The sequence below is a fragment of the Castor canadensis genome, chromosome 8 (assembly GCF_047511655.1).
Source record: "Castor canadensis chromosome 8, mCasCan1.hap1v2, whole genome shotgun sequence".
In the NCBI taxonomy this organism is placed as follows: domain Eukaryota; kingdom Metazoa; phylum Chordata; class Mammalia; order Rodentia; family Castoridae; genus Castor; species Castor canadensis.
The window spans coordinates 154,122,076-154,183,023 of record NC_133393.1 but is presented as its reverse complement, the minus strand read 5'-3'; the positions used below and the strand labels follow the sequence as shown (position 1 = coordinate 154,183,023).

Sequence of the window (60,948 nt, the reverse complement as noted above, 5' to 3'; positions counted from 1 at the left end):
TATGCTAAAAGCACTGCACCAAATACTTTATAAAAGGAGGATTTTGTTATGTGAATCATAGCTCAATTAAAAAAAAAAAGACTGGGCCATAAAGTGAGGTTCTGATTCAGTGGGCCTAGGGCAGGGCCCAAGGGAAGGCAGTTCTGCCAAATTCCTAGGTGTTGCTGGTGCTGCCGGTCCCAGGGCCTCACTGAGACTGCTAGGCAGCCACTGGGCTGAGCCCCTCCAACAGGCCCGGTGTGGCTCAGGCACAATCCCACTCTCCAGGCAGCCTCTTCACACCATTCAGAACTCCCACTAGATGCAAATGTTCAGGAAAAACATTTTGATGGGTAAGTCTGCTTTAGACTCTTAAGTTTTAAAATGTTCTTTTATTTACTTATTTTTTTGAAGTTTCAGCAAGGATTTATTTTGGTTTAACAAGATAAAGTAGGGAGAAATGGGAGAGAGGGAGAAACATTTCCTGTTCCCACACAGGAAATGGGAATAAGGACTCTTAAAATGTCCTTTTAGAGCCCAGTTTTTGACTGAAACAGACTCGAACGCAAATCCCAACTTCACTACATTTGTAAGAGAAACTAAACCTAACACCAGCCCCTAACTCCACGGTTTGCTCTGAGGACTGGCCAGTGTTCGTGAAGCACCCAGCACAGTGCTCTGCAGGCTGGCCAATTGAGGGTCTGGTATTTCCAATTTCATTGTTACAACAGCCCGGTAGGAGCCCAAGAGCTGAACCACTTGAAGCGCCCCAACTTTGCCTCCATGTCAAGCGGCCATCTTGTCTCAGCTGTGGTTCTTTTCTGCAGGCTGGCCTGACCTGTATCAGCGCTGAGTGTATCCCCGAGGAAATGCAGCTGCTGAACACTGATTTTGTTTACTTTCCATTTATTCACATTTCATGGATTGTTACACTTCCTCAAAGGGACCATTCAAAAAACTAATACAAACAGATTGTATTGTCTGACAATTCAAGTATTTTAGTTTTAGAAAACAATTTCCTATTTAAGGTAAAAAGCACACAATTTATCCATCTGATTGCCAAGAAATTTTACACTCCCTTACACTCATCGGCGTCCTGCCCATGACTGCTACTGGCCAAGAACACACGGTGGCCTTGTCTTGGCGCAGGATGGATGAGAGACCAGTTTTGAAGAGCTGTCACCTACAGGTCCTACAGAACAAGTCAGTGTCTTGTTAAAATTCCAATACTTGGGGCCTGAGAGTAACCAAACTTAGTCTGCACAGCCTTCAAAGGCGTCACACATGCAGCATATAGAAATATGATTTAGAATCGAAATCATAGAACAGAACAATCCTCTGAAAGAAAATCAGTCCATGAATGGTCAGACTTGTCCCTCTATATAAAACACAATCTGAAGTCCTTTAAAATACAACAACAAAAAAAACCGGGACACATTTCCAGTGTGTAATTCTAAGAAGGAAGACGGTGTAACTCAATTTTTTGCTTACTGGGAATGTGCAAAAGGTAAAGACTAATACATCAGTATGGAGAAAAAAGGCCACAGGGATCAGCATTTGTCAAGATGCAATCTGACTTAAAGAAAAAAATATACCCTTCACTTAGGCCAGTCTGTGGTATAACTTACAGATTTTCAAACTAAAATTTTAGTTCACATTAAACATTTTAAAGCCCAATTTCCAACATTTTGTTAAAACTAAATCAAACTAAAATAACCCATGAGTCAGAATTAGCTACTAACACAGAAGGAGAAAAACAGGTAAGCCCTCCGGGGGCCCCTCCCCCAAGTAACACACAGGAGTGAGACTTTACAGTAAAATCCATACATTCAAATTCTTGTGTACAAATACATGAAGTGGAGAGCAACAGTTCCTAAAGCATAATAGATTAAGAAAATATCACTTTGAGTCATGGTATACATAGCACATTTTTCCCTGTAATTTTCACTTCAACAGTGATAGTCTTAGCAGCAGCAATTTGCTGGGAATGATAGGAAGAAAGCAAGCCACACACATCCACTCATTAAAAATAAACTCGGATGGGGGGATTTAAAGTGTAATCCAATCCTGATCTTTTCACATCATTTCTTGTGAATACTATCACATGTGCAGACAATGACAGTAACTTGTTCCTAAGGTGCAGTGAGTTTATTATGCTGGCTAGCACCACAGGCACATGTGTGGCTGAGCTATAATGTTCTGAAAATTGTCCCCCTTGTTTACTCTTTATTAAAAAAAATTGTCAAATAAACCCAATGTGAACAGGACAGGGTCAGTATTATTGTAACAGCATCAACCACTTGCTTACTGTAAATTATCGAACAAAAACTCAAAACATTCTCAATTCTAAAAAGTAAATGCAAAACTAATCCTCACTTCCTCCCCAAGTGACACAATACAGCTACGAGTTGGACCACACCCTATGACAACCCAAGTACACCGCTCTGCACACAGCTATCCAAAGCCACACACAGGCCAAGCTCTCCCACTGGAGTCAGAAAACGAGGAGCACAAGGCAGTGTAAGAATCCCATGAGCAACACTGGCCCAATTACTTCTCCTAAGTTCTTAAGAGTTAGCCAGGTTTTATCACAAGACCCCCCCCACACACACACACACTTACACCTAGAGACTATGGTTTCGAACAAGCAACCATACCACCCAGTTATTGTGACTCTCTCCTAAGTCAGAACACTGCAGAATGTATAAGTGTGAGCCTTTGGACACCGACCCTGAGCCTTGAAACGATGACCTGGCAGCAATATTACATGACTGATGAGGAATGAAAGTGGAAACTCAGACATCAAACCTTGCATCCAATTCATGTGCTCAAGAGTCTTCAAAGAATGCTAGGGTAGTCCCCTGAGCTCTGGAGAAGTGATGAGGACATTGTTGCATAACCATGGCTCTCTTCCAAATGGACACATTGAGTATCTTATTCTTGCAAAAAGTAAACAGGGATTTCAGAGAGCAAATGTATTAATACACTAAGTTAAAGGCAAAGTTTACACACAATTTTCTTTTCCATTCCTTACTGCACATTTCACACAGCTCACTTACTATGTGGTTTTATGTCCTTAGGTTCGTGTACAAATGACAATGAGCACATCTTACTATTTTCGCATGGTTTCACTTTTTTTCATAAGGGCTTATTGTTCATGATCTAGAAATGATAAACTATGAAATTTGTGCTTGTAAAGCCATTCCTGGCAATTCCCTTCTAAATTAATTGTCTTGGTGGGGATAAAGAAGTAACAGCACCTCACGATAAAAACTGCAAAACCCAAATCTACAAACCCCAACAACTCCTTCACAAGCACCCACTTCCTTTTAAAATGAAAAGGCAGTTCCTGAATGACAGTAAAGCAGCCCACAAATTAAAGGGCAGCATCTGCAGATAACAGGCTGATGACGAGCATCTGGTACCCACATTTCAGCTTGAAAAGGAAACAAAGCAAAGCAAAGGACAAGCATCTCTGTCACAGCGTGGTGGCATGGTTCGTTTGGTTAGAGTGCTGGTCTCAGTCAAGCCCACAGGAGAGTTTCGTTCTGGATGCTGCCGGAACATCGCCGTTGGAAAGCCTCACCATGCTGGAGAAGACCTGGAACCCGCGGATTGATCGGAACAGCCTTTGGGAAAGCAATTGGTACCCTGATTGCAGTCCATTAAGAAATCATTTATGGTTAGTTTAATCAACGAATGAATGTTAAAAAAAATCTTTCAAAAATTTTCACTCAAGTGTATTTTGCACATTAGACAGTTCTTAAGAAGGGAGAATAGTTTCTCAACACTTAACATTGAAAGGTTTTATTCGCCTTAATCTTCCTCACAAAAGTTTTCAGTTATCTAGAAGTTCTTAGAATGTCAAAGTAAGAGAAGAAAAACTGACTAAGTTTGGGGTGCTGGGGGAAGCAGCAGCAGCTTGGCAATGATTCCTCCACAGAGCTCACGTGTTCAGGCATCTTTTTTCTCCAGCAAGATTTTGTGCAACTCGTCTGCATCCTCGCTAGTTTTTACCCGAATTAACATGGTGACTGGGACGGTGGCGTTCTTCTCGTCAAGCGGTGGGTTGGGAACACAGACAATGAGCACATTGTTTTTCCCTGTTCGAGAACATGGCATATTGGGTGGAATCAGAACATTCAGCAATATGTTGCCTGCAGTTAAACAAAGGAAAACAAATCAAACCTTACAAACTACAGCTTTAAGAAATGAGTCTGCAACAGACACTGAAGCAATGCTACTCAATGGATCTAAATTTGGGGAGCATCAAGAATGTCCCAAAAAGGGGAGCAGGATAATAGAGTAAGTGATAGAGGGGTTATCTGATTAAAGTACTATATATATATATGAGAAACCCCCTTGAGTAATCAACATACGCTTAAGAAAAATGAAGGACGGGAGAGAAATGACCCAAGCATTGTGTATGCACATATGAATAATAAAAAAATAAAAATTAAAAAATAAATTAATTAATTAAAAAAAAAGAAAAGAAAAGAAAAATGAAGGACAGGAAGGTGAAACAGGTCTTACTGGGATACCACTGGGAGGGGAGAGGGTAAACAGAGTGAAAGAGGGAGAACAGGCAGATGTACTTTGTATACATACATGAAAACAACAATGAATCTACTGAAATTGTTCTAAGTGGGGGAGGTATGAGGAAGAATGATGGAGGAGGTGAATCTAATTGAGATACATTGTAAGCACAAATGTCACAATGAAACCCCTCTGCACAACTAATATATGCTTTAAAAAAAAAAAGGGTCACAAAAACAGGCACTGGTTACCTGACAGATACCAGCATTGTCCCCAACAGAGGGCCATGAGGCCTCTGCTGCATCTCAGTGGAGGAGCTGCCTCTTGCCCTCCCTCCTGCCCATGTCCCCTCCACTCAACACCGCATCTCTGAGAGGCAATGGCCTCGCTCAGAGCTTCAGTGAACACTGTGCCCTTGCATAAAGAAGACGACGTCGGTACCAACTGGACCTCAGGCCTTCACCATTTCACACAAAAGAAACATCACTGTCATCATACAGGCCAGCATGGGTAACTGGGTAAGAGTGACATTATGGTGATATTATTACAAACAGGAAAGAAAAATGCCTCCCCAGGGGTTCCTGTCCTGACACAGCCTGGTGGAATCCAGCACAACTCACAGCTCGTCTCAGGCCACTGCTCCTCCTTGGATTTCACTCACTCACTCCCCTTCAGTGGACTGAATGACTTCGTCCACTAGGAAAACACATGAATGAACGCTACAACCTCAAATATTGAAATCAGTGAGGTAAAAGGCGGTATAATTAGGATAATTTTGTACCACTTGGAAAAAAAAAAAAGTACTCACCTAAATTGGTATCAGCCCGCACTAAGAGCTGTGTCTTCTGATTTGCTGTAGGTTTCAAATGCAAGGTACCCACACCCTTCTCTTTAAATTCGTTGTCTTTCTTGTAAAATAGTTTACACCTATGGAGGAAAATACTAGGTACAATCAGGCATTCAATGACAAGTAAGTCACCGTTTTCTAACAACCACTATTTCACTCATGTGGAAAAATCTGTGTTAAATGACAAGACAGGACAAATTGACTAAAGGAATCTGGGTAAAACTCAGAATATGAAAATCTAGCTGGATACTCTGATTTGGTCTTCTAAGGATAGGAACAGACATAGGTCCATCTGTGCTGCATTTCCCCAAACCTGTTTTTCCCCATTACCCTTTTCTTTGATAATACTGGGGTTTCAACTCAGGGTCTGTGAGTTGAGCCATGCCCCTAAGTCCTTTTTTGCTTTAGGTATTTTCCAGTTAGGCTCTGCCATTTTTGCACAGGGCCAGCCTCAGATGAAGACATTCCTATTTGTAGCATCCTGGGCAGCTGCGATCAGAGGTGTGAGCGACCATGACCAGCACATCGACTGAGATGGAAGTCTCACCAACTCCTTCCCCTGGCTGGCCTCAAACTGTGTTCCTCCTTGTCTCTGCTTCTCAATTAGCTGGGATTACAGGCCTGAGCCACCATGGCTGGCTTCCCCTCTGTTTGTTATTTTTCAAATTCTCTTCAGGGCTCCTTCGATTTTTGAGCTCCCAAGATATCAAGATAAATTTGGAAAACATTTTTAGGCAAAGTGTAACTAATGATAAACAAAAGGTCCTCCCGCTTCCAATATCACATACCCTCTTAGATTAATAAAAACAAAATCACTGTGGCATTTGATTTATTCTGACTAGAAGAGATCTAAAGTCAGGATCAGGCCTGTATATACAACTAAAAATAAGCAAAAATAATTGTTAGCCTCTTAAAAGTTCTCAAAGATAAAATAACAAGAATCTGACAGGACGTGGCGATTTATTAAATTGAAAACTACTTATTCAGCCGGTGCCCATGGCTCATGCCTATAATCCTAGCTACTCAGGAGGCAGAAATCAGGAGGATCGTGGTTTGAAGCCAGCTCAGGCAAATAGTTTGAGTGATCCTATTTTGAGAAAACCTTTCACAGAAAAGGGATGGTGGAGTGACTCAAGGTGTAGGTCCTGAGTTCAAGCCCCAGTACAGCAAAAACAAAACAAAACAAAACAAAAACCTGTTGATTCATTCTAAATTTTTTGTTAGAAAGCTTCTGAAATGCTTGTAAGTAAAAAGTAATTTCATGTAATTGGGAAGAATGGAAAGGAGATAAGTAAAATTTCCCTTTCAGATTTCTTCTTAAAGAGGCAGCTGTTATTTAAAACAGACAAAAACCAAAGACCAAAACAACAGCTCTCATTACAGGAGAAGACAGTTTTTATATATCCTTAACAGGGCAGGATGGTTGGTTACTGTGTAGAACTTTCTGGCTGTGAGCAAATACAGAAAGACCAACCAAGTCTCCAAGAAGGGATCAAAGATGCTTTCTGTATGATAAGTACAATAACAAAACAAACCAGTGATTTGAAATAAAAAGATGCTTCCTAATTAAGAGCAGACATCAAACCACAATGTGAGATCGGTGACTAGGTGACTTTCTTTGTGAGGAAGAGAGAAGAAGAGTAAAGAGAATAGTTCGAGGTGACAGGAAAGTTGTCTCTGAAGCACTTTAAAAGCAGAAGAGTCACAGCCACAGAAAAGCAGATGGTATGATGTAGGAAATCTCTAGGAATGGCTGGTTTAAACAAGACAGGAATTCCCTGTTCCAGTTAACAGTCAGCCCAGTCATGACCCCAGGCCACTTACTTTTTAGAGTAGAAAGCATCTTCTTCCTTCACCTCAGTAATGACCACTTTGGGTGGCTCGTCACTTTCTTCTTCTTCTCCACCTTATACAAAAATGACAACTTGATGAGGCTCAGAACAAAAGTATGGAAAAACAGAAGCTTGTTATTGACCATTCTATAACCATCAGCCTGGAACATTCTACATGAACTGAAATAAAGATTGAAAATGTGCCTTGTAATTTTTAGGGGAGAGGCATCTGCTGGATATTTATGATTCTGTGGAAAATAAAAATCTTTTTTTTTGGGGGGCGGGGGGAACCAGGGTTTGAACTCAGGGCTTCACAATTGCAAAGCAGGTGCTCTACCACTTGAGCCACACCTCCAGTCCATTTTGTTCTGGTTATTTTGAAGACAGGTTCTCGTAAAATATCTGCTGAGGCTCACCATGAATCTCGATCCTCCCTCTCCCTCCCAAGTAGCTAGGATTACAGGGGGGGAACCACTAGCATCTGGTTATAAGAAGCATTTTCAATGGGAACACACTTCTCCATCCTAAAATACCTTCCAATGTATAAAGCCCTAGAATGAAGAAATGACGTTGCTTCTAACATTTACAGAAAAAGTTAACACTTAATTATCCATATTCACATTACTCTTTGGAAAATTAAAGACAGGCTTCTAACACATTCACCTCCAATGTTCCTGTGACCACATGCACATCAAACCAAGAAATAACCAGTATCAGCAACAGTCAAGGGTGGGGAAAATTCAGTTTTTTTTCCTTTTTATAGGGGCAAGTTTGTCAGCGAAATCATTCCAAAGTCAAGTGTGATTTATTTAAGCACTCTGGCACTATAGGTATGCAGCTGAATGGGTGGCAAGATAACTGGAGTGGGCAGGCCACTTGCATTCACCAAAGCCTCAACCACAGGGGATCTAGGACACTGTTTAAACACAAGTAGAAAGGATCCTGGTGGACACAGGGAGCTCCATAAAGCTCGCTACATTAAAAAGCATCTCTAAGAAAGTATGGGTTCAAAGGGTTTAGACTGAAGGTTTAAATTTTAAGAAGTATACTATGAGGCCTAGGATCTCCTGGGGAGGTTGCTTATTTTGTTTCGTTCTTTTTTTTTTAAAATAAAGATCCCAGGATTGTAGTCAGGCTCTCCAGGGGAGGCCAGGCATTTGTTGCTGTTAAACAAGCTCTCCAGTCTTTTTTTTTTTTTTTTTTGGTGGTACTGGAGTTTGAACTCAAGGCCTTGTTGCTAGACAGGGGCTCTGTCCCTTGAGCCATGCCACCAGCCCCTAGCTCCCAAGTCTTTCTGAAGTAGAATGTGATGACTATGAGATAATTAACAGCTGCTTCTGCAGGGCAGCCTGCACAACAGCCTTGACTGACTCAACAGCACTGTGTCCCTATGGCTGCCACAGGACCAGTAAAGGCTGTTGGAGGCAGACAAGTGAAAGGCAGCCCCTACTCTACCCTTTGCCCTTACGTCCATGCAGTGGATATACCTGAAGGTAGGGCTGGATAGAACATCGATAGGAGTCTGGCCTGAGTAGAAAAGAACAATACTGCTGTGCCAAATGGGCAGGTAGTTTTCCTTCTTGGTGACCACGGTGTTATTCTAGACAAGTGTGTACTTAGCTGCTTGCACCTATCCTTGTGGGCTCCAGGTGATACATACAAGCCATGAGGATGTACTAAGACCTACTCCAGTGTTTCTTTTTTTTTTTTTTTTGGCAACACTGGGGCTTGAACTCAGGGCCTCATGCTTGCTAGGCAGGTTCTCTACCATTTGAGCCACTGCACCAGGCCCCCAGTTTTTTAAATAGTACTGGGTTTGAACCCAGGGCCTTGTACTTTCCTACCACTTGAACCATGCCTCCAGCTCAGCACTTTTTTGAGAGCCAGGAACAGAGGGAATAGAGAAGCTGGGATGAAGACCTTGGCTTTCTGCCTGGGATGGGACACTGATACCACATAGAGCTGTCATTCGGATACTATCACTGCCCTTCTGAAAGGGAGGCTGCACCCAGACCTGTGGAGAACACTGGATTTGTTCTCTACAGCAATGAAAAGTCTTTCTTTAATTTATAACCAAGTTTTGCCATGTGATTTCATTTTCAGTCAAATCACCTAAATGAGCAGTCACGCTGAACTTTTTCAATAAAGCAGTTTCAAAAAATGTTACTGGCTGCCTTTATATGCAGTCCCGGTTTGGTACTTTTCAAAGTCACTAGACTACAAATATATATACATATATATCTATATATCTATATCTATATCTATATATAGAGATATATATATACATACTTTTTTTTTGTTGAGGCTGGGGTTTGAACTCAGGGCTTCACACTTGCAAAGCAGGTGCTCTACTGTTTGACCCACAACTCTAGTCCATTTTGCTTTGGTTATTTTGAAGATGGGGTCTCTTGAATTATTTGTCTGGGCTGGCCTCGAACCACAATCCTCCTGATCACACCCTCCCAAGTAGCTAGAATTACAGGTGTGAGCCACCAGTACCAGCTGAACTGGACATTTTTATATATTTTATAGGTGTGTATGTATGTTGTGTGTTTTTTTTGGAGGGGAGGGATGCGGTACTAGACCTCACACATACTAGGCAAGTTGTCTACTACTTACTGAATTATACCTCCACAACCCCATTTTATATTTTTAATCCTGTAACAACCCTACAAAGTAAGTCATACTCCATTTTACAAATAAGGAGTGATCAATTTTGTTCAGTAAAACACATATAGCAAACAGTCACAATGTGAACAACTCGGCTCCACCCCAACCAAAGCCTACGCTTTTCCCAGTAAACGCAGAGCTTACACAAATGCAACACAACTATCAGCTTCACACTTACCTTTGTAGTCATTACTGCCGCCTTCTGCTTGGCTCTCTAATGTGCAGGCAGAGAGTGGAGGGGAGCCTGCTTTACTCTGGGTAGTATCTGTACCAAATACACTGGAATTTCCAGGGGAAAATGAAAATCCAGTCAGGGAACCAGAGCTTACTGAGCCCAAAACCAAGCTATCGACTTTCTTGCCGAAATTAAATGAGGCACTTGTTGCTCCTTGTGCTGGTTCCACTTTCTTTTCGGACCCAATCTCCATCTTCTTTTCAGATGTGTCCTCAGTTTTACTGCCATGAAACAAAAATGTTGCCTCTTGCTGTAGTTTTGTTGAACTGAATAGCGAAGGAGGCTGTGTTCCAACTGACATCCTGTCAGTCCCACTTTCAGAGTTAGCGCCACCACTGTCCTCACGCTGCTGCTCAATGGATGCCAGGTATTTCTCATAGTCTTTGAAGATGGGCGTGAGGTCACAGAGCGGATTTGTGTTCACATGCTTCACTATCCAGTCCCGCACAGAGCAGTTCAGGGCAGCCAAGTGCCTGTGATAAGCACTGCTGGGGCAGGCTGTACCAGTGGCCAGGCCAGAGGAGGAGGGCTGCTGACCACCGCCATTCGTCTTGGGATTTGAAATCTTTTTATCCGCCAAAGCAGTAGGGCCATTTGCAGCCAAAGACCCTATAAGAAATTAAAAGTTTGAACAACTTATTTACAAGTTGATTTGACTACTACACTATTTTAATTTTTATACCAGTCTTCATTTTGTTATTTTATTGTATACTGTTTTTTGTTACAGTTCAAATGATTATCAATAAAGCTGATTATCATAAAGCATAGTATCCGTTATATGCTCATGGTAAGCCATGTTTTGTTTTGTTTTTTTCTTTCATTTATGGTACTGGAGTTTGTACTCAGGGCTTTGTGCTTACTAGGTAGGTGTTAAGCCTGTACATTTTTAAAATAGCTCATTTCCTTCAAAAGGGTGTTTATTTCAAACAGAACTGTCAGAATATTAGGTTAGCATAAAACTCAACCCCCAAAGTCAAACTTTAACTGAAACTGCTTAGTACACTGCCTTAATAAGTATCAAACAGTATACAGTTTCAGAATAATTAACTAAATGCAATCCAATCATTCAGGATCATTTCTTAGATCCTGTTTTCTATGTGAATTCTAAGAGTTCTTGACTAACTTGTAAAACAGGATTGAACACTTCCTGTTCAGACCCAGCCTGGGAGGGCTCTGATCACAAACAGTATCATTTGAGTTCCCAGTGGCCACTGTGGTAGGAAGTTCACAGAAAGCCTTTGCTAGACATATAATGAGTGAATGGCAGGGAGGCAAGCCTTCCCAGAATCTACAAAGTGGTTCCTTTTCACCTTTGACCTTTAGGTCAATTCTGAGCGTCATTCTCCTTCTATAGTTGAGTACAAAAGGCTCAAAGGTTAAGGAACTTTACCATGTCACAGAGCTGGTAAGTGGCAGAGCTGAGATCAGAACCCACATCTTTCTGGCTCCAAACCTTGTATTCTATCTACCTGTTCTGTAACTAGTCCAAGTCTTCTCCAAGTTCATCCCTTCCATTATTACTATTTTTTGCTTTCATAATCCTAGGACCCAAGGTTAAAAATTCCTTTGTAGAGTAAACTTTCAGAGTTTTAACTTACCCAGAGGTGGCTGGGGTAGGATGCATACTCACCAAAGGCGGCCTTGGGCTCTGCTGTTGCCCTTGCACTGGTGAAAGGTGGAGTACTGGCTATGCTGTTCCCATTTGACAGTCCTTCCAGAGGCTTCACTCCAGGGCCACTACCAAATCCAGAAAACCCTCCTCCTCCAGAAGGCACAACCAAACCTTTAAAACCTTTAAAGGCCCCTCCGCTATCAGACTGAAACATGAAAGACAGAGCGCATGTTAACAGGCATACTTTCCATCTTCAAATAAGCGACAGTAGTGCCTCAGCCCCAGCACCCAGCCTCCAGCTGTGCTCAGCATGGCAGGGGAAACTGCTGGCACCAGTCAAAGTGGGAATGACAGAAAGATGACGCTCCAAGGACAGCTCTGCAACTCCAAGCTGCCTCCCTGAGATAGGCAGGAAGGTCATTTATGGCTAAGCATACTTTTAAAAATGCACTATGTATACCGAAAACATTACATATTAAAGGTAACAAACTAATGCAAGAAATATGTATACTTACCGCTCAGCCTCCAAATAACTGAAAACATTCTTTTATTTACTTATTTTATTATTGTTGTACTGGAAGTACATGGTAACATTTATAGAAGTTCTTACAATACAGCACAGTTGAATTCACTCCTCTATCATTCTCCTTTATCCTCCCTCCCCCCCCAATCCTGGAACAGTTTCAATATTGAAAACATTCTGGATGCAACTCAACTCCAAATAGATTTTTCATGTACTTTTTCAAAGACCATTTGGATACTGAAGCTGTGGAAACTCTGCAACATTGTATTTCCATTTTTCCAGCTGCTTCCTTAAACTTTAACAAGGTCTTGCCTAGAGGGCCTTCCCCACTGTGCTAGCCCATAGTTTAATAACCCAAGGGCTCCTGCTTCCACTCTCCAGGCCTACTCTACTCTCTCCTTCTCCACCCTCACCAAGCAGCTAGAGCATCTATCCTCTGTGACACAGTCCATCTTCCCAGGCCTGGCTTCTCATTTTACTCTGAGCTGTTGCCTCTAAGTCCTTACCCTGAGTTTCTATTGCAGAGTCCTTTTCCTCTGCTCCCATGGCATCCATACCCCGAAAGGCGAGAACTCCCAGATTTGTACCACCTCTCACCCACCCCAATTCCTGTTCTATATCAAATATATTTCCAAATTAAATAAATCCTCAATTAAAGTTGTTCCCTCCCCTCTTGTATCTTTTCAGTGAAAAAGCATCAAACATTACTCAGCTCCATAGTTACATTTACCAATTAGTCATCAATCTTAAGCTGATAAATGAAATCAGATAAGGAAAAAAAAGACCAGGTATGGTGGGTACTATCTGTATTCCCAGCTACTTGGAAAATGGAGCTCAGGAGAGTCAAAGTTCAAGGCCAGCCCAGGAAAAGAGTTGTTCAGACCCCATCCCAAACAATAGTTGAGACCCCATCCCAAACAATAAACTGTGTGGTGGTTCACGGCTGTAATTCCAGCGACAGTGGCCTTAGGTAGGAGGATTGTGGTTCAAGATCAGTCCCAGGCAAAACCCCAAGACCCTACCTGAAAAATAAAGCAAAAAAGGGCTGTGTGTGTGGCTTAAGTTCTAAACGCAAACCCTGGTACTACAAAATAAGTAAATAGGAACTATAAAAGAAATAACAAAATGGATGTTTGAGACACCTGTTGTACAATGTGCTAATTACAGTTAACGATAGTGTACTGTACTTGAAATCCACAGCTGAGATATCTTAAGTACTCATACTACAAAGCAAATGAGTGATGCGTGACAATTAGCTCCATTTGGCTATTCCACAATGTATACTATCTCAAAAATTTAAGTTTATCAACTTCTATTTTTCAGTTTAAAAAAGAATCTCAAAGCAAAACCTTATGCTAAAAACAGAAGTCTTGCTGGGTGCAAGTGGCTTGTTCATGCCTGTCATCTTAGCTACTCAGGAGGCAGAGATCAGGAGGATTGAGATTTGAAGCCAGCCCAGGCAAATAAATAGCTTGGGAGACCCTATCTCGAAAAAAACCCTTCACAAGAAAGGGCTGGTGGAGTGGCTCAAGGTGAAGGCCCTGAGTTCAAGTCCCAGTACCACAAACAAACAAACAAAACTACAGAAGTCCTACTCTGTAGATACAATTCTGAGAAAAACGTGCCTACCCTGTTTTCACTAAAGACACCTAAAGCGCCTTCTTTCTTGACAACGCTACGCCAGAAAACCTGAGGTTCCACGTGGAATTTGTGTGTGTGTGTGTGTGTGTGTGTGTGTGTGTGTGTGTGTGTGTGTGTGTGTTATTAGGGTTTGAACTCTGGGTTCAAACACGCTTGCTAGGCAGGTACTCTACCACTTAAGCCATTCCACTAGCCCTTTCATTGTGTTGTGTATTTTTGAGATAGTGTCTCACAAACTGTTTGCCCAGGGCTGGCATCAAACCTTGATCCTTCTGATCTCTGCCTCCTGGGTAGTTAAAATTACAATCGTGAGCCACTTCACCCAGCTGGAAGAGCTTCTATAGCTCCAAGAGATGTTACTCTCAAGTAGGGAGGAAGCAGAGAATGAATGTGCATTTTTATAAACCACTATATTCTACATATGGACAAGTGACTTCCCAGAACCACAGTATAACTGACTTGCTATGATTGTGCTTTTCTGCTTTGAATTATACATATATTTAAATAAATTTTATTTTGTAACATGGACAGCTTTCCCATACTATTAATGAGATGCTCTGAGTGACTAAGCTATTAACTCTAGTTGTGAACTTCTTACTGACTGCCAACTCCAGATCCTCCATCTACCCTTCTTTCTTCCTTTCTTTACATGTTTTCAAACTTAAAAAAATAAGTCATGATTAGCTGGGCGCCGGTGCTCACACCTGTGACCCCAGCTATTTAGGAGGTTGACATTAGGAGGATCAAGGTCAAGCCCAGCCTGGGCAGGGAGTTCACGAGGCCCCATCTCAACCAACAGGCTGGGTACAATGGCATGCCTGTCATCCCAGCTACAGTGGGAAGCTTAAAACAGAATATGGTTCAAGCCGGCCCCAGCAAAAAGTGAGACCTTATCTCAAAAATAACCAGTGCACAAAGGGTTAGCGGTATGGCTCAAGTTGGTGCCAGGTCCTGAGTTCAAATTCCAGTAGTGGCAAACAACAAACCACTTTAAAATTTTTACAGTGTGCACGCACACACACGTGAGCCGGGAAGGACCAAGGTGATGATACAATAGAGACACATGCAGTGGTCTGTGTTGCCCGGGTGGCCTGGAACTCTGGGCTCAGGTGATCCTTCCTCAGCCTCCCAGGTAACAAACGACAAGTGCGGGCCACCATGCCCAGATAATATTTTCATGACAATGACTCTTCATTATTTCTCAGAGTGTGAAAACTGCTACACCTTTACTGTCCTTATCTGACAAAGAAAGGGAGATGAAACCGTTCATTTTCTCCCCCTCTCGGCAGTACCAGGGTTTGAATTCAGGACCTCACACTAGCTAATCAGACATTCTACCACCCTAACTACACCTCTAGCTTTTTTTTTTTTAATTTGCTTTAGTTATATTTCAGGAAGGGTCTTGCATTTTTGCCCAGGGCCAGCCTCAGACCATAATCTCCCTACCTACAGGATCGCAGGCCCGCACCACCACACCCAGCCTACTGTCTGGGATGGGTTATCGCTAACTTTGCTAACAGTGGCCTTAAATAGTGATCCTCCTGATCTTTACCTCTCAAGTTGCTGAGATTACAGGCATCAGCTACCATGCTTAGCCCATGTTCTTTGTTGAAAAACAAAAGGCTTGAACACTGCAAAATGTACCACTGAGCAGGTTTATTCCTAAGCCGCCACCCTGGATGTTCAAAGAAGCTACTTCTGCCTTACTCCAGAGGCCCAGGCCACTAAGCCCACACCGCAGGTCTGGAGTATCTCCGTGAGAGGCGAAGACCACACCAAGGGAGAGCTCTTAAACGTGCAGTGATGCTGAATGCTCATTACCCCACCTTTTGTACTGCTACACTGAGGTTTCCTCTTCATACTGTGACTCAGCCTGCATTTGTCAATGTTTTTCTTATTTCCTCAACTGTACAAATGCTCTGTGAGGCACAGACCTCACATTACTTCTTTTATCTCCTATGATCTATACCAAGGAATATGCATTTTTAAAAAAACATTTGTTGCTATGGTTACTCTCCTCGAAGAGGAAAATGCTCTGCAACTCAGAGACCAGATTATCACTTAACACCAAAAGCTGTAAGAAAGCACTCACTTCAAATCCAACATTTCTACGCTTTGCTTTCTTTATGGCTCTGTTCTTCAAGACTTCCTCACTGGCCACTGAGAATGTCCCCACCTGCAAGAGCATACAAATTAAACAGCAGAAAAACAGGCTGAAAGGAAGATCAAAAGCTGAACAAAAAGCAGGAATAGATAAATGATCTAATATCTAATGTCATAAAAATACTGTTAATACTGGTAAAACAAAGCATGGATTGTGCACGTTAAAAAATAGCCTATGTCTATTACCTACAGATTCTTGTGGATTCCAATTCTAGTGAGGCAAATCATGAATCTTCCAGAATCTACAAAATCCCAATCCAGAGAGAAGTGTATACACAATAGTTCTAAGAAGATTAAGATCATCAAAATTTGGTGCAAAAGTATTCACTGCAGGTTCTTCAAATAGTTTGGATATACATTCTAAGATGTTACTGATGAAGTTTACAATGAAATTTCAGTTTTCAAGAAATACAAGCTATCATTTAAAAGCTGGAAGGTAGTCAGGCACGATGGTATACAGCTGTAATCCCAGCTCTTCAGAGGCTGAGGCAGGAGAATTGTGAGTTCAAGGCCTGCCCGGACAACATAGTTTTAGGCTGGAAGGAACTTTCAAGATCACGAATAGTTGACAGTGGAGCCCACTCTGAAAGGCAAGTGCCTCAATCTAGTCTTAGTACTGCAGTTCTCAAAAATGATACTTCTATTTACAACACATTTGTTTTCTTTTTTGCACAAGCCCTTGCACAAGCTAAGTGCTCTACTAAGCCATCCCCCAGCCACCAGTCACACTATTTTTAAGAGGAGCTCTGCCCAACTCTGCAGCTATCCAAAAGGAAATGGAGGCATCTAGGACTCTAACAGCTCTTCCACCATCTGCCAAAAGTACCGTGTCCACAATCAGAAATTTACTCAAGATCTTTGGCTTTACTTCAACTCTGAAACAAAATATTTCCCATACAAAAATTCTCTACTGTCATTCCAGATCATGTTATTATTAAAAGAATCCTTAACTCATATGAGGGACCATCTGACTGTATTTGCCCCAAATAACTGTAATTAATTAAATGTGGTCCTCCATACTCACTTCAGTACAATTTGCCCAAACATTTCTTTCATTCCTGGACATTTTAATGTCAAAGCAAGTCGTCACATGGTGGTCTACGTTTTATTATAGCCCAGAATGTATAAGTTAACGGCCATGTGATTTTGTTCCCCTACACATATTAGAGTACATACACTTGCAAAGGGAAAGATGGGAGTGCTATGAAGATTCAGAAAGAAGATACCAGTCTAAGAGTAGGTTTTACAGATTCCTATCTTTTTTAAAGATAGGGTCTTGCTATGTAGCTCCAGGCTAGCCTCGAACTTGTAATCCTCCTGCCTCAACCTCGAGTGCTGGGATTAGAGGCGTTTGCCACCGTGTCCAGCTTGTGTTCTATTCTTATTATGAAAATGAGCAAAATGGTAAGCTTTCCTCAGGGAAGACCACTGTTGTTTTGCTAGGAAAGAAACTACATCAATCCGAATTCTATCCCTACTAATGCAGTGCTGGGGGTTCAGACCTACCATGGGAATAGCAAATCAAAGTGCTGGAGAGGTGTCAGAGTGAGATGACTTCGACCTCCTGAAACCCAAAATCATGGGATAGCAGACTAACATCTGCTTTTACCACTTTTCACATCTGAGTGCTGACACTGCGCAGAGTTCATGACTAGACAACTCATTCTTCAGTCGTAACTAAAGGTACTCAAAACCATGGGTTTAGAATGTTGCAAGTATGTCAAATTCTGAAGGAAGATGCTTTTTCAAACGAGAATATTTCAGAAACAGACACTGGTGGGAAAGCAACACAAATGAGTAAATTTTTATGTTGAAAGCACAGCAATCATAAGGAACCATTCAGGATGTTCTTAATAAGTCTTCATGAGGAATTCCAACACAAATTTAATATTCTTAGAGAAACTGCTTTTTTACCTCTTCAGTTTCGTCTTCTTGATCCCAATTCCTATCTGTCAATTCCTTCTCGGCAATTCTTTTGGCCATTTTTTCGAACCTACATTACAAAAAACAGGAGTAAAACTTTACTTTTCTAGACCAAGATATAGCTCTTCGGAAGAATTCTTTAAATTCACCCCAGTGTGAAATATAAAAAACATCTCTGATGCCAGCGGCAACTGCTGCAATGAGAACTTTACAAGGTGTTGCAAGGCTAAAGAACACTAGCACACTTTCAGAACAACACTAAGCCAAGTGCACCTGGAAAGGTTAAAATGAAACATCTACTGATTTTGAAAAACCTAGACTCTTTTTACTATACTATGTATATAAGCAACAAGTACTTAAAAAAATTTGGGGGGGGGGGTTGGTGACATAAGGATTTGAACTCAAGGCCTCACACTTACTAGGCAGGTGTGCTTTCTGCTCAAGCCACCCTGTCAGGCTCTTTTGTGGTGCTTTTTTTTTTTGAGATACAAAACTGTTTGCCCAGGCTGGCTTTGAACCAAAATCCTCCTGAGTAGCTGGGATTACAGGTGTGAGCCACTGGCACCCAGCAAACTTTCCAACTTCTTCTTTTTTTTTTGGCAGTTGCAAGGGTTTGAATTCAGGATCTGGGCAGGCGCTTTACCACTTGAACTACTCTGCTCACCCATTAGCTAACTTATTCTTTATAAATTATACTTAGTCTTGCCACAAGCAAAACATTTTTAATATTTAAAATTCTCTCAAAGATGACCTGTAAGTTTATCCTTAGGTAAGAGTTGTAATAAGACACTGGAAAAACTTGCAACATGAATACTTTTCTTTAAGTTACATTTGGTAATGTTTCCCAGGATTAAACATTTAATTGTCTGAACTGTACACTGCACAAAGCTAAGACATTACTTGTAACTTCAAAATACTGTTAACATGGATGTGTTAGCATCTGGAAAACGGAAAGTACTTCAAAACTACACCCTCAGCTTGACTCTTCTAAGACCAAAGTATTAGGGGCAGGGGCAAGAGTTGGGGGACCAGGATCTCTAAAGTAGACTCAATTACCTATCCAAACAGGGTGCTGTGTTCATCTCTTAAAATTTTCAGATACTAATATATCCTTTACTGTTAAAAAAGCAACAACAAAACAAGCCAGGCATCAGCAAAGGGAAAGAAGCAAAAAACTAGAACCAACAGAGCTTGGCTGTGAGTGTTCTCCTCTTTTTTTTTTTTTGAGACAGGGTCTCCTTATGTAGCCAAGTTGCCTTGAACTCACTATGTAGCCCAGGGTGGCCTCAAACTTGGAATCCTCCTGCCTTAGCCTCCAAGATGCTGGGCTTACAGAAGTGCACCACCGAGCCTGGCTCAAGTGTTTTAGTTTTCGCACCTGTCTGTTAGATGAGGCAGTGTTACGAAATTCGAGCTAAATAAAAAGCTTAGTTCAGACCAGTGCCTGGAACAGAGAAACGGCTTTATAAATACTATTCAGGAGCCAAGTTTTGCTAGAAGCAAAAGGTATAAAAAACATTATTTCTCCTCCAAACTTGAAAGCTGTAGTGTGAAAAAAGTAACTTGAATCACTAGCCAGACTAAAAACCGTATCTTACTCCAAAGCATGACACTTTGGATTGATTTTTTTTCAAAGGAGGGAAAAACACATCTCTGGAGAGCACTTGGCACGAGGCCTGGCAATGGAGTTCCTTACGTGCTGTTATCATTACGAAGACCCCCCCCACCCATTCTTTCCGGTGCCGAGGATGGAACCTGGGCCTTGGACCCCCGGCCCTGGAGGGTCTGCAAGATGTCTGCGCTTGTGTGAAAAGGTCCTGCGTGTGCAGAGCCGAACGTGCAGGCAGAACGGAGGAAAAGTCAGTACTACCGAATGATCGCGGCCTCGGCCACGCGGGTGCGGTCCTGCCCGTGGGCTTCAGCTGGAAGCGTGGACTCAGCTGTCCTCGGTAGGGAGCCGCGACGCAGGAGAGCCAGGCGGCCGATCAGGGCGACAAAAGCGCCCGGCACACCCCGACCTCAAAACTGCTTAGCGCAACCAGCACTCGGCGGCCGGGGGGCGCAGCGAGAGGCAGCGCGCGGGGAAGGGGAGGACAGAGGGCGCCCGCCGGGCACAGCAGCGCGGGAGAAGGCGCCAAAGGCGGAAGCCGAGCAGCCCCGGGCCGGCCCGCCTCCTACCTCCGCGGGGGCCGCAGGGCCCGCGCCCCGAGAGCCCGGAGCCCGCCGGCTTCACAAACAGCCCCCCGCCCCTCACCTCCTGGCAGGCCGCCGCGGCTCTCGCTGGACTGTGGGCGCCGCAGCGAGTAGGGCCGAGGCGGCGATGTCCGCGTGCGGGGCCGAGGCGGCGGTCGGGCGCTTCCGGTGCACTGAGCGCCTCGAGGGACTTTGTGGTCAGCAAACCCAGAGTCTCAAACACCATGTCCCCCCGCGTCCGGCACTGAGAAGGAGGGACGTTCGTCTAGCCTGAGAGCGCTGGGTGAACGGCGACGAGCGCACTCCGGACCGCCATTTTGTAACTCGAATCTACCCTCAAAACCAATTTGAAAAAAAAAAAAAAAAAGGGAGGAAAGAAACGCCCGCGTCCTGGTACTGCGCAAGCGTGGCGGAGCCTCGGGCAGCCCCACCTCCTGCCGCGGGCCTTGTGCGTCACGCAGCGCATGCGCAGATCTCCTTGGAAACGGCCGTCCGGCAGCGCTCCCCATCTGACGCATGCGTACACGCCGCACCGGCCCTGCTTGCGGAGCTGGCGTCGGCGGCCGCAGTGTGGGCACGTTGGTCACGTGTTGGCCACTGTCAGCGTTTTGAGGCGGTTTGCTTGCGAATCGCAGTAGAGGCGCCAGCAGGCTGGGGCTTCGCAAGCTCAGGGGAGAAGGGTCGTGTGTTCCGTAGCGGGGCCGAGGCAGGCGGCGTCTCGAAGATGGGAGCGGGTGAGGCATGGAGAGGCGCAGGTGGCCTGGCGCCCGCCACCAGCTTCCGGGGACGCTTCTTCCCAGGCGGCCCTGCTGACTTCGCCGCAGCTCGGCGACTGGTAGCGGTCCCTGCAGGCCTGGGAGTCGAGAGCCCTGAGGGATCGTGCAGACCCCCTCTCCCCCGGCCTCCGCCATCGTGGTTGGAAACGGATCCCCGCAATTGTGCGGAACCTGTTGGGCTTCCGCGTCCGGCGCCGCAGCTCCAGGGCTTGTGAGCGTCGGCGAAGGTGAAGTCCACGCGCAGGGGCCACGGTCAGGACTCAGGTCAACGCTCTAACCTGAGCACTGCACCCCCAAGCCCCGTATAATAAGTTAAGCTGTAGCGGCGACCCAGTGGTGGCCAGCGCGCCTTGTCTGAGGGCTAGAGAATTAACCCGAAGACGCTGGGGACGTTATTGCGTTATTAACCAATCGGGAAGCTTTTCAGAAAAGGGACATTAGAACGGCCGCTCTTAACCTTCCAGAGGGTTGCGCATGCGTGCGTGTAGAAAGAGAGTTTCGCTCACATAGCCCTGAAGCCAGTCTGCAGACACCTTGTGAAGAAAGGTTTGATAGGGACTGGGCTGCACACCTGTATCTGCGATTCAACTAACCGTGGATTGAAAATGTTCAGGAAAAAAAATTGTGTTATACTGAAGGTGTACAGACGTTTTCTTGTCGTTATGCCCTGAACAGTTACAACTATTTACCCAGCGTTAACATTGCATCACTAATATAAATATTCTAAAGATAATTTAAGTGATTCCCACCTAAAGTCCAGGTATTGGGGAGGCTGAGGCAGGAGGATCACTTTGAGACCAGCCTGGGCAACACAGCAAGAGGCTGTCTCAAAATTACATAAATGAGCTGGACCTGGTGTCTCAGGCCTGTAATCTAGCATTCAGGAGGCTAAAGCAGGAAGATGGCCTCTTGTCACAAAAAACCAAATAAGCTTGGCATGGCTCAAGCGGTAGAGCACCTGCCTAACAAACGGGAAAACCTTGAGTTCAAACCCCAGCACTGCAAATACATAAATGAGGATATGAATAGATATATACAAATCCTATGCCATTTTTTAAAGGGACTTGAGCATCTGAAGATTTTGCAATCTGCAGGAGCTCCTAGAACCAATCTCCTATGGATACAGGGTCAACTGTATAAAAATTAAGAACGTAAAAGGTGGTCCTTTTTTTGACATTTAAGAAAGACATTAACTTCCCTGAAGATAGGAAATCCAAAATATGGACTTTTCAAGATATTTTCATTTTCTGAGGATAGATGTGTAAAGAAATATCCAACCAGGAATCTGTATTAGAGTTTTTACACCTGTGTTTTGACAGATCTTTCCACCAGCCATATAATTTGGGTGGAATGATGTGTATGTATAACTAGTTCAAAAGTATATTTGGAAAATATGACTATTGATTTCTCATCGCTATAACAAAATACATGAGACTGGGTTGCTTTATAAAGAAAGAGGCTTACTTTGCTTATGGTTCAGGAAGATCAAGAGCATTTACTAGCATCTGCTTGAGGCTGGTGCATGGCATCACAGTTTCCAGACAGGAAGCCAGAGGCTTGTTCTTATAACAACCCTCTCTGAGAACTAAAGTGGGTCCCATGAAAATAGCCTTAATTTCTTCCAAGTACCGAGCCCAGTCACCTGAGAACTTCCTACTTCCCTACCTGTTGAAGATTCACTACTCAACACCATCACACTGAGGACCACGCCTCCAACGTGAACCTTTTGGGAACAAACCATAGTAAACAATGTGTTTCAGAGAATAGTGGAATGGTCGTCAGTGTTTTTGTTTTGATCAACAAAAAAACTTATACTACAACCCCTTCAAGATGATACACAACTTATCAAAGCTATCCAGTTGTTCAGTGACAGGTAGGGCCAGAGTTTAGGTCTCACTTCCAGCAAATACCTCCTTGCACTTGCTCTTTAAATAAACATTGTCTGTGGTACCTACTGTTGAGGACTCCACAGATTTACAGTGCAGAGCCACAGCTGGGCCCCCATCTCTTCTAGTTCCTGTATTCACTATGACTGTTCTAAATCCTTATCACTTAAACCTTTCCTCCACTTCCCAGCCTCAAGCCTCACCCCTTCCTTCTCAGAAAAGGCAATCTTGCTTTTCTTCGTCTTTACCCAATTTCACTCCCTTTCCCCAAATCTGGTAAAGATGTTCCACTTTCTTTGGAATTTTCCCTTATCAATTATCTCTTCCGTATTTTCAACCACTAAGATCCAAAGAATCAAGTACTAGGCTATATTGTAGACACTTGACTATTTGCCAAATAAACAAACCCTTCTTAATCAAGAGAAACATCACAATTTCTGAGTTTTCTTTTTAATAGCCTGCAAGTTTGCAGATTTTGTTCTGTGTGAAACTCATTCTTTCCAAGCTGTTTCTAGTACCTTCTTATAATTTGGTGATTTTGTTTTTAACTTAAAAGTAAAATCACTAGTCAACTTACTATATATCTCTAGGTCATTACTGTGTAAGGGACAGTCAGGTTGCAGTAGACTTGTGTTCTTGACATTGAAAGTGTGGCTTAGTTAAAATCAGTTTTTATTTTTGCAATAACACAATATCCTGTAAGATTAAGCAAAATAACATACTACTTATTTACCCATTGTAGCATGAGGTAATTGGTACCATTCTAATGCAAATAATAAGATTTATGCAGATGACAGCACAGTAGCTGACTTGCATATTACTGGATGGATTTCAGTGCTTACTAAAAATGAGAGCTTTAAACTGGCTATAACTATGGAGAACAGAGGCAGGTTTCATGCAGCTATCTACCTCCTCTGAATTTCTACTTCCATTTAGTGAGGCTTTTTGTCCCACATTTCATGAAATGGTCCTCCAAGGTGTCAGCCAGTTTTTATCTGAAATCTACCTTTCAAAAATCCCTTTAAATTTTCATAATCCCTGGGAGCCAAGGATTTTTATCCTAGAAAAGGATGGTCAGTTTCATATTCATGTTTAGTAGATGAAACAAGTTTGGCGCTGGGGCGTAGCTCACTGGCAGAGCCCCTCCCTAGCATTCACAGGGCTGTGGGTTCCATCACCACCACAGAAAAAACAAAAAAATGGATATGTCATCTTTTCTTCTTCTCTCCGCCTGAAGTTACATGACAAATCACCATTGTGGCTGTTTTGCCACTGTGCTCAAGGCATAAATGTCAGACTCCAAGCCCAGTGTAACCTAGTAAAGTAAATTACAAGATAATATTATTGAATTCAAGCTGTGTCCTGGCCTTCATCTTTGGTAGCCTGCACCTTGAGATGGAGTCATTCTGTGTTTGGATTTACCAGAAGACACCCCACAATCCAGGAAACCTACAAGACCACACTTTGCTTCCGATGTGAAGGTACTGAAACAGGAGGAGTTCTGTCATCAGCTGGGTGGGTGGTGGGGCTTCAAAGGTGACTGTCTGGGTTTGGCTCCTGGCCAGGCCACTCACCAGCAGGGTAGCCCTGGACAAGCTGTTAAAGTGTGGGAGTTCAGTTCCTCATCTGCAGTAGTGCCTGTGTTTGAGTGTGGGGAGTTAAATGTGAACAGCTGCGTAGAGCACTCAGGGAGGACTCAGTAAGTGGACTGTGTGTTACTATTAAGACAATAACCTCTGTTGGAAAAAACAGTTTTTAACAAGTTACTTGGAGCTTTTTATCACTTGAACACTTCAAAAGGTTTTCATTATTTTTCACAATGTTAACATTTTTCTAATTGTTAGCTTAAAAGATTTATTTTTACAAAATATTTATGAAATGGTAATTTCCTTTCTTTTTTTTTCCTAATTAAAAAGATAATTGACATTCAGAGGCTTTGACTTCTATGTCATCACTAATAGCGAAGCACTGTGTTCCTGTAATTCTGGCTAAATGCAAAGAGCTGTGATGTTTTAATGAGAGCAGTTTTACTGTGAATTAGCTTTTTGATTTCCAGTAGGCTTTTTGAAATGTTGCACAGGGATCAGGGACCCCATTCCTCTGTAGATTCTAGGTTGTATCTTTTTCAATCTAAACACATTTGGTTCCATAAAAAAAAGAATTATTAAACTGAGAATTAACTAGATTCTCTGGAGACTTTAGGCAAACACCACTTATTTTGTCCTAGCACTTTTTATCCACTGAGCATCTAGAAACTCACAACTTGTATTTTTCATATTTTAGGCTTCAATGCAAAAGGGTTAAAATTTATGGCTAGATTTCTACTGCTGTTGTTTTTCCTTGAGGTTTTATATTCAGTAAAAATGTAGTAACAAGGGATTGGGGATTTAGCTCAGTGGAAGAGCTTGCCTAGTATGTGCAAGGCCCTGAGTTCAGTCCCTAGCACTGAAAAGAAAGTATATATAATATATAAATGTGTATTTACATTAGATATGTAATATAAAATAAAAACTTGTTAAAATGCTGTGGCTTACACAAAGTATCATTTTTCTGGAATCAAAATTAAATTAATCAAATAATAAAGCCATTTAGAAATATGGATGGACCAACAATAGCAGAGGCAGGTCACTGAGTTCCCAGCAGGGAGAAATCAGTGCAAGCAGATGTGACCAAGGAAGCACTGATACCTTTGGAGGTAGATGACTCCTAAGGATGGGCAGATTTTGTGAATGTGGAGAAGGGAGGTGAGAACATTCTTCAGGAGACGAAAAATATGAATGGGATGTAGAGGGGTGGACTGATTTGAGATAGGTGAGTATTGGGGAAGAAGATACAGAAACTAGACAAGGCAGGCCTGGAGTTAGCCTAGCATGAACAAGGCCCTGGGTTGGATCCCCGGCACCACAAAAAGAAATTAGAGAATAGGTTTCCACATCTTTGAAGAGATCCAACATATTCTTCCATGTCCCTCTGTGTCAGAAGCACTTAGAACATGGCCACCTTCTGTTTTCATGTCTGTGATGAACTGCTTTCTAGATGCACTGCAGGAACATCCTACCTGTGAGGTTTGTCCCAAGCCTGCCCTCGGTCTACCTGCATCTGCTGTGTCATTGCTTTCTCCATGTTGACCTGCCTGCTGCACTACCTTTTGATTGGGGGCTTTGGGGGCTGGGGTTTGATCTTAGGGCTTCATGCTTGCTAGGTCAGTGCTCTACTACTTGAGCCACCCCTGCAGTCATGTGGTTACTTTTGACATAGGGTCTCTTTTCATGGGCCAGCCTGGACCATGATCCTCCTATTTTACCTTTCCTGCTGTAGCTGGGATGACAGGCACATACCACCGTGCCCAGCTTTTGGTTAAGATGGGGGCTCAGGAACCTTTTGCCTGGGCTGGTCCTGAACCTCAGTCCTTCCTGATCTCAGCCTCCCAAGTAGCTAGGATTGCAGATGTGAACCATCGAGGAGCCAAGCATCTATTTTCTTTTGTGCTTCTTATACAAGGCCTTCTTTCCTCCTCTCCACTCTCACCCCACTTATATATTTTCTCCAAGCTGTGATTTTAGCAGGCTTTTTCATCTGTGTGCACCCCATGGCTTTATAGCATGGTGGCAACTGCCTTTAGGATTGGACCATTGATTCCTAGGTGTATATTCTGTAAGACAAAGTCTGGATTTATGTACTTTGTCATGGGTCTAGTTGGTGAAACAAGAGGAAAATGGCTGGAAAGACGATGGATAAACTGTTTTAATGTATAAGAGAGTAGTAGGTAAGATAACCCAAAGCAGTTCTCCTTTCAGCATCAGATGAAGTTCCAACAGCTAGCTGAGAAAAGGAAGTAGCTGTTTCATGCTGGGGCCTGTTGGAGTTTTCTCAGGCTGCCATAACAAACTACCACAGACTGGGTGGCTTAGTGGCTGCCAGTTCTCAAAGCTGTCTGCAGGGTTGGTTTCTCCTGAGGCCTCTTTCTTGGCTTATGCACGCCATTTTCTCCCTGTGCCTTCACACGGTCTTTCTGTGTGTCTGTATCCTAATCTCTTTTTATAAGGACATCAGTCATTTGATTCCTAACTACCTTATTTTAACTTAGTTTCTTCAAAGGCCCTATCTCCAAATACAGTCACATTCAGCATATGAATTGTGGGAGACAAACTCAGTCCATCACAGGGTAATGTGGAAGGTTTTACTGAAGTAAGGCTGGGATTTGAAATGCTGTCTTTCTGTGGTTTTTAACCACAGAATACACACCTTTTAGAGTATGTGTTGCATCTTTGACAGTCCTTGTACACTGAAGTTTTAACCTTCAGTGTACAACTCTTTGGGTGGAGCAATACTGGGGTTTGAGCTCAGGGCCTCACACTTGCCAGGAAGCCACTCTACCACTGGAGCCTCACTCCCAACCCTTTTTGCTTTAGATATTTTTTCAAACACAGTCTCACATTTATGCCTCTACAGGCCTACACCACATCTTCCTATTTATTTACACTTCTTGTGTAGCTAGGATCACAGGCATATACCACCATTCCCAGTTCTGGGTAACTGGTAACCAGTTCTTACTGGTTGAGTAGGAATCTCACTAGCTTTTTGCCAGGACTGGCCTCAAACCATGATCCTCCTGATCTCTGCCTCCCAAGTAGTTAGAATTACAGGCATGAGCCATGACACCTGGTTCAATGTACAGTTTTTTTTTTTTTTAAATATACTCCCTTGGTTTTACCAGGAAACTAAGGACAGAAGAAAGCAAAATTCAGTTAGCTTTAGAGAAATTGACATGTGTACCCTCTTGAGAAGGGGCAAGGTTTGCTTCTTCTCAAGTAGCCTATCTGAATTGAGTCTGCTGTGCCTGGACTTCAGGGTGCCCCTTCTTTTAGACTTCTCTCCCTTCAGTCTTCATCCCAGGCCTTTTTGCTTCCTCTGCCTCAGTTAGTTGGAAGGAGGAAGGGAATCATTGCTAGGTAGACATTTAGCAGGGTCCAAATACTTATACACAATGTGACCAACATGTGATCTTAAGTTGCATTAATTAGAGAATAATATTTAGAACAAGAGAGATAGTCTCTGCCTATACCCAGCCATTGACACCACACTTGGAGCAAGCATAAGGTGAGGCAGCCTAGAGGGTAGAGATCACACAGGGCTCTGGAGGCAGACCTATCTACATATCAATATCAGCTTTACCTTCTAGCACTGTGACCTGAAGCAAGATGCTTAACTCCCTGTGCCTGTCTCCTTGTCTCCAAAATGAAGGATAATGATAGCAACCTATCTAATAGGGTTACTGAAGATTGAATGGAACTAATCCAATTGAAGGGCTTTTGAATGGGATCTGACACAAAGTTCTAAATACAAATTGGCTTTTATGTCAGCTCTAGGAAGTATTATTTCAAGGAGCGTAGGAAAGAAATGCAACAGATTTAGACCAGGCAAAGGGACAAATTGCTGTTGAAGTGAAGTTTGAGGGAGCTAGGACATTAAGACACTCAGGATAAGAAGAAAGTCAAGATGTACAAGAAGACTTCAAATATTTGGGAAAGTCTCATTTTGTAACAGTTCTAGAAGGGATGAGAAAGGTCAGGGTACAGATTTGGGGCAGTATGGTTTCAGAATCATACACACCAGTTTGAATTCCAGTTCTATCATTTGTTAACTCTATGACCTTGGAGGTTTACTCAAATTCGTGGAGCCTTGGTATTTACCTGTATGTCAAGTGGAAATAATGACTTCTGATGTTTGAAGGAGGTGATAAGGACGGTGCATGGTGAGGTGGAAAGGCCCCACCAGATGAGTTTATTGTTCAAGACCTGGTCCTCAACTTTGCAAATCTCGACTTTTACTATTAACTTATCCAGAGATGATTTTGGCCTCAGACTGATACTAACATCTCTTCAGGGTAGTAATAGGTTGAGTAGTCCCCCCTCCTAAAAGTTGTGTCCATGAACCAGTGAATGTGATCTTATTTGGAAAAAGGATCTTTGCAGATGTAATTAAGGAACTTAAGAGGATCCTGGGTTTTTCAGGGGCCCTAAATGCAATGGAAGTCATCCTTATGCCAGCGAGGAGAAGGACACGTGAAGACGGAGGGAGAGAATGTAGCCATAACCAGAGAGCCTCACTGGAAGAGGCATGGAAGGATTCTTGCCTAAAGGCTAGGGAGTATAGCCCTACTGGGTTTTGAACTTCAGCCTCCTGAACTGCATGTGAATACATTTCTCATGTTTTAAGCCACCAAGTCTATGGTAACTTGTTAGAGCAGCCTCTGGAAACTTATATAACCACTGGATAAAGTGTAGTTGGTTAGGCAAAGCTATCTGGCTTAATTAATGATAAAAAATAAATTTAAAAAAATAACCAGGATAAAGTGTCTTAATAAAAACCCAATAAGCTGGCTTGGAGGGGAAAATTCTGCTGTGTGAATGTATCTCTTGCCCAGGTGAAAAATATCAGGAATGTGGGGACACAACCATTTTGGTTTGTACAGAAGTATTTTATTCAGTGGGTCCAGGATTCTTCATCATTACCTGCTTCCTAGTCTGAAGGAAACCTCTCTCAAGACTATATCTTTCTTTGCTGCAGTCCAGCATCTACCATAAAATACCCTATGGAACATCGATGCAGAGAAATGCTCTGGGATAAAATGATCCCATGGACAAATAGACAGAGTAAACTATCTTGCCAGCCTTGGGGCATCACAAGCACATTACTGTATTAAGGGAGCTGCGAAGTTACAGTATACAGTTGTTTTAAAGTATTTAATGGAGATTTTTCAAACTTACTTAAAACCAGGACCTTTCAAAACAAGTAATGACACATTGGAAACATTGCTAATTATGCTTTCCAAATGCTCCTACACTGGGAAAGAGAATTAATAAATTCAAAATGATGATATTATCATATATTATTATTCTTTTGATACAATGCCACCCCCCCTTTTTTGAATCAATACTGGGGATTAAACTCAAGGTCTCTGCAATTGTGCTTGAACTCAAGCACTGTACAATTTGAGTCACACCACCAGTCTTTTTGCTTTTAATTTGTTTTTCAGAGAGGGTCTCTAGTTAACTTTGCCTGGGCTGACCTAGAATCTTGATTCTACTACCTACACCTCTTGTGTAGCTGGGATTACAGGTGAGCACCATGCCTGGCTTGTTTTTAGATAGGTTCTCTAATTTTTTCTGGGACTGGCCTCAGACCCAGAGCTTCCTGTTTCCACCTGTCTACATTATCCTTTTAATAGTTTCCTTAGGCCTTACATGTCAAATTACCTGCATGGCTCTAGGGAGGAAGCCTTTCCTTGCCTTTTCCAGCTTCTGCTGGCTGTCTCAGCCTGTGGCAATAGGCTACATCGCTGTCTCTGCCTTGGTCTTCACATCATCTCCAAAGTCTGGTTACCCTTGGCCTCTCTCTCCCCCTTTTCCCTTGCTTTGCTCTTGGAAGGACACTGATGGCAGTTAACATCTACCCGGATAACCCAGGCTGTTTACCTTATCTCTGAATCCTTAATTTATTCACAGCTACAAAGACTTCTTTTCCAAATAAATTTAACATTTACAAATTTATGATATTAAGATGATACCACTGGGTAACTCTCGTGCAACCTACTACATAGGGCTGAGGAAACAGTAAACTCCCCATTCTATTTTTCAATTTTTCACTTGTTTCTTTTGCATTTGGTTATATTTCCTATTAGCTAATACATGCCATAGATCAATATTTAAAAATATAAATATTCAGGAGGAAGAGATCAGGAGGATCACAGTTTGAAACCCACCCTGGGCAAATATTTTGTAAGACCCTATCTCAAAAAAAACCATCACAAAAATAGGTCTGGTGGAGTGACTCAAGGTGAAGACCCTGAGTTCAAACCCCAGTACCACACCAAAATATATAAATATTACATATATATATATATATATATATATACACACACACACACACATGTGTGTGTATGTTTATGTGTGTATGTATATATATAGTGTGGAAATACAGAGAATGATACCCTATTTTTTTTCTGAAAAGTGGTTATGTGAGTATATTAGTTGATGATTTATTGAGCCATGGGTCCATTTTTCTTTTTTCATTTTTTTTGGGAGGGAGCGCTGGGGTTTGAACTCAGGGCCTACACCTTGAGCCACTCCACCAGTCCTTTTTTGTGATGGGTTTTTTGAGAGAAGGTGACATGAACTATTCTCCTGGACTGCCCTTGAACTGTGATCCTCCTGATCTCTGCCTCTTGAGTTGCTAGGATTACAGATGTGGGCTACTGGTGCCCAGCTTCCATTTTTCTTTATGTAGATTAAACTTTGATTTTAAAAAGCTTAATTTCAAAAACCATAAAATGTTTCATTTCCATTCCTGAATGTTCTCATGTTATTTCCATATTGAATGCCTCCCTGCTCTTCCCTGCTTGTCTAAAGTCTCCTCTGTCTTTCAAAGCCCATCTTACTTTTTCTAACAAATCTTCCCTGGGTGCTTCAGCATTTGATGAGCCTCTCTAAAAAAGTCATGTTGGATAACAAGGCTTTGACATGGAATTTTGGCAGGACTCATTCTGTATCACATGATAATTAGGGCTTCCACTGATGTGGAAAAAGTCTCAAAGGATTGTTCACGAACACCAGTCTCTGTGGACAAGAGGAGATAGAAAATGAGACCTAAGAAGTGTTAGAAGAGGCAATGCTGTGATTTTAACAAACCTGTTCAGATATACTTGTCCATAGATTGAAGAACCCAGGGAATCCCAAACGAGATCTCAACAGCACACCAAAAAGCAGTCCACCTAGCGTGCCAGTGAAGTTTCAAAAGCGTCAAAGTATGTGTGCAAGGAATGCTCCTCACAGAAGTGACAGTTAGAAAGACAGCAGAAGAAATAGCTTCAGAGGAAATAACTGCCAAGGAGACTTTCAGGAACTAAAGTGAAGCTAGAATGTTCTCAACGAAATAGTCCATCTATAGATAACCTATCTCTATAGATCCTCCCCTGAATTCTAAAAATTGTACTTCATGCAGAAGGAAAGTGAGCTCAGAGCTTCTACAATGAAAAAAATGTGATAAATGTATGGGGAAATAAAAATAACGTATATAAATTATGGATCAGAACTCATATAAAGAAACAGCCATGTCGATTAAGGTTAGAACAGTGATGCTATTTTAAGTCTTAATTTTTTAAAATTCTCCCGTTCTAAGTTTTGCTATTCACTTTGAAGTGTAATCTACCAAGAGTTTAGTTTTGTGAATGGTATTTGGAAGCAATTCAGTTTTAATTCTTTTACATAGAAAACTAATGGTGCTAAGCTCCCATATTAAACCGTTTTCCTTGAGTAATACTGGCTCTCGTGTATTGTGTTCACAGATGCATGAGTCTGCTTTGCTGCTCTCCAACATGACTCAGTATATTTTTTCAACATCAGTATCCTTATTATAATAGCAGCACAGTAAGACTCCCCTCCACACAGGGGTTTCAGCTCAGGGTCTCTTTCCACTTGAGCCATGCCCTCAGCAACATAGGAAGTTGTGATAACTGACAAAGCAAGTCTCATAGCGTTATTCAAAGTAGTCTTGTTTGTATTTGTCTTTTTTTTGTATACATTCTGAAATTAGTTACAAGCTCCTCAAAAAGCCTGTGGAGATTTTGCATGAATCACATTTAATGTTAACATTTGTCATTAATTTGGGGAAGGCTGGTGGCATGGCCAATACAATAGAGTGGATGCCAAGCCAGCAAGGAGCCCAGTACTGTCAAAAAAATCATTTCTCAATATTATTTTGGGGAGAATTTCCATTTTTAAAATGTCAGGTTTTCTCATCCATTTATGCTATTAAATTAGTTTTATAATTTTCAACGTAATGATTTTATGCATCTTTTTTTTGACATATTCATAGGTACCTTAAATACTGTGTATATCTTTAAAAATTAGTTCCCAATCACTATGTGGTAACATAGTCTCATAATTGGCTTTTAGATATTTATCTGACATCTTGCAGCCTAACTGAACACTTTCTACTTACCACTCATCTTTGATCTTTGGTGTTTGTTTGTTTGTTTTGGCAGTACTGGGGTTTGAACTCATGGCCTCATGCTTTCTAGGCAGGCGCGCTACCACTTAAACCATGCCTCCAGCTGGATCTTTGGTTTTTCACATGGAGTCTTCTGAAAATGATGACAGTTTTGTTCTAATATTCCGTGTGTGTGTGTGTGTGTGTGTGTGTGTGTGTGTGTGTGTGTATGGGATGGGGAGACTCAGTTGAGGGATGTTAAAAAATATAACTTAGTCCTAAATTACAGTTTCTGAGCTCTTCCAAAGAAGAACCCATGAGTTACAATGTTTATTTTAAAGTTTTGAATCCTGTGAACATTTTAAGCTTATTTTTGCTATTGATTCCTATTCTTAATAAATCAAGTTAAAGAAACAATTTTTTTTGTACAAGTTTTTGGTATTTGTTGAGTCATATATGAAGTCTGGCTTCATATATGATCAATTAGAAAAATGGAGTGTTTCACTTTGTGGATTTGTCAATTTCTTCTTATAATTTGGTCAATTTTTGGTTCATATGTTTTGAAATTATGTTGTTAGGATTAAAACATGTTCATGTTTTATTCTTTTGTGGCAAAATGTTTCTTTTATTACAGCCTCTTATTCTAATGGTACTTTCTGTCTTTTAGGTTTTTTTCTAAGAGTAAAGTAACTGTAGCACTCAGGTGAAAAAAAAATAACTGTAGCAGCTTTCTCATGGTTACTATTTGTCTAGTAAACATTCTCCCTCCTTTGAGACTAAATCTTTCAGCTAATTGGTCTTAGCTATGTTTGTTTTATTGTCATTTAGTTGAATTTTGCTTATCCAGATCTAATCTGTGAGTCTGCTTGGTAGTGGTCACTGTTGTCTGTTTACCATTGGTGGGACTAGAAACGCCGTGAACATGGACTGTGGATGGGAGGCCTGGGCTCCAAGCACAGCTTCCTGAGTCTCTCTTGACTCTTCCCCAGCCTCCCTCCACCACCCTGGCACCCCCAGCTCCCACTGGAGGGTGACAGCTCCTTCCTCATGTGTTTTGTGTACTGCTGGCATATGGCCGTGGGCAGCAGTGAAGGCTGAGAACCACTTGTCCTGCTCCAGGACACGCATTCAGCTCCTGCTGAGTGGCAAAGCCTGACTCAGGCATCTCCCTCTGTTTCCCTAACCTGAGTCCATAGCTATATGAGCGACTTGAATTGTGGGAATTAATTCCCCCAGCATCTGGCATAGTGCCTGATGCCTCATGTTCAATGAGCAATCAATTTATTTGAACCAAACTTGTGACCTGGGTCAAATCGTTTTACATTCCTGGGCTTATTTCCATCGCCTACTCTGCCAAGTGACAGTCTTTGAACCAGATGCTCTCTAGGGTGCCTTTTAGTGCTAAAGTTCTTTTTATTTTTTAAGACAGGGTCTTGCCTGGTAGCCCACACTGGCCTAGAACCCTCCTTTTTCCTCAGTCTCCCAAGTGGTGTAAAATTCTTGTATTCAACATGTGACTGCCATTTCCTAGTGGCTTCTATCGCCACCTACCCTTTTGATCAGCTGCCTGCCCCCACCAGAGCATAACCAAGGGTTTAGGGGATATTCATGTTGTACTAGCAGGAACCAAAAAGATTTCCCCTATTTCTTTCACACCCAGGACTACAGTCATGCTTCTTAGTGCTGGATTCTTTGCTGGAGATCACCAAGATCACCTTTAGGCTCCAGCTAGAAAGACCAAACTCAGGAAAGCAGTTATACTCACAGTCAGGGTTTATTGTCTCTTAAGAATGCAGACTGAAATCTGCAAAGGTGGCTGGGGCTGTGGCTCCCACCTGCAATCCCAGCTACTTGGGAGGCAGAGATCAGGAGGATCGCAGTTTGTGGACATGCATACCTGGGAGAAGAGCCGATGCGATGCCATGACCAGTTCTATGTGGGAATTAGAGAGAAGAGAGGTTTTGTCTCTAAACTCCTGGAGGTGTGCAGATGCCGTTAACCAAGATGGAGACTCAGGAAGGCAGACAAGGGACGCAGTCACAGGTGGAGATCAGTGTGCAGGCTTTGAACTTTGAGGCATCTCTTAGACATCTGCTAGAGATGCCAGACAGGCATGTGAATCTGGAGTTCAGGGGACAGGCTAAGGCTGGAGAGAAAAATCTATCTTCTTTAGGTCTTGTAGGATTCCCACAAAATCCCTGAATTACAATTCCTTTGTGCCTCACTTTGAGATGTGGAAGATAACTATAATTAAAAACGGAGATGGATGAACTACCTCCCCTCCCTTCCCCTCCCCTCCCCTTCTTCCCTTCTCTTCTTTTTCCCTTTCTTTGTGGGGCTGGGATTCAAACTCAGGGCTTCATGCTTGCAAAGCAGGTGCTCACAAAGCAGTCATTCTACTGCTTGAGTCACACTTCCAGTCCATTTTGCTCTGGTTATTTTGGAGATAGGGGTCTCTCAAACTATTTGCCTGGGCTGGCCACAAACTGTGATCCTCCCAATCTCAGCCTCCCAAGTAGCTAGGAATTCTCTGACAACCTGCCTGAGAGTGAGGGTGTTAGTTTGCTGCTATCAGGTTCCTGGGACAATATCAACCTGGGATTACTGTGAATCAGATGCTCAGTTTGGAATTTTTCTGGCCATGCAGGTAGTGTTAATTCAAGCCTCAACCTGACTGAGGATTGGCTAAGAATTTCCAGGAGAGTGTTTTCCTCCCTTTTTTTAGTGCTGATACAGACTTGATTCCTTATTGACCCTTCCCAGAGCAGATTTCCTGTAGTTCACCCTTGCAGTGATTTCTCCTGGAATTGCTCAGCTCGTGTGCACCTTCGCCTTGTATCCTAATCCTGACACTCTTGTTTCCCACGGTCTGCAGCGTGAGCCTCAGGTCTTGCTTTCCTCTCATCGTTCCTGCTTCTTCTTCTCTTTGGGCATCTTAAAATTCTATTTTATTTTTAGCAAGCCAAGCCATACATTTAAGAGAATACTTTTTGTATATGATCTAGAACGCTGAATATTTTTAGTGGGACGGTGTCAGGACACCTTGGCCACCTTTTTGACAGACCAGAAACCCATTGCAGAACCCCTTCATTCTCTTTGCTGCAAAGAGGCACCTCTTCTCCTTTCTCATAATTGCACCTTCTTTTATGACCAAAGAGCAGCTGGGTTTTTTTTAACGCAATTTATATATCAGAGAGTCTTTGTTTTTTTAATTGCTGTTTTCTTGTTCTTTTTTGCTAACTTAGAGTGTAAGCATTTCTAGGGTGGGAACTTCCTTGGGATGCTTTGTAAGTAACCTCTTAATTGTGGACTCTCATTTGATGCCATAGATCTCATAGAACTGTGTGATGAATTGGATGTTTCTTTCTTTTTATTTGGTGGTACTGGGGTTTGAACTCAGGGTCTCCACTTGAGCCACTCTGCAAGCTTGGATGTTCATTTCTTGATTGTGCTTTAGGGAAGTGGGTTGCTGAGCTGACTTGTCTTTGGATAGAGCCTTGTGCTTTTGCCCTACCTCTGCCTCCTGATTATAGGCATGTACTACCATGTCTGGCTTGAGTTGACTGGTTAAAGGTCTCTTTTATTGACCTTTTTTTTTTTTTTTTTTTTTTTGCTGTACTGAAGTTTGAACTCAGGGTCTACACCTTGAGCCACTCCCCCAGCCCTTTTTTGTGAGGGGTTTTCTTGAGATAGGGTCTTGCCAACTCTTTGCCCAGGCTGGCTTTGAACTGCAATCCTCTGATCTCTGCCTCCTGAGTAGCTAGGACCACAAGCATGAGCCACTGGCGCTAGGCCTTCTATTAACTTTATATATTAAAAGACATACTTTGGTTGAATAAAAGTGCTAGGAACTATTAGGGCATGACTTAAGAAGTAGCACACTTGTCTAGCAAGCAAGGTCCTGAGTTCAGTCCCCAGTCCCACAACAAGCAATGAATGGGTAAAGAAAGTGTGGTCCATATACATAATGGAGTACTAATCAGCCATAAAGGAGACTGAAATCATGTCTTTTGCAGAAAAATGCATGGAACTGGATATCATCACGTTGAGCAAGATGAGCCATGATCAGAAAGACAACTGTGGCAGATGCATGTTTTTACTCTGTGCAAAACCTAAAAAGCTTCATGACATGATTATAAAAGGGAACTGTTGGGGAGGAGAGCCAGTGGGAGGAGCAAAGGAGAGGGTGAGGAAGGTGGATACACTCAAAGGACATATTTATGTATGAAAGTAGCATAGTGAAACCCACTAAAAATGTTAAAAAGGGGAGAGGAGGAAGGGGTTTCAGAGAGAATAATAGGGTGAATTTGATCAAAGTACATTATATGCTGTGTGGAAATGCACAGTGAAATTTCTTTGTATAATTAATTTATGCTGATAAAAAGTCTGAAGGGCTAGGAACTAAAGGTTTGTGTCCCTGATCTCCAGATTCAAATGTCAAAACACTAACCCCCGGTAATAGCATTAGGGGATGGGGCCTTCAGGAGGGTAATTAAGTCATGAGAATGTCATGTATGTCTTTATAACCAGACACAGAGAGTTTGCTTTGTCTTTCTCTCTCTCTCTGTGAGAACACAGCAAGACTGTGGCTGTCCACAAGCCAGGAAGTGGGTTCTCACCAGAAACCAAATCTGCTGGCATTGTCATCTTGGACTACATAGCCTCAAGAACTGTGAGAAATAAATGTTAGTTACGTTCCCCAGTTTATGATGTTGTAAGACAAGTCTCAGATATATCATAAGAAATTTTGTTGAAATGGGATGCTCTTGGAATTGCCCCAAGGTATGTAGATTTAGCTAATAGAAGATACTTTGGAGAAACCTTTGTCATGATCTTATTGACAAAAAACAGTGTCTTTCTCATACTTTGTACATTTAACAGTCTCCAACACCCATCACCCAAATGAAGCAGGCAGATATAACCATGTTGGTGTTCCCTGGGAAGCTGCCTTTGGCCTGCTGCTTTTCAGCCCAAATGGGCTGTTGATGGACCACACCAGGCCCCCTGGCCAGGCAGGAAGACATCTGCACAGGCTAGCATACCGGGAGAATGACAGAGCAGTTGACATGCTTTGTTATCCCTGAGAGGACAGCTACTGGTCATGCCTGCTTATTTCCAGGAAAGGTCACCTCCCCTTGGTTCTGTAAATAACTCGAGAATGCTGTGGGTGTGGAAGATGTCCCAGAAGCCATTGGCATATCACTGCATCATCCTTCTGGGAAGCACATGCTTAGTTCCTCCTGTAGTGAGGGTGCTCATTTACTATTTTCTTTTTCTTTTCTTTTTTTTTTTTTTTTTTTGTGGCACTGGGGTTTGAACTCGGGGCCTTATGCTTCCTAGGCAGGCACTCTACCACTTGAGCCACTGCAGCTCAAGGATGCTCATTTAAAGAGAACAAAGGAGTGCTTACTTACAGTTCAGTATGTAGAACACCCTGGAGATGACAAGGAACCCAGGGGTCCCCCAAACAACAGCCTACAGGGTCATCTCGGGAATTAGGAGTTGGAGATGAGATAAATGCTTTCAGGGCGTTGTGAATCATTCCCACACAGTTATAAAAAATACTTGAAGAGCTTCAAAGCCAGAAAGTCTAAAAGAACAAAGAACGAGTCAGAATTGATGGCATGATCTTGACCTTTTTTTTTTTGTTTTTAATCCTTTGAAGCCACTCATTGCCTTTGTCAGAACCCAGAATTTCAAGAAAAACATGCCTAGTTGCCAGTTGTGCTAAGATGTTTGAAACAATGGCTCTTGTGCTTCGAGCTTTCTAAAAGCCCCAGCTGAATTATGATGTCCTGTCTTTCTGTGTCACACGTTCTAGGGCTCTTTAGACCTCCTCACACGCAGCAGTTTCACACAACACAGTCATTGGGCTAGTGGTGAGAATGGTGAGAATGGTGGCGGGTGCAGTGATGGTCTTTCCCCGTGCCCATCCCAAGCTGTCTGCTCATCTGCCCGCTGCGGGGCATCCACAGTCACCCTGAGAGCCACCCGGTGATGCATGGCCCTTTCTGTCTCAATGTGCCCTATATCTCTCAGGAAACACCATGTCCTGTGGCATACAGCGATGCTGATAGGGTCCGAGTCTCATTCCAACAAGGAAATGTTAGGAGGGCAGAGGTCACCCAGATTTGGCCTTGACTTTAAAGGCAGGTCTCATTGTTAGGCTTCCTCATCTTCTCTTCCTGCTCCCCCTGGATTTTCATAGAAAATATCCTGGTCGGGTGCCTGTGGCTCACGCCTGTAATCCTAGCTACTCAGGAGGCAGAGATCAGGAGGATTGAGGTTCAAAGCCAGCCTGGGCAAACAGTTTGAGAAACTCTATCTTGAAAAACCCATCAAAAAAAAAAAAAAAAAGGGCTGGTGGCGTGGCTCAAGGTATAGGCCCTGAGTTCAAACCTCAATACCTTAAAAAAAAAAAAAAGAAAATATCCCATAGCTAGAAGTCTAGCACATTGTGCAGTTTTCTCCTTCTCCGTAGAGAAATGTGCATAAAGGAGCTGTCATTAGAACTAAGACCTTGAAAGAAGGATATTTTCCAGGGGTCCAGTCTTATGATAAGAACCTTACAACAGACCACCCTTCCTACTGAGATCAGCCACACAAGCTGAGTAATATACCCAAAACACCTGTTTGAAGGTCCTGGAGAGCAACCACGGCAGCCAGAGTGTGACCATTGTCCTTCCCTCAGGGCATCAGCCTGCTCTGTGCACAGGGCCTTAGAGGCAGATGGGAAGAGCCTTCTCAGCTTACGGAGGTCTCAGGTGCTGCGAGGAGCACCGGGGTTTACTGCCACCAAAGCAGTCAGGACATGATACAACGCAGCTAACTAGAACATGTTTTAGAGTTCCAGTTTACCATTTAACAATGGATGAGAAGAAAACTCTCCAGTACAGTCAAATACTTGGGCATTACACCTGGTCTCCCCTCTCTGTAGACAAACCCACTCTTCAAGGAAAATTCAGTTCTAATCAGAACTAATGAGCAGGAAATCCCATTGCAGGCAGACTTGGAAGCTTCTAGTCCCACACAGCCAGCTTGACATGGGGGCATGTGCCGTTATGAGGCAGAGCTTGAGTCCTGGGGCCAGACACCGTCTTCCTGGACAGTGCACGGATAGTGCACTGCTGATTTGGCTCCTGTTCTCTCTTTTCTGTGCTCACCATAACTTTACATTGCACAGAATCCTCCAAGCAGGATAAAACATGAGTAACTCGGTTGTGCTTACTAATTTACACTTGCATTCTGGTCCCGTTTCCCATTTCCCTCAGACTTGTGTGCCGGTGTGGTAGAACTGACTGTGCACATCCCTCTCCACCTTCGCTCAATCTTGTCAAGTTGGTAGCTTGAATTGGCCATAATGGGAGTGTTTACACCATGGAAATGGGCCAACACTACAAATGAGGATTTCTCTCAGGAAGCCAGTTGTTAAACATTCACCAGCACACACTGCCAGGATTTCTTGATTAGATTTTGGAAAGTGATTCTGACTTTTGGATCTCACAGTTATAGAAATTTCCTGATTACTCCTGCAAATCATTAACGTATCATTACTAGATAAACCCTGGAGAGCTACTGAATGCCCTTTATCTGTGGTTCCTCAGGGAACATCTTATTTTTGCCACATGTACCTGTCAAAGGTCAGATGTGCAGTGCTTGAATGGAAGTCTGGGGACAGCAAGTAAGGAAGATGGGTTAGGAGCCATTATGTCACTTAGCTGGAAGGTGACAGAGGCTTGACTCGGGCACACTCAGCTACCACCTGGATGGCTACTTCTCACGAGAGCACTCTTCCCACTGGACCGTGAGGCAGCACTTCCGAGAATCTCAGAATGTCTGCTCGTGTCATATGACCCACGCCTGTCCACATCTCGTTCCAAGTAGTAAACCTTTTCAGGGCTCCTGAGTCTCCGGAGGAAGATAGTTCAGAAGTTAGGTCAAACCAAATTGCACCAACTGTGCCGGGGTCAGGAAGTCTGTGGTCACAGAATGACAACTGTTGATGAGAGAACTCATGGTTTTATTGCCTTTTTATGTGGGCATCTCTTATGGCTGTTCTCATTAGTATCATTAAAAGTTTTACTCAGGAAAATGCAGTGATTTGTTTTCCAAGATCTTAACGTGTACCTATTTGTAAAATGATCAGAATTGGGTGGGTTATTAAAATCATCTAATTTAGGTGAATATAGTTTATATGAATTATTACGTTTTCATAAACGGAACATCTTCCATATGGAGTGTGATTCTTTCAGTCCAGGCATTTTTTTCTGTTTTATATTAAAACTTCACACATTTATATGATATGTAAATATGGCTTATTTTTGAAATATTAAGTAAACTACTGTAAAGAGTACATTTTAAAAAGCCCATTATGTGTATCCTGAGGGTTTTATTTATTTTATTTTTTTGGTACTGGGGTTTAAACTTAGGGCTTTGCACTTGCTACACAGGTGCTACTGCTTGAGCCACACCCCAGCCATACATCCTGAGATTTTGACCTGTTAAACCCTAGAAGGACTATGTCCTAAACAAGTAAGCATTTTTGTTCTGTGACCCAAAGGACACTTCTACCAGGACTTATAAACAGGGTGTTCCTGAAGTAATTACCTGAGTAACCACTGCTGGGTTGTAGGTTATCTAAAAAGCCTCCTATTAGAGACTGAGTCTGCCGGTGCTTCCCACTGAGTCATGAAGGCCAAACCCAAGAAAGGAGTGACTGTTTCCTCACTAAGGGGATTAGGGGATTGGGTGGCAGGAAAGAGAGCCGCAGCCCAGAAGGACCTCATTAATCACTGGTGTGAGCGTGTACTGGCATTGACTGTAACACAACAGTGTCTAAGCCAGCGTTCTTCTAGAAGGCCAGGTTTTCCAAGGAAGTAAGTTTAAAAAAAGGATGCAGAGCTAAAATGTTCATATACTTTCTTTTTAAGAAATACATACCCGTGCAGCTCTCACTTTTCCAAGTGAGAGCTTCATCGGTGTTATTTTACTGAAATCTTTTAGCAGTATTAGGAGTTGGGAAAACAATGTACCCCCAGTTCTCTGAATCCAGAACACATTCTCTATCTCCAGGGTAGGAAATGTCAGCATGGATGGGGGTCCCAGAACCAGCCTCCCACAGATACCAAGGGACAAGCTGCACTGCTGGCGAAATAGGTTCCCAGTCTCCAGGTTAAGGGCTTTGGGCCTGGCATTTATCATGTCACACACGAGACTTATAATTCATTGTTTATTTTTGGATCGAGTAGGAGCATATTTTTTATTACTGTGATTTTTTTTTTGAGAGAGGGCCTCACTATGTTACCTAGGTTGGCCTCAAAGTTTGATTCCTGTGCTTTGGCCTCCTGAGTAGCTGGGATTACAGGTGTGGACCACCATGCCCAACTGACAATTCTTTTTTTGTGGGTGAAATGTACTTGGCTATAGGAGTGTTTTAGTGAAAAAGAGAAGACTGGCGAGGTTGAGTACAGTGAGGCAATAGATCAGGACACTGGCATCAAATCTGAGGTGGGGGCTTCTCTCAGTGATGACTTCTAGGACCCCCTTCTGGTCCTCCCAGCCTCGTGTGGCTCCTTCCCACACTGGCGCTGTGACTCACTTTGACCAATATAATGGGCCCCAAGGAACGCTGGGCAAACTCTGGGTCTAGGCCTTAAAGGTGTTTTCTGCATATTGGGAGGCCTGAGCTAGCATGGTAGGCGGTCCAGACACCCTGCAGGAGAGACCATGTGCAGGGAAGCTCTGAGGCTACATGGAGGGGCAGATGGGGAGAGACAGAAAGAAGAGAGAAAGCCAGGAATGCCTGGTCCTTGGGAGGCTGACGGGGAGAATCAAGAGTTTGAGACAGCCTGGGCTATATAGCGAGATCCTGGAGAGAAAGAGAGACAGAGAGAGAGAGAGACAGACAGAGAGAGAGAGAGAGAGAGAGAGAGAGAGAGAGATGCAGCTAGCTGAGCCCCTGCCCCCAGCAGGACAAATTCCAATTGTCCTAACCAAGGCATGGGACCCATGGGTAGAGCCATGGTGGATGTTTCAGCTCCTGTGCCATCTGACTATAACTACAGGAGACACCCCAAGAGGGACCAGCACGGGCACTTCCAGCTGAGCTCTAGACAGCCTAAATCATGGGAAACAATGAGTCACTCACTTGCTGACCATCTACTGTACTCCCATCACCTCCTCTTCTGCTGTTAGCGTTTAGTAATACCTGCGCTGTTTCCCTTCATTCATGGACAACTTCAGTACCTGGTCTGTCTTTCCACCACCTGTCCTCTTGTCATTCTTTTGACTTCAAAACCTCACAGATGCTCATGACCCTCAGCTGCTAACCTTATCCTACCCTTCTTCCGTCACCCACTCATGCAGGCCTGCCCTAGAGCTGGTCAGTCCAACAAGGGCACACTCCACTCTCCTCTGCACCCGTTCTCCTGCCCCTCCTCTCTTACCCTTCTGGCTCTCTTACCGTGGCACTCACAGTCCAGCAACTCTTCCCTTGACCTTACAGCTGGTTCCCTGTGCCTCACAACCACCTCTCGTGTTGTCACCTCCCTCTTTTCCCAATGTGCAGTTGAGGGCTCTCGGTTACAGTCATTTGCTTTCAGTCACCCATGGTTCTTCTGCTCCTTTCTCTCTGCATGACATTCTTGGAAAATCCCTACTGCTGGGCAAGTGTAGCCACCTGAGCGGAAAAAGCACATCATCGTGTTGATGGACTGGCTAAAATTTAATTTTTAACTTAAAAAATATAAAAACAGTTTGTGATGTAACTCACACACAATAAAACCAATGCAATAGTTAAAAACCATTGTCATGGTCTTGTAGTCAGAGCTGTACAATCATTCTCACCCTCAATCTTTTAAGTTTTCATCATCTCAAAAAGAAACCCCATACCCATAGCAGTCGTCACCATCTTCTCCTTGCCCCAAGCTCCTGACAACTGCTAAACTACTCCGTCTCTGTGGGCTTCTCTATTATGGACATTTCATATAAATGGAACCATACAAGCCAGGCCCAGGTAGCTCATGCCTGTAATCCCACTACTTGAGAGAGGTAGAGGTTAGGAGGGTTGTAATTCAAGGCCAGCCTGAGCAAAAAGTTAACAAGACCCCATCTCAATAAACCTGCCAGGTGTGGTACTTCATGCTTGTAATCCTAGTCACATGGAAGGCATAGGTAGGAGGATAACAGTCTGAGGCCAGTCACAGGAAAAAATGTGAGCTCCTGTCTGAAAAATAACCTAAAGAAAAAAGGGCTGGAAGACACTAGTCCCTTATAAAATTTAGTATTTTCTTCCATTCCATGACCAGTACTCACTCCTGTTTACTTTCTTTCCTCATTCCCTCCCTCCCTTCCTTCATTCCTTTCTTCTTTTGTTTGTTCTGTTTTGAGGCAGGGTTTCGATAGTAGCGCAGGCTGGCCTTGAACTTTCAATCCTTCTGTCTTAGATCCCAAGTTCTGAGATTGCAGATGTGCACTACCATGCCCAACTGCCTTTTGATTTTTTTTAATGGGTTCCGTAGAAACAAAGTTCTCATTTTTCTTTTTGAACTTCAGTTTATTTACTTTTTATTTTCTTGCTCATGCTTTTGGTGTTATATGAAGATGCCATTGTCTGATCCATAGTCAAAAAATTACCCTGATGTTCTAAGAGATTCATATTTCTGTCTTTTTTATTTGAAGAAACTGTAGCAAAATACATGTAACATAATTTTAGCATCTTAGTCGTTTTTTAAGAATAAAGATCAGTGAGATTAAGTACAGCCACATCCCAGATGTTAGCCACCACCCATCCACAGGGCTCTGCAACTTGCAAAACTGAAACTCTGCTCCTCTGCCCTAGTCCCCGGGAATCCTCACTCTCCTTTCTGTCTCAATGAAGTTCCATCTGGAGCTGCCTCATGAATCTGACAGCATTTGCCCTTTTGTGCCCAGGTTCATTTGGCTTCATGTTGTCAGGGTTCACCCATGTTGAGCATGGCTGAATATACTCCATGGTGTGCACAGACCACATTTTGTTTCTCCATGATCAAGCCCTGCTCCCAGAAGTGGAATCCCTATCTGCGTGTCAAGTCCACGTCCATGCTTTCTCCTGTGGCTGCACCACTTCACATTCAAGCCTCCCGCTTCTGCACAGCCCTGCCAACACTTGTTTGTTTTGCTAGTAGCCATCCTCACGGGGATGAATCTTGCTGTGGTCTCAACTGGCGGTTCCCTAGTGAGCTTGGAAACTTGTAAACTTCCCTGGCGTTAGCATCTATCGATGTGTTGTTGAGTTGTAGGAGTTCTTTATACACTGTGGCTATTATCACCTTGTCAGCTATCTGATTTGCAAACACTTTCTCCTGTCTGCTGTCCCAGGGCTGCCCTTTCACTCATTCTCTTTGATGTACAGAAATTTTCCTTTTTTTTTGCTGTTACTGAGACTCACTGGTAGCCCAGGCTGTCCTCTATCCTCCTGTCTTTGCATCCCAAGGGCTAGAATTATAGGTGAGCTCATCTTGGGGGCACATCTGCCCCCAACAGCAGTGAGCTTTGCAGGACGAACCATCCCCCAAAAGAGGACAGTTGCCTATAATGAGGAGGCTACCCTGTGGAGCAGGAGGAATCAGCTCATAGGAATCCTCAGTGATGCCAGTGATAATCACTTGTCCAGGACCCCAGGGAACCAGAACTGAGATAATGACCACCCAAGCCACACCTGTAACTGGGACTTTTTTTTTTTTCCAGTACTGGGGTTTGAACTCAGGGCCTATACCTTGAGCCTCTCCACCAGCCTTTTTCTGTGAAGGGTTTTTTGAGATAGGGTCTCAAGAATTATTTACCCAGGCTGAGTTTCAAACTGAGATCCTCCTGATCCCTGCCTCCTGAGTAGCTAGGATTACAGGCGTGAGCCACCAGCAGTCCTGGGGCTCGAACTCAGGGCCGTGTGCTTGGTAGGCAGGTTCTCTGCCAGGTGAGCCACTCCGCCAGCCCCCAGGGCTGTTTAACTATGCATGCCTCATGTCCTGGCCCTAATTCTTTGTGTATTTAAACCTGTAGCTCAAGTCTGCACCTCAAAGATGGCTGAAGATGGGCTGGTGCTTACTTTACCTCTTCCCCCGGCGTGTCCAGTTTGTGTGATAAATCTTTCTCTGCCCTTCACCGTGTCTCGTTATCTGGTGGGTAGGGCCAGTGGCTGGACCCGACATGGAAGCGCAGGAGTTTGGCCTGGGGTTGTCCAAAACTCCGGTTTCAGCTTGAGAGGCTGAGCAGTTTGCCCAGGTCCCAGGCTGGCAAGTACCCGAGGTGGCATTTGAGCCGTAGCTGTTTCCACAGGCTCTCTGGGTTCTTGCTGGGGGCTGGTCTGCAGTCAAACTCTACATTTTTTTTTTTCTGGTACTGGGAACTTGGGGATTTTTTTACCCAGGGCCTTGGGCTGGCTAGGCAAGAACTCTTAATACTTCAGCTATGCCTCCAGCCCTTTTTATCTTATTGTATTTTTGAAATAGGGTCTTTCTGACTTTGTCCCAGCTGGTCTAGAATTCACGGTTCTCCTGCTTTGGCCTCCTGAGTAGCTGAGACTATAGACGTGCACAACGTACCTGGTAAGCACTAAATCTGTTTCATGGATACCTTAAATGTCAGTCAGTCCCTCACACTGGAAAAGAGACCATTTGAGCATTAACACATTTGAAACCATTTGAAGTAATTTTATTTTTCCTGGTTATAGAAATTTTTACATGATCAGTATGCATATCTACTTACAGTGACACTTAAGTTAATATATGTATTGGCTTGTCCAATGTCTCCGAGCTATAAATAAATACAACACATGCAAACAACATTGTAAAAACCTCACAATGTATTTAAATAAATGAATCCAATGACAAAGGGACCCTAAGTGGACACCTAACTTGATTTCCAGAGAATCTTCTAGTTGCCTCATTTTCCTGACAGTTCTTTTTGTATTTCGGTCACTTTCATACTTTGTCCTTCTCTTTTTGTTTATTTTTTGAGACATGGTCTCATTGTGTAGCCTAGGCTAACCTGGAACTCATTCTGTAGCCCAGGCTGGTCTCAGACTCGAGCTCCTCCTACTTTTGCTTTTCCATGTGCTTCTAGACATTTTTCTGGACTCCTCAGACCCCTTATCGCTTCTTTTTGTATCATAATAACTTCTTAGCTAACTTCATCTGCAACTGCTTACCCAACAGATCTGGAGGACCTGTGACTCATCTGCTGTCCATCCTCTCTCCCCTCCAGCACCTATCACCAAATCCCTCTCCCTGTAGGGCACAGTGTGTTTCTGGAGCACCACTGAACAATCTCCTCGTGGAAGAGACCCATGTATGCCTGTCCCAGTGTCCCCATGGGCCAAACGGATCACTCAGGAGTTCTCCACTGATCTTTGACTGTATGAAACAGAGCCAGCACCAGGGGGCAAAGCAGAAGAGTTCGCTAGAAGGAGCCCAGGGAGCAGCACAGATGTTTGAAATTCAGCAGTTCATTTGAACAGAACGCACTTAGCTCTGGTTTCTGTCACCACCAGTACACTCACTGAGTCACCCTGCGGCTCCAGAGCCTCAGTGGCCCTCAGGTGGCCTCCAGGGGGGGTCTCCCTCCTTCCATTCACTGTCAGTGTCCTGATTTCACTCTGTCCCACATCCCCAGCTGTGAGTTCCCACCCACTGGGCTGATAAGCGTATCTTCTGCTGGAGGGTGACTGTTGCAATTAAAGTAGTAGCGACTTCTCAAGTAACTTTATTGAAATAAGGACCCAATGTGGGAGTTTGGGGGAGTGGCCTGGTTTCCACCCCAAGTTTATATTATCCTTGGGAATGCTTTTTAAATGACAGTAGAAATTAAACATCAGTATGAGTTAAACAGTAATATGACAGAGGGAAACAATCCAAGCTTTGCCTGGGATAGGACAGGGTGACCTAAATGATAGGTCTCAAATTCAGAGAACAGGAAAGTCACACTGGGACCAGCTGAGTGACTCGGGTTTTACCCAGAAGAGGATGACCCTGTACTGCTGTGTCACGAGGGACAGCAGGTTGACCTCCCTTAAGCCTACCTGCCAGACCAGCCCCACCATGGTGGGAATCAGTGTATGGAACACGGAACACTTTCATACTTTTCATTCACCAAGCCCATTTCGTTCTGTTTCTTCTCATCGCCTGATGAACCCACACAATTACAGCAGTTACTTCGTCCTCAGCCGCTTACTTTGCTGCTGAAAATTATGACAGAGCTAGGGATGAGCAATTGCCAAGATAATGATGTCTCAAGGGTGTTGGAATTAAAGAAACTCTGGTGCCAAAAACAGACACACAAGAGACAGAAAACCTTGACAAGGCAATTTCTTTTGATCAAAATGACACAAGCATGTGCTCACTCCAGCTGAGCAGACACGCGAGCACAAAATAGCTGACAGTGGCTCCTGACATAGTTGTAGCTGCCCCTAACCCAGGATTTGTCCAGGTCAAAGGTTCACAATCTCCCTCCATTGGCTAAAAGTCTTGGGGTGGGTTAGGACATGCAGTTTGGGGGGCGATGGAGTTGTACAGGAATCCAGAAGAAGAAGCAAGGACCCTTTAAACATGCTAGTCACCTAAGATGGAATTTTTAATTCCATCCTTTAATCTAAGAGGGAAACAAATACTTTGATAGAAAAGATCATTTTTCTTTACAATTTCCCCCCTATTTTAATTTAAATTCTTTTCTTCAAACTTATTTAGGAGCCATTGGCTCTCGTGTTCCTGCGTTTCTAATAGAAACAAGTTATTTTGGCAGGGTGGGGAGATTGCTTGGTGAGGGCTGTCTCAATTAACTGTGTATTAGTCCTCGGATACAAGGAATTAAGCAGCATCCTAATAAAATTAAAACTATGATCAAGGAAGTTAAGATTGAGGTCATTCGGCCCTTCTATCCTCCAAACCATTTTTCCATTAAGTCAGTAACGGGGTCATTTACACCTGAGTTTTCAGCTAGCTCATTAGATAGGGTAGTTAATCCCTGTAGGGTTTTAGTAATAGTTCAGTCAGGGGCTGTGTTATTCCGTATATACGTGCAACACGAAACTCCAATCATTACTCAAACTCTTCCCTTCTCAGCCAACACCATGTCTACTGCTAGCCTGTTCCCCCAAGCATCTGCCTAGTTGGTCCCAATTGCTCTCTATTCCTTTGATGGCATCCCTGGTATAGTTAACAAACCTCTGTTGGTTATAGTAAATATAATTAGTCCAATTGACATTTTTATTTATGGTGGACCACCAAAAGAGTACTGATTCAAACCCTGCTGCAATTTGGTTCCTGGCTTTGAATTTGTTTGGCACTCCCCTAGGAACCCCAATGGCATCAGTGTAAACATGGGGATCAAAGGAGCCTCTGCAGTTGGCTGCAGTGTCTATGTCTGTGTCTCTCCTTTTCCTAGGTGTTGTGGCACAGGCTGGGGATCTAAATGCTAGGATGAAAGGGATTGCCAGCTGCACCAAAGCACAGGTGCCTGCCCAGTTACCTGGGAGAGTCTCACGTAAAGGTCCTCCGCAGTACCACCAGACATCGGCTCTGCCCACCGAGAGTGTGGACTGGTTTGTGAGGCTGTTGAAGGACTGGCTTTCACTGCATCCTGTCAGGTTTCCCACATTTGTAAATCGTCCCCCTGTCTGGTGAGACATGAAGTATAATTGACGTCTAGGGCAGGTGGCCTAATAGTCCTCGGGGACTGACCCACAGGACCTCTGACCTCTGGGGACAGTAGTGGTAATGTCTGTTATCACTGTAGCACAGATTCATTACCCCAAGCTGTGGCACCCTGCAACAGAGCCAACATGCAATAGCTTCCATCTGGATCTGAGGACATCCAAATGAAAACGGGACCACCTGAGACTCTGGTCTCCCAGTACTATAAACATAGCAATTGCTCTTATTTAATGTGTGGACAGAATATTTTATCCATTCCATCCAAGCATTTGTATCCCTGTATCCAATTTCAATAGCTACAGTTTGTCTTAGGTCCTCGACTTCTACTACGGTTACCTGAGTTTGATTGTTGTATAAGTGTGGAGGTACGTTGAAGTAGAGGTAGAACTGGGTGTCACTGGGAGGGGTTGGGAGCTAGATGGAGCTCAAAGGCATCTAATGGGTATGTCCCTGAGACATCTACCCCCAACCCACATTCACAAAACATGAATGGTTCTTTTGTCATATTCCAAGAGCTTTCTATGACCAATCTAAATGAGTCATACTGCTTAATTTTGCAAGAAGGAGAGAGTGTGTCCAAAACAGCTATAATTTTGACTGCAGTGTGTTAAAAGGACTGTTGATTGTTCTGGATGATGGAAATTGGAGTCTTACCAGTGTCTCGGGGTCTGGTCCAGCCCTTAGGATTGTCATAAAAGGGAGACGTGTGTCCTTTAATCCCAGTGTTTCACCCCACATCCATCCACTCTGGACAGATACCAACTTCCCTGTGGGTCCCCAGATGGGGCATATATAAAAGGAGTATCCTTGGAGCTGGAGTTGGGAAGTAAGGCCTCCACAAGGAAGGATCTGGCATGCATCAAATTCAGTAGTTAAGGGAAAAATACTGAGTTACATTAATAATAAACATACCACTTCCAAATGAAAGAGAAAGAATAATTTCACTACAGCCTTTTAAAAGTTACTCTGGTGTCTCCTGGATGTGAGAGCATGGTCCATTGTTCCTTCTGGTCAGGTGGGGGGCACCTTCTTTACTTGTGTGTGATGAGTCCACCCCTCTCTGTGAACCAGAAGGCTGTTTCCATGGTCAGCAGGACCAGGAAGGATCCTTTCCACGCTGGCTCAAGCTTATTTTCTTTCTAGGTCTTGACCAACACATGATCGCCAGGCTGGTGTGAGTGAACGGGAAGTCAAGTGGAGGAGCCTGTGCTAACAACCTTTTCGCCTTAAGACAAAGTAAGGTAGAGGACAATTGAGTATAATTTTTGAGGAAACAGGCTTTGGTTTCAAAGGTAGGCACATCAGTAACAGAGCTAAGGTAAGGAAGACCATTAAACATTTCATAAGGGGCTATGGGAAGGCATTTAACCCAAGGTAATCTGGTCTCTAAAACTAATTTAGTGGGCTGATTTTTAAGAGTCTGATTTAGAGCAAACAATTCGCAAGTCTGTGCTGACCAATTGTTAGGGAGTTAGCCTGATTCTATTATAGTCAAGGCCTACCCATTATGTCTTTTTCCCTCAATTACCTGAGAGGATCCACTCACAAAGAAAGGAAACCCAGTTTAGAAAGGAGTTTCCCCAGCCAAGATGCCCCACCACTGACGAATGGATTAAGAAAATGTGGTATCTATACACAATGGAATTTTATGCAGCCATGAAGAAGAACAAAATGTTATCATTCGCTGGTAAATGGATGGAATTGGAGAACATCATTCTGAGTGAGGTTAGCCTGGCCCAAAAGACCAAAAATCGTATGTTCTCCCTCATATGTGGACATTAGATCAAGGGCAAACACAACAAGGGGATTGGACTTTGATCACATGATAAAAGCGAGAGCACACAAGGGAGGGGTGAGGATAGGTAAGACACCTAAAAAATTAGCTAGCATTTGTTGCCCTTAACTCAGAGAAACTAAAGCAGATACCTTAAAAGCAACTGAGGCCAATAGGAGAAGGGGACCAGGAACTAGAGAAAAGGTGAGATCAAAAAGAATTAACCTAGAAGGTAACACACACACACAGGAAATTAATATGAGTTAATTCCCTGTATAGCTATCCTTATCTCAGTCAGCAAAATCCCTTGTTCCTTCCTATTATTGCTTATACTCTCTCTTCAACAAAATTAGAAATAAGGGCAAAATAGTTTCTGCTGGGTATTGAGGGGGTGAGGGGGAGAGGGAGGGGGCGGAGTGGATGGTAAGGGAGGGGGTGGGGGCAGGGGGGAGAAATGACCCAAGCCTTGTATGCACATATGAATAATAAAAGAAAAAAAAAAAGAAAGGAGTTTCCCTGAGGTCTGGCCTTACTTTTGTTTGGTATTCCATAATATCTAAACATTTATGTATGGGGCTCTTCCTTCCTGTTTCCCCTTCCAAGAAAGTGGCTGGATTTAGGGCCTCATCAATAGTTAAACTCAGGTCATCCTTTTCTAGCAAGATAGCCTCATACTTTAGGACCCTGGACTCTGTCGACCATCTACTCACCTTCTGGTTTAAGATTGTCCTAACTTGATGGGGACTGCTAATAACTAGACTTCGCGCAGTGGTGACTTTTCTACTTTCTTCAGTTAGAAGGGCTGTAGCCACTACTGCCTAAATGCACTCAGGTCAACCTTGGGTGGCAGGATCCAGGAATTTAGATAAGAAGGCCATGGACAGGTTGATGGGTTGAGGTTGACCCCCATGTTTTTGGGTTAGCACCCCAAGGGCAACTCCCTTGTTTACATTTACAAAGAGATGAAAAGGCTGTTGAAGAGAGGGCAAGGCTAGCACTGGGGCTGTGATAAGGGCTTGTTTTAGCTCATCTACTTGTTCTATCTCCTCAGGGGTTCAAAGGAGGGGTCTGGTCCCTCTTGGGTCAATTTGAGATATAAAGATTTAGTTTTAAGGGCATATGGGTCCATCCACAACTGGCAGTATCCATTAATTCAAGGAACTTTCTTAATTCTTGTTTTGTTCCTGGGAGCAGGAGACCAGTGATTCCTTCTATTCTTTCTGGACCAATCCTTCATTGGCCCTTACTGATCAAATGTCTGATATTTTATTTCAGTCTCAGCAAATTGTAACTTATTCTTTGAAATATGAAGTCCCTTGCTTCCCAGGAAATTTATAAAGCTAATGGTTGTGTTAATCACCTCCCCCTGATTATCCCCTCATCATTAAATCTCTCAAGTCCCTTATATTTCCTCAGTGCCCTGGGGTGCTGTTATCCCATCGGGGATCTTTTTTTTTTTTTTCATTTTTCTTTTATTATTCATATGTGCATACAAGGCTTGGTTCATTTCTCCCCCCTGCCCCCACCCCCTCCCTTACCACCCACTCCGCCCCCTCCCTCTCACCCCCCAATACCCAGCAGAAACTATTTTGCCCTTATTTCTAATTTTGTTGTAGAGAGAGTATAAGCAATAATAGGAAGGAACAAGGGTTTTTGCTGGTTGAGATAAGGATAGCTATACAGGGCATTGACTCACATTGATTTCCTGTGCGTGGGTGTTACCTTCTAGGTTAATTCTTTTTGATCTAACCTTTTCTCTAGTTCCTGTTCCCCTTTTCCTATTGGCCTCAGTTGCTTTTAAGGTATCTGCTTTAGTTTCTCTGCGTTAAGGGCAACAAATGCTAGCTAATTTTTTAGGTGTCTTACCTATCCTCACCCCTCCCTTGTGTGCTCTCGCTTTTATCATGTGCTCATAGTCCAATCCCATTGTTGTGTTTGCCCTTGATCTAATGTCCACATATGAGGGAGAACATACGATTTTGAGTCTTTTGGGCCAGGCTAACCTCACTCAGAATGATGTTCTCCAATTCCATCCATTTACCAGCGAATGATAACATTTCGTTCTTCTTCATGGCTGCATAAAATTCCATTGTGTATAGATACCACATTTTCTTAATCCATTCGTCAGTGCTGGGGCATCTTGGCTGTTTCCATAACTTGGCTATTGTGAATAGTGCCGCAATAAACATGGATGTGCAGGTGCCTCTGGAGTAACAGTCTTTTGGGTATATCCCCAAGAGTGGTATTGCTGGATCAAAAGGTAGATCGATGTCCAGCTTTTTAAGTAGCCTCCGAATTTTTCTCCAGAGTGGTTGTACTAGTCTACATTCCCACCAACAGTGTAAGAGGGTTCCTTTTTCCCCCATTGGGGATCTTGATTAGGAGACTTAACAGCAGCCGTCAGGATACCTTGTCCCAGGGATGTTCACGCTCCCAGATAGCCATTGCCACTCTACAGACCATGGCTCTTTCCTCCCCTGAGAAGAGAATTCCCAAAATAGACATTAACTCAGCCCAAGTATATATCTGTGGTCCCAGAAGTTGATCAACCTGATCTGAGGACCCCAAAGGATCCTCAAGAAGGCGTCACAACTCCTTTTTAAAATTTCGGACCTCAGTGCTGGTAAAAGGAGTGTTTACAAACCCAATTTCAACTCCTCCAAGGGGAACCTCCTGAGAGGAAAGAGGGAGTGGGGTTTTTCTTCTTCAGACTGAGGAAAAGGTAGATTCTCAGTGTCTTGATGACCTTGTTCTAACTCCCTTTAAAGTCGCAGTAGGGAGGGGTTTCAGGTAGGGAGGGAAGGGGCAGGGAGTTCAAGGGGGTGGAAGTGGAAGGGTTAGGAGGGGAAGGGGGAGAGGCAGAAGCCTGGGGTGGTGGCACAGGGGTCAGCTCTGGCATCTGAGCCAGAGGGACAGCAGGGTTATAGGAGGGGAGGGAGGAGAGTAAATCCCAGTTAGAAGGGGTTTGGGTGTTTTCCTTTTCTTTAAGTGGAAACAGGACTACAGGACTGTCTCCAACAGAGGGCACGTTCCATCTCCTCTTGAGTGGCTGCGCTCTTGTTAACATGCTCAATTAACAGTTGACAGACCCAGTCCTCGTCAGACCCAAATTTTGGCCAAAAAAACACCCAAAGGTTTTTTTAGTTGGTTCTTGGGTCCAGATAAAATAAATAGTATTCAACCATTCTTTGTTTCTTTTTCCCTATAGTACAGGGGCTATCATCCCAGTATTTTGACATCTTCCCTAGGGGTCTCTCAGAGGGTATTTTATCCTGGGCCTTTGTTTTCTGGCCCCCCTCTTTGCTGCCTTTATTTTCCATTTCTCCCTTCTGGTTGACAATGCTCCGTCCATCAGGAGCTCACACACAACCCCCCCCACCCGCCTTGAAGGTTTCTTGCACTCTGATTCTTTTTCACTTTGTCTGTCTCTGGCCCCATCCCATGTGGAGCTTGAGTCACCTCTTGGTAGCTGGCAGGTCAGCATAAGCTGCTGACCTGGATTAGACTCAATAATCTAATTCAGCCTTAAACAGTATGAGGTCACCCCAGAAGTGCAGATCAGGACTCTGCTTTCCCTTCGTGTCACCTGACATGTCTCATTCACACATCACACAGCCTCCAATATCCTGACCACCAAGACATTACTTGGTCACCCCCATAACGTTTCTTGTCTTGGTTTCTGCACAAAACTTACATGGTCACCATCGTCCCTGTCTTCAGAGGTCTTTCACCCACAATGTCAAGAAATTCTGGAGTCTGAGTTCATTTGCAGATCTGGAAAGTTGTCACCACTGGCCAAACCTTGGGGCTGCCGCAACCAAGCACCAGGACAAGGTGCTTGCTTCTCCCCAGGGAAGGGCCAGGAATCCCTCTTTCTGGAAGGAATGTAAAATCCCAGATAAGCCCCCAAATTGTTGGAATTAAGGACCCTCCGGTGCTGAAAACAGACACACAAGAGACAGAAAATCTTGACAAGGCAATTTTCTCTTGATCAAGAGGGTGCAAGCACGCAGGCACAAAATGGCTGACAGTGGCTCCTCCTTATATCCCTGACGCAGTTGTACCTGCCCCTAACCCAGGATTTGTCCAGGTCAAAGGTTCATAGTCTTCCCCATTGGCTAAAAGGCTTGGGGGATGGCTTAGGGCCTACAGTTTGGCAGGCAATGGAGTTGTGCAGGAATCCAGAAGAAGCAAGGACCCTTTAAACATGCAAGTCACCTAAGATGCGACCTGAGGAATTTTTGAGTAATTTAAGAGGGAAACAAATATTCTGATAGAAAAGATCATTTTTCTTACAAGGGCATGCCCGAGCATTTGGGCAGACTCCTCTCCCACTCATCACCATCCCCTAGGGAACAAGTTTGCTCTAATCACTTTTGAAGAAAGCAAGTGATCAGTTTGGTTCCTTGGGGTTTCCAGGTTGTAAGAGCTAACATAGGGATAGGACACTTTTTAACATTCGGGGTTCACACTTCAGGGACCTTCATGAGAATCCAAGTGGGTCAGACTTCTCTGATTGCTGTGCTCAGCACAGAATTAGGTGGAGTTTATTGAAGGTGTGGTGACACTTGGGATCTCGCCCCTTCCCTTGGCCTCATCTCTGCACACTGAGAGTACTTAACACAAGCACCTGAGACGACTCTTCTGAGGCCTTTTAAAAAATGGTACCGAGATTGCTGGGCCTAGACACTGGGCAAACCAAGTTGCAGCTGCCAGGGAGTGCCCAGAAGCACTCCTCAACTGATGGCAGATGGGAGGAGCTGGGAGAACCTATCCGCCCCCCCCACCCCCAGCTGGAGTAACTGAGATGTGTTTTGTCCCCCGTGGGTCAATCGTCTTATAGCAATGTAATGGATCTTCCCTTCCCTGCTTTGTGTCCCCAGACAACCCCCACTGGAGCTCACTGGGGTCACCCGCATTGTGGGTTGAATCATGTCTCCACAAAAAGATGTTGAAACCCTAACTAACTCTTGGTACGTGGCAATGAGACCTTATTTGGAAGTAAGGGCTTTCCAGATAGAATCAGATTAAGTGAGCTCAGCCTGGAGTGGAATGGGTCCTAATCCAGTATGACTGGTGTCCTTAAAGAGGCAGATGTACAGACAAGGGTAGTACAGAAAGATGCAGACTGAGACTGAAGAGTCCATAAGCTCGAACCAGTCATGTCTCCCAATGGTAAGATGCACTTTCCAGTGAAAGGAATAGGAGGTCTCAGCGGGCCCCAACCCCCTTGTTGGAGAAACCAGTACCAAACACCCCATGTAGATAAGATAAGCAATGCGGCAGGGCTCAGTTAGGGCATATAAAATGTGGAAAATGTGAGCGGGGGGTACATGCAAGATGTGAAGTACGTGCAAGATGTGAGGTACGCGCAAGATGTGCTCTGCCTGCTTGCCCAATGTTGATAACGAAAATATGCACGCCACCGCGGTCTATATAAGATTTCCCCTAAAGAGGCTCAGGGTCGTGTTTTCCTAACCGGTCCTGCGTGTCCGTGTGGGAGCTCGACCCTGGCTAGCCAGCCCAATAAACTCTGCTTTGTAGATTGCATTCACGCCTGGCTCTCTGTCTCTCGGGGAAATAGGATTCCGGGTCCTAACATTTGGAGGTTCCACCGAGATTTTATTTTCTCGAGAGACAGAACCTGCCTGCGAGAAAGCAGGGGCGATCCCAAGTCCTAGGCATTGGGAGGGGATCCCAGACCCTCATTTGGAGGAACTTGAGTGTTCCATTTGGGCCGCGGCGGGGATTCGGCCAATCCCCAGGGAGATTCATTCTGGGAATCTCGCAAAGAGGACCACAGGGTCCTATTGGGAGAGGCTTTCCTCTCATTTGGGCTCGAGCATTTTAGGAACCCTGGCGCCAGGTGAAGAACTAATTGAACTAGTCAACCGACCACCCGTCAAGTGGACGCCTTTCGGCCTGATATCCCAGTTGGACGGTGAGGAGGTTGAATGGGGTGCGCACCAGTGTGAGAGAAGGACCGGTCCGAGCGAGTGCTGGAGAGTGTTTTGTGTGTGTGGAATTATTGTTGTCTTCACCCTTTTTGTTCTCTCTCTCTTGGTGTTTGATTCTCCTTCCACAATGGGACAGGGACAAACAACCCCAAAGTCTTTGATCCTTTCTCACTTTTCAGAAGTTAAAGAAAGGGCCTTAAATGCGGGTCTGGTCATCAAGAAAGGTAAGTTTGACACCTTTTGTTCTACAGAGTGGCCCACCTTTGGAGTCAGGTGGCCCATTCAAGGTTCCCTCTCCCTAGACATGATCACTAAGGTTAAAGCAGTCATTTTTCAGCCAGACAATCGAGGCCATCCAGACCAAGTTCCTTACATTTTGGTTTGGGAGGATCTGGTGAGGAACCCTCCCCCTTGGTTAACAGTTTTTCTGACCCACCCCTCCAGTTCGGCCCTCGGGGCTAAAACCCCAGTCACACCCGCCTTGGTCATAAAGGAGGAGGAAAAACTTCCTCTTCCCACCTTGACCGGTCCTCAAATTAGGGCATCTCCTTCACCATCTCCGGTCTTACCAGAGAGTTCCCCCCTTTACCCATCCCTCGCAGGGGCAGAGGAAGATCGGCCGCCTCCATACGTGACTCCCCCTAGCCAAGCCAGTGCCCCGGAGGAGAAAATTTCCTCATCCTCCTCAACAGGACTGGCAGCAGGAGGAGGAATGGGTCGAAGACTTCGCCCCCGAGGGATCCGGGAAAGGGAAGGGGAAGACGGGCCCCCCTCATCAACACAGGGGGAGGAAACTGTCCCTACACTTCCAGTCCGGATGATGGGCCAAGGGGGACCGGGAGGAGGGCAACAGTTTCAGTACTGGCCCTTCTCCTCCAGTGATCTATATAACTGGAGGACGCAGAACCCGCCCTTTTCTGAAGACCCCAAGTGTCTCATAGATCTCTTGGAGTCCATCATGCATACACACCGTCCCACTTGGGATGACTGTCATCAGCTACTCAATACTCTTTTTATGACGGAGGAACGAGAGCGCATCCTCAACGAAGCGAGGAAGAACGTCTTGGGGGATAATGGGAGACCCACAACCCTCCAACCGGCCATAGACGAGGCTTTTCCCCTACGCCGCCCTAATTGGGATTTCGGGACCGCAGAAGGTAGGGAGCGTCTTCGGATCTACCGCCAGACTCTTATGGCCGGTCTCCGAGCAGCCGCTAGAAGGCCCACCAATTTTGCAAAAGTGAAAGCAGTCGTTCAAAGGGAAAACGAAAGCCCGGCCGGTTTCTTAGAGCGCCTCTATGAGGCATACCGTCAGTACACCCCTATTGACCCTGAGGCGGACCTCCACCGGTCTGCTGTGGTACTCTCATTCATTAATCAGGCAGCTCCAGACATTAGGAGAAAACTCAATAAACAGAAAAACTTAGGGGAGATGACTATAAGGGAAATGCTACAGGTAGCGGAAAAGGTCTTTACCGCTAGGGAAACTCCAAAAGAAAGGGAGAAAAGATGGAGAAAGGAAGACAGGGAGGCCCAGGAGAAATTAAAAAAGGAGGACCGGGAGTTCCAGGCTAAGGAAAACCGAAAGCAACAGAGAGAAATGGCCCATATTTTCCTAGCGGGTGTCCGGGACCAACCCAGGGGAGGGGGCCATGCCAGGACCCCGGATAAGGAACACTGTTTTTACTGTAAGGAAACTGGGCATTGGAAGAGAGAATGTCCTAAGTTAAAGGGAAGAAGAGGGTTTGGAAGGAGACCGGGGGAAAACAGGGAAAGGGAACGAGCAGTAGAGCAGGCCAGAGTCCTCCTAGCCGGAGAAGAGGACTGAAGGAGACAGGGCTCGGACCCCCTCCCCGAGTCCTGGGTAACAATACATGTGGAGGGAAAGCCGATGGGGTTCATGGTGAATACCGGCACCCAGTATTCGGTTTTAAACAAGGCACATGGACCTTTGAACAAGGCACGAACAAGTGTTGTTCAGGGGGCCACCAGTACGCAGTTATGTACATGGACTACCAAAAGAAAGGTAAACTTAGGAAAACACCAGGTCACACGCTCCTTCCTGGTTGTCCCTGAGAGCCCCGCTCCCCTGCTCGGACGGGACCTACTCACCAAAATAGGGGCCCATATCCATTTTAAACCAGATGGAATAATTGTGACTGATCGAGAAGGGAGCCCGATTCATGTCTTGTCCCTATCATTGGCTGACGAGCATCGTCTGTTTGAGAGTCAACAGGAACCAGGAGGGGACATGACTCATTGGGTAAAAAGATTTCCCACGGCCTGGGCAGAGACTGCGGGAACCGGTCTCGCCAAACACCTCCCGCCCGTAGTTATACAATTGAAGGCTTCCGCTCTTCCCATTTGGGTGAAACAGTATCCTATGCCTGAGGAGGCCCGAAGAGGCATAGCCCCTCATATCCACAGGCTAATAAAGGAAGGAGTACTGCGGCCTTGTCAGTCTGCCTGGAATACTCCTCTGCTCCCCGTCCGAAAGCCGGGAAGCGGGGACTATAGGCCTGTGCAAGACCTACAAAAGGTAAACGAGCAGACGGAGGACATTCATCCCACCGTTCCAAATCCCTATACCTTGCTCAGCCACCTACCCCCCTCGCAAGTATGGTATACGACCCTTGATTTGAAAGATGCTTTCTTCAGCATTCCATTGTCAGAAATTAGTCAGCCGCTATTTGCTTTCGAATGGCAAGAAGATGGGGGCCAATCCGGACAGCTCACTTGGACCAGACTGCCGCAAGGATTTAAAAACTCTCCCATCCTGTTTAATGAGGCCCTGAGCCAGGACCTGGAACCTTTTCGTCGGAGCCACCCACGAGTCACTCTATTACAGTATGTTGATGACTTACTGTTAGTGGCAGAAACCCGAGAGGAGTGCATCAAGGCTACTAAACACCTGCTAACGGAATTAGGTGAGCTGAGGTATCGGGCAAGTGCCAAGAAAACTCACATCTGTAAAAGGTCAGTGACATATTTGGGTTATCGGATTGCAGATGGGGCAAGATGGCTGACTGATGCCATGAAACAGACTATTCTGGCTATCCCATCCCCGACATCCACTAGGGGGGTGAGAGAATTCCTGGGCTCTGCGGGGTTCTGTAGACTCTGGATTCCAGGATTTGCGGAAATAGCCAGACCCCTATATGAGGCCACCAAAGAAGCTCCAGATTGGAGTTGGGGAGAGAGAGAACAACAGGCCTTTGATCAGCTAAAAGACGCTCTTTTGCAGGCCCCTGCCTTAGCCTTGCCAGATCCTACAAGACCATTCACTCTGTTTGTAGATGAAAAAAAGGGGGTAGCCAAAGGAGTCTTGACCCAACAGCTAGGTCCCTGGAAGAGACCAGTGGCATACTTTTCCAAGAAATTAGACGCAGTAGCGGCAGGATGGCCCTCCTGCCTCCGCATCATAGTGGCCATTGCCGTGCTGGTGAGAGAAGCCGATAAACTAACCTTTGGACAGGCCCTCTGGGTAACGGCCCCTCACCCGGTGGAGGGAATCCTTAAACAACCCCCTGAAAAATGGATGACAAATGCCAGGCTCGCCCACTACCAGGGGCTCTTGTTGGATTCCCCTCGGATCACATTCACAGATCCCGTAATCCTGAACGCTGCCACCCTGTTGCCTAACCCGGAACTGCAGACACCTGTCCATAACTGCAAAGAATTCCTCTCCGAAGTTACACAGGTACAGGCTGACCTAAAGGATACCCC

At 44.1% G+C, this 60,948-nt stretch overlaps 1 protein-coding gene across 2 annotated transcripts; it reads right to left on the bottom strand.

Annotated features, from left to right (window-relative positions):
• Positions 1 to 868: 868 nt before the first annotated feature.
• On the bottom strand, positions 869 to 20,507 carry Nup50 (nucleoporin 50). 2 transcript variants are annotated; one of them, XM_020167423.2, is made up of 8 exons: positions 20,216 to 20,507; positions 17,953 to 18,031; positions 15,968 to 16,051; positions 11,730 to 11,916; positions 10,043 to 10,708; positions 7,187 to 7,268; positions 5,324 to 5,442; positions 869 to 4,136 (listed from the first exon to the last, which is right to left on the bottom strand). In XM_020167423.2, the coding sequence occupies exons 2-8, from the start codon at positions 18,019 to 18,021 to the stop codon at positions 3,934 to 3,936; spliced, it is 1,410 nt and encodes a 469-aa protein (XP_020023012.2). In that variant the 5' UTR covers positions 18,022 to 18,031; positions 20,216 to 20,507; the 3' UTR covers positions 869 to 3,933. The 2 variants fall into 2 exon arrangements, with proteins under 2 accessions (XP_020023012.2, XP_020023016.2); XM_020167427.2 differs by lacking the exon at positions 20,216 to 20,507 and adding an exon at positions 17,545 to 17,602.
• Between the last annotated feature and the right edge of the window lie 40,441 nt (positions 20,508 to 60,948).

Excerpts from the sequence above, each read along its gene's own strand:
- Nup50 (XM_020167423.2), bottom strand. The coding sequence starts at position 18,021 with ATGGCCAAAAGAATTGCCGAGAAGGAATTGACAGATAGGAATTGGGAT. Across the intron at positions 11,917-15,967 it reads GTAGAAATGTTGGATTTGAA|TCTGATAGCGGAGGGGCCTT; the intron begins GTGAGTGCTTTC and ends TTCATGTTTCAG. Across the intron at positions 4,137-5,323 it reads GCGGGCTGATACCAATTTAG|GCAACATATTGCTGAATGTT; the intron begins GTGAGTACTTTT and ends GTTTAACTGCAG.